General features: G+C 42.3%; 1 non-coding gene across 1 annotated transcript; it reads left to right on the plus strand.

Moving 5' to 3' along the window:
- The first annotated feature begins 18,958 nt into the window (after positions 1–18,958).
- LOC135184675 (U1 spliceosomal RNA) lies at positions 18,959–19,122 on the plus strand. Its single transcript, XR_010306121.1, has one exon. It is a non-coding gene; the product is annotated as a U1 spliceosomal RNA (small nuclear RNA).
- The last annotated feature ends 52,967 nt before the right edge of the window (positions 19,123–72,089 follow it).

The raw sequence follows: 72,089 nt of genomic DNA on the forward strand, positions 1-72,089 counted from the left end.
CAGGTTCCTAGGTGAGGTTGTGGAGTCTCCTTCTCTGGAGGCTTTCAAAGCTTGTCTGGATGCATTCCTGCATGACCTGAGCTAGATTGCATGGTCCTGTTCTGGCAGGGGATTTGGACTTGATGATCTCTTTGTGTCCCTTCCAACCCCTAACATCCTGTGACCCTGTGAAGTTCTGTCAGGGCAGATTTAGGTTAGATATTAGAAGGATTTTTTTCACTTAAAAGTTTTATCAAACACTATAACAGCTCCCCAGGGAGGTGACTGAATCGTAACCCCTGGAGGTATTTAATAGAAGCACAGACACGGTGCTAAGGGACATGGTTTAGCACCAGACTTGGTAGAGTTAGGGAGCAGTTGGAGTCAGTCTTAATGGTCTTTTCCAAACAAAATGATCCCATGATTGCATTAGAGATCAGATTAGTGATCAGATTCTTGAATTGAAATGACAGGACTATTGCAGAGCTGGAGTTAAGTAGGTCATTGTGGCCCCCATCTCAATTACCTGTCTTAATCTTTATAGTGCAGTTGTTTTCTTGCATCCTGCATGGTCCTCCAGGGATTTCATTGTTCTGTTTTCAGAAACCAAACAAGTTACAAGAGCTAGGAATACTCTAACAGAAGCTATTAATGTTGTAGAAAGCTGAGATAAAGATAAGATGATCACAGCTCTAATCTTACCTTCTGTAACTGTCCTCATATTGAAGTCCTTATTGGTCATGTCTAACACTTGATAGGCAGGATACCTACTGGGTGTTCTGTAGGATGAACAATGTATTTATTCCAGTATTGAACATTTGCTAGCATTTGAAGTACATTAAATCTGAGCATTTGAGCACTTTGATGGCAGTGCTCCTTTTATTGCAAGGTATCCCACTTTCATCTTCATAAAATTAAATGCTTCCTTGTACCATAGAATTAAATATAAGCACAGCAGAGAATTCGATCTGTGAATTCATTAACTTCTGACTGCATTTCTGGTTTAATTGCTCTGTAAGATTTATCAGGCTCAAACAGATCCAAGATAACACCTAGCCCTGAAAGAAATGTGAGAGTGTTGGCATCTCAATTGTAAATTTAAACCCCAAACAGCCTATATGCTTCTCTGTAACCTGCACACTGACCATGGGGGCAACCCAACCACGCTGCTCAAATAGTTTTTCTTTATGTCTGAATGGAGACATGAACTCTGTGTGCAGTTGCCCACCATGGGAGTGGAAACCACCATCTATTGTGCATGCAAGTGGTTGAACTGAAGTGTTTCTGGATTCTGTGACAGAAAATCTTTGTATTGCAGTGTGACTTACATGGTTATGCATGATTGACACGTAGTGCTTTTGTCAAACACTTCCTAAGCACATTGAGATTCCTGTTACTCATTGATTAAGTTAAGAGTGTAAAACTTACTCAGTGTGTCCTTTAAAATGTTTAATAAACATCAAGTTGAGAAAACCTTCTAAACCAGCATACTTTCACTGTTCTTGACTTAGGTGTAATACCAGCTGCTTCTTACAATTAATGTGAAGGTGAAACCCAACAGACTTAGTTATAGTTGGTAAACTGAATAAGCAGAAGAAGAAAGAATGAAGAAAGCATACAGAAGCAACAAGAAAGAATTCTAAGGGTTAAAACAAATTGGTCAAAAAAGGACAAGATTAGGAGTTTTACTTGCTTTAAAGTAGCAGGAAACTGGTAAATGCAAGAAATCTACGTGTAAATATTCCAGATAGGCAAAATCTTCTCTTCCTCCCTTCCTTCCCCAGCCTTCCCTTTATTTTCAAATTCTGTGATATCTGAAAATGTGGCCACTGGGATCTCTTTGTTTTTCTTTCTTATATATGCCAGCAATTGTTTATTGATTCAGGGTATTCTTGGAAAGATCACAATTCTAACTTTTAAAGCTTCATTCTTTTGATCTGCCTTTAAACTTCCCCATTATTACTTGGAGTAAGTATTCTTTTTAGTACAACTTTTACTTTCAGTTGTTCACATTGCTAGGCATTGCCTTTAATTTTCCTTTTAATGTTAGAAGTGGGGTTTTGTACACTCTTCAATTGCATCTGTGAGATAGCTGCCATCAAATCTTAGTCAGTATTTCCTGAAGTGTTAGAAGTAGATGAACTGTCATTTTATTTTGCTGCCCATGACTTTGACAAGTTAAGGGTGAGGGAAGTTCCATTCCAAAAGTGGAAACTCAGTGATTTTTTTCACATAATAGCTTTCATTCAGCAATAATAAGTGTGAAGAAACAAAAGTCTGCATTTATGCAAACATGAGATGAATTTTGTAAGTTTATTACTTTCTGTTTACCATAGACTGCCCTGGAAGTCTTAATTAATCTTTTATTATTCATAGAATCATAGAATCAACCAGGTTGGAAGAGACCTCCAAGATCATCCAGTCCAACCTATCCCCCAGCCCTAGCCAGTCAACCAGACCATGGCACTAAGTGCCTCAGCCAGGCTTTTCTTGAACACCTCCAGGGATGGTGACTCCACCACCTCCCTGGGCAGCCCATTCCAATGCCAATCACTCTCTCCATGAAGAACTTCCTCCTAACATCCAGCCTAGACCTCCCCTAGTGCAACTTGACACTGTGAATTCACAGTTAGCTGTGTCAAACCTCCTTGCATTTATATCTTGTGATCTCAGAGCTGTAAGGTATAACTATGAATCTGCTTTGGAGAGGAAGATGCTCATATACTTATTTTACCCACATAACAGAGGCAACTACTCATTGCCTGGGAGAAGAGACCAACCCCCGCTTGGCTACAACCTCCCTTCAGGTAGTTGTATTGCTTTGGTGGTATTTTATATCTATATTCTGTCTATATTCAGCTGATGTCTACTCTGAACAGCTCATCCCAGAGTAGCTCAAGATTTCCAGGCAACAGAAAAGTGAGAGAAACACTAAAACAGGAGAGAGTGGGGAACTGAATGAGGTGGTCTGCTTCAATTAGTTTGGAATGCAATGCCATAAAAGCACTTACCAGGAAACTTCTTAAAGGATCTGTGAGTTTAGAAAATATCTTATCTATAGGATTCATATATCTGTTAGCTTAAGGAAAGAAAGTTTGCTTTAAGGTGTCCAGAGGTGAACAAAGCACTCCACAAATTCTGTGTAGTCTGAAAGACACTGTTTTACTTGGATAGTTCCATTCTAGTTGTGCTATCTAATTTAGAATTCCTTGTTTCAGTACCATTCATGTCTTCACATTTTCAAAGCTTGTTACACACCAACAATGTATTAGCTGTGCAATTTATCAATATTTATTCATTATCCAAATGGCAGACTACTTGTCATAATTAATTATTGAAGTAATAAATAGTCTTATTAATAAAAACTGATGACAAGAAGAGAGTGATTTCCTTGATAAAGACTGATGGCAGATTTCAGTATCTGACACGACACTCAGAGGAGTGTGCAGATTGAATCTAAGGCCTCCTGCATGGATAATAAATTGTTATTTTGGAGAATAAAATGATTGATACATTTGCTTTGTGTGGGAAAAGCACCTGGGAAAAGATTCTACTCCCTAAGTTATTTAAACAGACTATGGTGAAATTTTCTTTCCTTGTGACAAATTTAACTTTCCGAGGAAGTGACAGCTCTTGGCAGAGGGAAAGGAATTGATGCCTGCCTGGGGTCCTTGACTTACAGATTCTCCTAGGTTTCATTCCTTGGGAAATCTCCTTAACACGCTGCTTTGGCAACACACAAAGGGGTGGCTGCAGCACACCAAAAGGCCGATGGGGGAAGCATGACCATGTGGCGTGGCAGGGTCTGTTCTCAGGCAAATGAAGCCTGTCAGACACTTTGGGAAGACTGCTGCTGGTTTTATTGCTGCATGGCTGAGTTGGCCTCTGGTTCAAACTCATTGTGTGTTTTTCATTGGTTTGATCTTACCTTCTGTGACAGAGCAACCCCTGAGGCTAAGCATCTTTTGACAACTTGGAAATGGCTTGGCTGGGGAGGGGAGAAAAAGATTTTCACATGGAACAATGATTTTTTTTTCTTAATTTTTTGTTAAAAAAAAACCCAAACACATCACCAACCAAAACCAAATGAAACAACCAACCAAAACCAAAGCAAGGAACCACCAAAAATAAAACAAAACATCTCTCTGACAAACCCCAAACCCTACAAGCAAAGAAAAGAAAACAAGAGGCAAACAAACAAAAATAAACCTAAAAACTGCTGTATATGTCAGGAAATGTTGTATTCCCAACTAGCATTATTGCAAATGAATATCTAACTATTGTAGTTGTAAAGCCTCCCGAAGGATGTTTGGCCTGAGATGTGAATGACCTTTCAAATCTACTTTCTAGTGTGGACATCCAGTGGTTTAATTGGATAAGCAACTCTTCTAATAGGTAACTCTGATCTTTGCAGTTACATGTTGCATGCATCCTGACAACTCTGTAGGAAACTGATCACCTTGCAAGTGATCAAAGTTCAAATTTTGGTGATCAAAATCAAATTAAGTCTGTCAAAATGGTCTGGGTGTGCAGAACAGTAGATGTAAGATAAAAGACAGCTCATGAAAAAGTATTTTCTTGTTCTCATAGAATTCATAGAATCAACCAGGTTGGAAGAGACCTCCAAGATCAGCCAGTCCAACCTAGCACCCAGCCCTAGCCAATCAACTAGACCATGGCTCCAAGTACCTCACCCAGGCTTCTCTTTAACACCTTCAGGGATGGTGACTCCACCACCTCCCTGGGCAGCCCATTCCAATGCCAATCACTCTCTCTGGGAAGAACTTATTGCTTAATTTTGAGCCACACATTTGTCATTAGAGCGTTCAGAGCTAGGCACAGCTTTGGTATTAGAATGGATAATCTGCAGGAGCCTCATGTGTTTAGCCTCTTCCTTGTGCTTTCTGTCTTTGCTATCTAGCTCCATGCCTTTGTGATATGAAGAAAAGCAAAGGTGAAAAATATTTTGACCTTTGAACTGTGCAAAAGTCTGAGAAGCATTTAGCTGTCATACTGCCTCTTCAAAGGTAACTTTCTGTTTTGGTGCAAGAGTGGGGGGAATAATCAGAGTAAAATCACTACTTGTTTGAGGAAGTAATAAACCTTAGAAGGTCCTTATAAGTGACAAGGTTTAACATGTCGTCCTAAAGTAAAATGGCTAAGTTACCAGTAAGCCCTTGTTCAGGAGGGGGTTGTAGTACTTTGAGCAGGCCAACAGCGAGGTTGAGCTAGATTGAAACTGCTGAATGTAGACTTGATGGATCTTACAGGGTTAGCTTGGTTTCATTTGGGTGTTTGGTTGGTTGACTTTTCACATAGCAGTAATTCCAATTGAAATTTAGATATCTTCTTTAATTTTTGTGTTTGGAAAACTTCTGTAATAATTAAAGCTGTCTAGAACCCTGTTGGGTTCAGCTCCACTAACTTCTGCATTTTCCCAAGGAGATGCTAAAATACCTAAACCCTTCCAAATAAAGAGTAAAAGCAAAGGAAGCAGAATATGCAACAGTGAAGCTGTAGAAAACAAGCTGAAGAAGCTGATGAGAACTTATTAACATCTGCTCCCTGAGCTAAAATCATCTCTGAAGCCTGAGCATCTGCAAAACTTCTGTTTAATAGCAAACCTTGCACAACCTGATTATTACTTAGCAGGTGAGAGGAAAATCAGGAAATTGCCAGAACTCAATTTTGTGTAGAGAATTAATAATAGCAGAAGTTTAAAAAGCAGCTTAGGTGCAATAAGAGATTGTGAATGAAGTGATGATTAGGCAGCTAACAGGTGGCCATTACGCAAGGGTGTCCAGGTTAGCTTAAATGATGTAAGATCAGTTTGTTGTGAGTTGGTTAACTGCATCATGAATATAGAAGAGCTAAAGGGCCTGGTTTCAGGCCCTTTTAGGTAGCTCTTCATGTAAATGTTGTTTATGTAGTTTCAGCATGCACTCAGATGTGAAACATCCTATTTTCATGTTTTTAAAGTAAATTACCCTGAATAAAGAGGAGATGATTTGCAACATAATTAGGCTAAAGTGAAATCCAACTTTCATCCAAAGGTCAAGTTATCTTCTATTTTACCATTTAGCAAGTTTTTACCTCTTCTGTCAGTTCTTACCCTTTGAAGTGCTGCTTCATTCAAAAACTGATATAATTATACACAGCTCCAATTGTTATTAGTGTCAGTGGCACCTAGTGATTAGTTTTTTGTCCTGAGCTGATGAACCACAGATATGGAATGTTTAAAATGGTCCAGTTCTGTGTGTACTGACTAATGTTTATTTCTAGTAGCAAACCTATATCACACAGTGGCATGCCTAGGAAACCACTTGGAACAAAAACTGTTCAGTCTGGAGAGAAGAAGGCTCTGAGGTGACCTTACTGTGGCCTTTCAGTATCTTAAGGGGGCTACAAGAAAGCTGAGGAGGGACTTTTTAGGATGTCAGGTAATGATAAGACTGGGAGGAATAGCGCAAAGCTAGAAATGGGGAGATTCAGACTGGATGTTAGGAAGAAGTTCTTAAGCATGAGGGTGGTGAGAGCCTGGAATGGGTTGCCTAGTGAGGTGGTGGAAGCCTCATCCCTGGAGGTGTTTAAGGTCAGGCTGGATGAGGCTTCAGAAAGCCTAATCTGGTGTGAGGTGTCCCTGCCCACGTTAGGGGGGTTGGAACTGTATGATTCTTGTGGTCCATTCCAACCTTGACTTCCCTGGGGGTCATCAAGAAAAGACTGGATGGGGCACTTAGTGCCATGGTCTAGTTGATTGGATAGGGCTGGGTGATAGGTTGGACTGGATGATCTTGGAGGTCTCTTCCAACCTGGTTGATTCTATGACTGATTCTACGACGTAAATAAGGGTTGCTAAAGTCCTTCCTCTTGCTTTAGCCTTCTGTTTTCAAACTTTTCATTTGTTTCTTCCCACCATTATCAATTACACTCCAGGATGCTTCCCTTGCTCACAAGATAATGGTCAGAATGTTATGTGTGTATATGTTAAGTGATGCATGAAGAAAACTAGTTCGTAACTAATAGGTTCGCCTTACAGGATGTCATTTATTATTTATATACTAAAGCAGTTTGGGTTGCTAGGAGAATTTATAGGGATAGCTTTGTGGTTACCTTGGGCTTTCTGGCAAGTTTCATAGATTGGTAGAATACCAGCTTGTAAGGGATCTCAAGGATCATCTAAGCCTAACCTTTCAAGGTAAAAATGTAGTTCAAATCAGCTGGTTCAGAATGTAGTTTGAATCAGGTTATCCAGCACCCTCTCAAGCTGGGCCTTGAAGCTGTCAAATGTAGAAGAATCCATCACCTCCCTTGGGAGATGAGGGTGAGTCATAGAGTGATTTGCATTGGTGGATGTCTACTATAGTATAAATTTTGGCTGACAAAGTCAATGTCTAGGAGTAGAAATCTGTTTTGACCATCAAACGATGCTGCACTGATGGACCACAGTGTGAATTTAGGAGCAGAGCTTACATAAGCTTGACACTTCCAATTAGGCTTTCTCCTGTAGTTGTGGGTTGTTTATTTTATTTAGTGGGTTTTTTGAGGGGAAAGCCTCTGTTATGTGGATACAAGTACGTGAGCATCTTTCTCTCCAAGGCAGTTTCATAGTTATACCTTACAACTCTGAGATCATAAGATATAAAGCCAAGGAGGTTTTCCACAGCTAATTGTGGATTCAAAGTGTCAAGTTGTGCTGGGGGAGGTCTAGGCTGGGTGTTAGGAGGAAGTTTTTCATGGAGAGAGTGATTGGCATTGGAATGGGCTGCCCAGGGAGGTGGTGGAGTTGTTGTCCCTGGAGGTGTACTTAGTGACATGGTCTAGTGGATTGGATAGGACTGGATAATAAGTTGGACTGGATGAGCTTGGAGATCTCTTCCAATCTGGTTGATTCTGTGATTCTATGATTGAAATCTTCCAAAACAGAAATGTTATCTTCACTTGTATGCACCTACACCCCTCATACTTTAAAATAATAAATTAGTTGAGTGTGGAGCTCTTTAATGTTGAGATATAACTGGGTAGGTACAATCTGATTGCCTCAATTATTCTACAGATTCAGAGTAGCATATCAACAGTGCCATAATTCTTTTTGTCCTCAGGGAGATTCATTTCTTTCAAAGCATTTTGAACAGGAGAGCCTCATTACTCTGGCAGAGTGTAATTATGTCCAGAATCATAAGTACAAAGAATTGCACTTTTGCTTGTCTAAGCTAATGCAGTTCTCCTACTGAAGATGGAGCAGGATCAATTTTCAGAGAAATCCATGCTGTACTTTACAGTTGGAAATAACCCTTTGGAATTACAGTGTAGTTTGGGGTAAACCAGCCAGCCAAATTGCATTCTAGTGATGGCTCTAGGATTAATACCTGCATTCTTATAAAACCTTTCAGTGTCTTGAACAACCTGGTCCAGTGGAGTTTGTACCTGCCCAGGGCAAGGTAACAAGAACTTCGTGTTCCTTTCCAACCCAAACCATTATGGTTATGAAGCTGTTTCCCAAATCAGAGCTGTTGAAGTGGGCACCAAACCCTCTGTAATGTCTATTTATGATTGAAAGTCAAAGTTATAGCACTACATCTTTATCTCTTGCATTGATATAATTTTCTCCAGATGTTGACTTGTTTGGTTTTTGTTTTAGTGTGTTGTTGCTAATGCAGGGAAGAGATGAGGTAGTTGGGAAATTGTGCTTAATACAAACAATTGCTGTTTGAGTTAATACATTGTAAATGGAAGAGGACATAAATACTTATATCTGTATATGAATGTGGTTTTTCATGTGTATTCAACAATAATACCCTGCACATCTGTTTTACTCATCACTAAGTGAAGTGACTGATTCAATTGACAGTTATATTAGACTTTAAAGCTGACATAGATTTGCTTATCTGTGCATGGCCAGTGGGATTTCAAATGTCAATTTATAATCATGCATTAGACTTTATTTATAATTCACAAATGGTTTACAGATTGGGATTTTTGGTTATCTTATTCCTAAATCCTCTGTCCTTTGTTAATAGCAACATCCATTAGATGTGATTGCTAATAGAATGGACTATTTCAGTTGGAAAGGACTTAGAGTTCTCGTCTAGTCTGCTTGCCCAAGGTCAAGAGTGTCAGTAAGAGTGTTGCCCATGTGTCTCTTAAGAATTGCCAGGGTTGAGGCAGAGACTACCTTTCTAGGAAGCCACTTCAGTATTTGACTGCCCTCTTGGTGCAGAAATATTTCCTGATTTCCATTCTAAACTTACCCTGTCTCATGTTTGAACCAGGGAGCAACACTTAGGGTAGGAAGGCTCGTAGTTGAAAGGTCACAAAGAGATTCACTTTCACATTTGTGCAGGCTGGAGCAGTCAGCTGTGTTCTGAGTAGGTTCTTGTCAGATACCCTGTAGGCAGAGTGTCTGGCAATGAGCAGTCTTAGCTTGATGTCGTGCTGGCTGTGGAGGCTGATCTCATGAAGACACTTAGAGCCTGTTCCTGATAAACTCATGGCAGGCAGTTTCCAGGCAGTTCAGGATATGGCAAGCAATGGCAGCAGGCCAGCAAGCACCAATACAACAGCAGAGCACATTATGTTTACCTGCTTATCTCTTTTTGTCCATGCAGCTCAATACTAACGGGTCTTTGGACACAATAGCCAATCAGAATGGCAGTTATCCAAGCTTGACCATATTAGATGGAGACAGACTTGGGTTACCCAAATTTGGGAAGAACATTTGTCTTGCACAAGGCAGGCACAAGCTAAGCACGTTTGTCTTGTTTTACACAGGAGAAAAACAAGTCTGGGCAAGCCAGAGTTCTTGGACTGAGCAACTCCAGGTTCTTTGTCCTCTTTCCCGCAGTTGCTTCTCCCAAAAACAGAAGGAGGGAGAGAAGAAAAACATGTCTGGGCAAGCCAGGACATGTATAAGCCTCTTTTGGCCTGCTTAGGCCTACCATGACAGTCATATTGTCAGAGGGTAATGTTCCTCTAAGTGTCCCCATTTCACCCAGACGTTACTCGTTGGCACCTTAATATAGCTGTCAGATTTTCCTTCTTCTGTTGCCTGTTGTATCCTCAAAATGAAGTTCTAACCCAGCTGTATTGTCTTTGAAAACTTGTGCTGTGAGTACATGACTTAGCAACAACAATGGAACAGAACTGGTTGGCTCTAAAGCATTTCACAAAGGGCACTTTCTAGTCTGAAATCATAAAGGTCGTTTTTATTTTGTCTCCATAAAACATTTGGATTTAGCAGAGTCTGTGTCTAAAGGGGTGAGATTAGCTCTTCAACAAAGAATCGTGCTATAGCCCTGCTAAACTAGATTGTTGGGGTGAAACTCTCAGACCCTTGGCTATTCATCTTTCTCTCACCCCAGTGTTGTTCTACTAGGCTCTTGTATTTGGCTGTAAGGCATAAGATGCTTTTGTGCTTGTCCTTCTCTAATTAGATCTGCTTCATAATAACTCTTCTCAAGTGCATCACTTCAGTTTGATCTACTAGCAATTATTGAGGTATTATTGCCTTCTGTCAGTGGTACAGAAGTTCTTGTGAGAAGAGTGCCAGGGAGGGAGGAATAAAAATTCTCAGTCCTTGTGAGGAAAGGAATAAGTTTGTCATAGAGCCATAGCAGAGTTGCCTGGATTGGAGCTCCACAGATCTTCAAGACCAACTTTTCACTTGAATATCAGCCTAGTGCTAGGTAAGGTCAATAACTTGGTTCAACAAACATTTGAAAACTTCTGAGTGGAGATTCCATTACCTGAAAATGTAACTTCATTCAAAGCTGAAATATCCTCTTATTTTGGGGCTTGAGGCTTGTTTTTGTGGGGTTTCTTTGCTTGGGGTTGGTTGGCTGCTTTAGTTTGAGTTTTAGTGTGTGTGTTTATTTCTTTGGCTTTTGGTTGGGTTTGCTTTGCTTCCTTGTTGCTTTCCAAATACTGAACCTGAACCTTCGAAGCCTGAGTTTCTGTTTTTCTGTGTCTCTGACATGACCAGGGTGAGTTTCATAGAATCATAGAAACAACCAGGGTGGAAGTGACCTCAAAGATCATCCAGTCCAACCTAGCACCCAATTCTATCCAGTCATCCAGACCATGGCACTAAGTGCCTCATCCAGTCTTCTCCTGAACACCTCCAGGGACAGTGCCTCCACCACCTCCCTGGGCAGCCCATTCCAATGCCAATCACTCTCTCTGCCAACAACTTCCTCCTAACATCCAGCCTAGACCTCCCCTGGCACAACTTGAGACTGTGTCCCCTTGTTCTATTGGTGGGTGCCTGGGAGAAGAGACCAACCCCCACCTGGCTACAACATCCCTTCAGGTAGTTGCAGACAGCAATGAGGTCAGCCCTGAGCCTCCTCTTTTGCAGGCTGCACACCCCCAGCTCCCTCAGCCTCTCCTCATAGGGTTTGTGTTCCAGGACCCTCCCCAGCCTTGCTGCCCTTCTCTGGACACCTTCCAGCACCTCAACATCTCTCTTGAATTGAGGAGCCCAGAACTGGACACAGTTTGGGTCCATAAGCCTATTACAGAATTATATAACTAAAACTATGCTTAGAGAATATCAGATTCATAAAACCAAATCTTTAGAAGATCAGAGACTAATAAAATTAAACTTCCATGTATAAATTCTTTTGTCTTTCCACTTGAGATACCTGGAGCCTGTTCTCTTCCATAGTACTTGGCATTTTGATAGCCTTTGCATTTAAAGCCCATTTTCCTTTATCTAATTCAACACCTTGTTCAGTCTAATGTCATTTTTACATTAGAGAAACAGACTGAGTGCTACTTGGGAAAGTTTGAGTTCTGGCTTGGAGAGCCTCATGTAGGAAATTGCTTTTTTGAGGCAAGAACACGATCCAATTTCTGGAACAAAATTTAGACATTGTAGACCTAACACAATCCCTTTTTTTTGTTGCCACTTTTGCTACAGACCTTCCATATTTAGAAGTGAAAGAAGAGAGTTGTAAATGTTCTTCTTAACTTCCTAATTCTAATGCACTTGTGAAATAATAACTCTCAGAAACAGTACAAAACCCTTTCCTGCTTTTGCTCTTTCTGCAGAATTTTATACTCCTGCCCTTTGGACTCTGAACCTTAATCTCTAACTTTGAAAACTTTTGGTCTCTGCATTCCTGACCCTGCTATCAGATCAGCTTTTTTTCTGAGTGCAAGAGTATGCATTACCTTTCAAACAACAGCAAAACAGGAAATCTAAAAATCCCATTTAAGTTCTGCATAGCAAACCACCAGTCTGTGACCCCAGATCTCAGTGTATGACATGGCTTCTTGGACCCCCATCCCCTCCAGCCAACCATGTGCATCTGCTGAAACCCTGCAGAGTAAGCTGAATTCTAGGCAGCTCCAGGATGTTGTATCTAAGGTTGGGTAGCACACTCATAGAATCATATGCACTAAGTACTCCATGCAGTGTCTAGGCTGAAGATGCAGAAACATGAGAAATCATTCACGGTATAGGAGCTAGCAGTCCAATAGTTATTATTAACCTGGATGCAATTATAGTAACTCTTTTATTCAGAAGAATCCAGATTATTGATTCTCAATAATATTGCAGTTAACACTAATAAGCCATTCTATGAACCCCTTTTCCAGGTGTTGTGGTAATCCTGTGTCTTCTGGCCAGCAAGGTGGACAGTACCAATATTAAGAGAAAGGTGGGAGAGGGTGTTATGGTGAGTCATCAGCAACACTTCTGCCTCTTCTCCAAGAGGAGTCTGAGGTTGATAAAAGGAAGTTTCTTCCCTTTCTGAGAGGCAGCTGAGTATTGATAATGCAAAAATGATTGCATTCTCTTAGTGGGTTATTAATTGTTTAGTACACTATACATACTTATCAGGCTATTCTTAGAGAAGTGCTGTAATTACCTAGCATTTGGCATGTAAATTTTACTGATTGAGGTTCCTAAATGAGAGTTTATTAAAACAGCAATGATTTTCTTTTGAAGACTGTTTTCTTCTTCATTATTGGCCTGATGTAAAACTATGCTTAAATGCTCTAAAAAGAGAGGAGAAAAGTTGAAGTGGCATACAATGGAAGAAAAGGAATAAATCAAGTGATGGCATGAGTAGTGCACACATCACAAGGACTCTGCTGGAATTTGCTCAATTCCATAGTTTATTTCCACCATGGCTACCACATTCTTTATGTAACAAAAAGATCAAGTCAGTACTCCTTCCTGATTTTGTCTTTTTCTTCACAGAGAAATTCCACTCCATGAATTTCATCAATATGTAGAGCATTTCTTTGTGGTAGTGTCTTTTAGTCTACTGAGAGGGGCATGCTAAGTAAGAGCAAATGAGACTGCATTAGTGTCATGACTAATTGAGTTCTGTTAGCGTTCGTTAGCACAGAAGGAATGGCAGCACCACAGCCAAGGCTTTCCTACTAACAATTCTCATTTTAAGTGGCATACATGATACTAAAATTGAATTAAAAAGATGCTGTATGGCTTTTGTGTTGCATTTAAATCCTTTTAAAGAATACATTATCTCTGAGTTTCCCCAGCTTACTAAAGAACAACTTAATATTACAGAAACATCAGCTAAATGCCACCCTCCTAAAGCCATGGTCTTAAATAACCATTTGCCATAACCTTTGGCTGCAGTATTTGCATATTTTAATTGAATTACACCACCTCTGCTGGAAAATACCTGTTTGGTAGGGGTAAGGCTTAGAAAAAACAGATCCAGTTGTTCTTCTCCCTGCTTTTTCTGACTTGACTTGCCAATATCGCCCTGGTAACAGAAAACAATGAATGCCTAGGATATAGAAAATCTGATATAGCAAACAGAAGTAGCTAATAATTACACACAGAAGTGTGTCAGCTCTCTCAAGGTACATATATCACAGTGGTAACAGCTGGGAAAGACACAGTCTCTCAAACTATTTCCATAAGCAGTATGAAACTAGAGGAGCTGATAGTTTTGATCTTATAAGTCCATCTCAGCTTCACAAAGCCTCAAAACTTTTGCTGTTGGGTGTTTTAATGGATAAAGCACATTCACCATTGTAATTCTCTGAATGAGACACTCTGGGACTATTCTTATTGATTAGATATGCTATCCTGCATCCAGTGGCCAAATAGATCTTGCAAATTGCCCAGAACTGGAAAAGTCTCCCAAAAGAAAATCACACACAAGGTTTGTTTGGACTTTATTTAATGACACCGCTGCTCAGGTCAGAGCACACTTAGTAGACATCATCAACTGGACCTGAAGGAGAATGGAGTTGTCCAATATATGATTTTTTGGAAAAGAAAAAGAAGAATGGTGAATAAATCAAGTAGAACTGAAGTTTCAGTAAGCTCAGAAAATCACTGAGCAAAATCCGATGTCTAAGGGGAAAAGGGATTCTGGAGGGGCTGACAGTTAGTTAAGGAAGAAATATTAAGACTAAAAGCAAAAGGTATACTAAAACTAAGGAGGCATAGGAAAGATTAGTGAAGCACCAAGCTGGCTAAATAATGAGTTCCTCAATGACCTGATGATGAAAAAGAAGTCTACAGAGAAGGAGTCAAAGTACTAAGAGTGTAAATTTGAAAAAGTAGGACTGAAATATAAACCAACATCAAAAGGACAGGCAGAGCCAGCAAGGCATGAAAAGAATGAAAGGAAAGATTCTCTAAGTACATTAGTGCTAGGAGAAAAATGAAGGGAAGAGCTAGGCTGCTTCTCAGAAGAGAAGGGAAAGGAATGATAGCTGATATTTTTGGAAGGTCAGGACGTTGTTAATGTTTTTTTTCTGCTTCAGTCTTTAAATTATCACAGCAGAGCTTTTTAGTCAAAGCAACTAACATTAGCAGCAAAGGGAAAAAGAACTTGTGATAATATAAGGCAAGATCAGAACAAAAACTTCTTTCTAATTCAAATGCTTACACATTAGCTGATCTGGAAGAAATTCACCCAGATTATTTGGGAGGGTTGATTGAAGCTCTTTGAGTCATCAGTGGTTATCTTTGAAGCCAGAGATGGATAAAGGTCCAAATAAGGACAACGTGGCAAGCATATTGCCTGGTTTAAGAAAGAGGAGGAAAGAAGAGGCTGGAGTTAGGAATTAGACTGGAACAAGTAACAAAGGGATTAAGCTGTTTATGAACACATAAAAAGCAGGGAGAAGATTTGTAGTACAAAAGCATGAAAAAAGGCAACACAATTTCCTTTTTGTATACAAGATATTGATGGGTGAGGTATTAGATGTTGTCTATGTCTTCATTTTTTGTACAGCATGTAATGCCACCTTGTAGCAAGATATTCTCACTGGTAAGCTAAAAATATGTGTTACAAGAAACTATCATAAGTGTCTCAGAGAATCATATCCAGGCAGCGTTTCTCTGTGGCTCACAATCTAAATGGAGACATTTGTTGAGATGGGTGGTGTAGAGTTAAGTTAGTGCTGCCTACAGCTACCTGAAGGGAGGTTGTAGCCAGGTGGGGATTGGTCTCTTCTCCCAGGCAACCAGCAACAAAACAAGGGGACACAGTCTCAAGTTGTCCCAGGGGAAGTACAGGCTGGATGTTAGGAGGAAGTTCTTCACAGAGTGATTGACATTGGAATGGGATGCCCAGGGAGGTGGTGGAGTCACCATCCCTGGAGGTGTTCAAGAGGAGACTGGCTGAGGCACTTAGTGCCATGGTCTGGTTGACTGGCTAGGGCTGGGTGCTAGGTTGGACTGAATGATCTTGGAGGTTCTTCCAACCTGGTTGATTCTATGGTTCTTTGATCAGGAGAAAATTACAGAAAGTGAGCTTCACTGGAGAAGTTGTCTTGAACTGTAAGGGAGTTTCATCACCTGTAGGAATCAATTCACTGTGTTTACCTCAGAAATAGTTAGAATAAAGCTGGCCTTTCCATGAGCCAGAGAATAAGTCAGATTTTCTTTCAGAGCTTTTAATTATTTATTTATATTCTAAAAAGAAAATGCTCATAATTTCCCCAAACAAACCTCACTAGTTTTGTGTTTACTGATAAAATCATTAAACCTCTTTATGCTTTAGTTTTGTTCTGAACTCCTACAAATTTCTATTACTTCAACATTCTTTGGTCCAAATTCCACTTTTGAAATTTCATTCCCCTTAATTGATTATTCAGAAGGTTTGAGAAACAAACATTCTATGTACTCTGATCCGTTTCCAGGCTCTCACTGCCTAAAGAGTCATTGCTTTGTCCTTGAAACCTCCTGCTTTGAACCTACAGTAATAATTAAAGAACAGCTTTTAAAAATGCATGACTTTATATCATACCTTCCTAACAGTATTATACTTAATATGCTGATATCCACTGCATTTGTGCTTCAGATCTCCTTGGACTGTTCTTTGTGCAGTAGGGTAGAAGGCCACTGTCCTTTCTCCTTTGCCCTTTAAACATAGACCAAGCTCTGATTATTCGAAACAAAGAGAGCTGATCATGAGGCTTCAGATCTAGATGTGATTATCTGAACTCATTTGTGTTGAGTATGTGTGCAGAATTTAATTACACTGCTGGAAAAAAAGCATGCCTCTCTCTAGGCTTTGCTTCAGTAGTGTTATGTCTTAGATGTATGTACCTCAAAGTATTGATCATTCATAAAAAGGATGATGAGCCAGACAAAAAGCAGTGAGAGCTGTTTGTTTAATGTAATTTTCCCATTCTCCCCCCTCCCCTTGCCTGCAAGATAATAGGCAAGCTGAAATGCATCAAAATGTGTCAGTGCATCTCCAGCAGAAGAGAGACACTCAAAAAACAAATGTTATTTGCCATCTTGGTTTGCTTACAAATTGACATGCTGTAGCAGAAATAAGCATTTCCACTTCCCTTCCAGGTATGCAGCTTAAGTAGCAGCTTACAACTGAGTATTACCCATCAGTGATACTCATGCAGTTGGCACAGAAATGGTGGTTGAGGCTTAAAAAGCAGTATCTGCCCAAGATGCATGGCATCCTGTTTTGTTTCTTGCGCTGGGAGTTGCTTGGGCTTTATTATCATTGGGGTTGTTTGGTTTTCTTTTTCCCTTGTTCTTTATTGGTTTATTTGATCCCCAGATATGGAAAATGTGTAAAACATACATCCTAAAATGATCAGCTGCATTTCCTGTGAAGGTCTGCTTTTAATATGAGAAGTGATGGCAGAAACACAAGCAGTGAGTGGGTTGATCCATCCTGTGAGTTCTCTTCTCAGTGCTTCCTTACTCCAAACCATGATTATCATTGGCATTAGCACCACTTCTCAATAGACAGTCTGGAAATGGACACTGAAATATGCTTCTGATTGTGAGAAATGCTAAGACCCACAATATAAAAAGATTTGGTTATTGCTCTTGGAGATATTCAGCAATCTCCCTGACTGCCAATTAACAAACCCAGAAAAAAATCTTGTGTAATACAAACCCTCTAACACCTTCAGTCCACAGCAGAGAGCCACAGGGAAATGAATTTATATATGGGGTCAGAAAATGCATTTATTAGTGATTCAGTGATTAAATCTGTGCTAATTGTCGAACTACTAAGAACTGTTGAAATAGAATAGTTATGTTGCTTAGCTTGATACAGATGCCTACCTTGTTACCAAGTCTTTAGCCTTGAAGGAAAGGTATTTTTTGAGACACTGGAAGGGGCTTTTTATCTCAGCAGTGGTCTAAGCATGATACGCAGTCACTAGTAAGTAAGGAGGTGTTAGGTAAAAGGCATAGTATGGACAAATACCTGGAAAGCAGTCAGATGAGGAGATACTCAGATGATTTAATTAGCACCATGCTTACTGGGGAAGGAGGCAATACCAGCAAAACAGAAAACTTGCTCTGGTCTTCTCAAGTAGCTTTACTCACCTGATTTAGCAGGCTGCTGTGTGCTATGTTATCACATGTAGCTGTCGTGTAGGCAGTTCCATTGCCCTTTTCCTCTGTTTCCACTCAAATTTAAAACAAGTAGATTCACCAGATCCAGCTTCCATCCTCTTTTCACTGACACTTAAATTGTTTTCTACTCTGGCTGGCACTAACTAATTTAACTGAGATCATGCTGAATTTTGTTCTTGCCAATCAACTGAATTTCCAGGAACCACACTGACCTGTGTTGATGCTAAAATATTCTTTGACATGGTAATTACAGTGACAGAAACCATGGCTGCATATTCAGGTCCAGAGAAGGGCAAGGCAAGGAAGCTGGGGATGGGCCTAGAGAATAAATCTCATGAGGGGCAACTGAAGGAGCTGAGAATGGTAGCTCGAAAAGAGGAGGCTGAGGGGAGACCTCATTGCTGACTACAGCTACCTGAAGGGATGTTGTGGAGAGGCTGCTGCTGGACTCTTCTCATAGATAGTTGGAGAAAGAATGAAGGGGAATGGTCTCAAGCTGAGACTGGGGAGGTTTAGACTGGACATGAGGAAAAAGGTTTTTCAGGGAGAGAGTGGTCAGGGACTGGAATGAGCTGCCCAGGGAGGTCATGGAGTCTCCCACCCTAGATGTGTTTAAAGGTAGTTTGGATGTGGTGCTTAGGGATCTGGTTTAAGGTGAATCTTGTAGAGTAAGGCTATAGGTAGGACTTGGTGATCCTGAGGGGCTTTGCCAACCTGGATGTTTCTGTGACTCTTTACATGCATTTGAGGCTATTAATGGTGATGTTAGGGACAGAAGTATATTAGCCTGCTTTGCCGTGGACAAAATAAGAGTGAGGTCCCCTCTTGCCCATTGGAGGTTACAGATTTGTACTCCAAGTCAGCACAAAGACAGCAGATTTGATTTGAGAACTTCTACTACAGAAATCTTAATTGTCATGTCAGAAGTACTCTGACATAGCAATGCCACTATACTGCTGAAAAGCAATGAGATCACAGTGATCTGTTCCCTGCAGCTTCCATGAAGCAGCTGCAGTTTAATGTTCTTCAAAAACCTGGGATTGTCTCTGCTGTCCTTGAACCTGGTGAGCCCATCCTGAACATCTTCACTGTCATTATAGGCATACCACAGAGGATTATTTGGGGTTGGTTTTGTTCTCAAACAGGCTTTCTTGGCAGAGAAGACACCATGATCAGGCAGGTGATTTCCCCGGGGCAAGGCTCATCCTTTGCACCCTGGGTGTGCAGACCCCTGCAATTTCCCCAAATGCAGGAAACTTGACTGCATAATTTGTGCTAGTGGGAGACTGTGCTGTTGGGGTTTTTTTTGAGAGAGAATAATTGCCATTGGAATGGGCTGCGCAGGGAGGTGGTGGAGTCACCATCCCTGGAGGTGTTCAAGAAAAAATTGGATGAGGCATTTAGTGCCATGACCTAGTCGATTGGCTAGGGCTGGACTGGATGATCTTGGTTGGATTTGGACTGGGTGGATAGGTTGTGCTGGATGATCTTGGAGCTCTCCTCCAACCTGGTTGATTCTATTATTTTACATCTCCAGTGAAATATGTTTTATGTGCAGTAGGACAGATGAAATAACTGAGGTTAGGCAGTTGAAAATAAGGAGCATAGAGGCATTTTCAGTGAGATGAAGGTACTAGGTTCTTCTTGAGCAATGAGTGTTGTTCACAACTTTTTTTGGCTGGCTGCGCTGTGATAAAGGACTGTGAGTCCTCATCTGGGTATCAAAACTCCTCACTAACCTGAGACAGCTTTTCATTGTTGCTGCCAGTTCACAAAGCTGGAATTTTGTAAGCTCTGTGCTCAAACTAGGAGTCATTGGAAGTGATTTGATTCATAGCCGTGTCAGAGTGATGGCCACTTAGGGTTAGGCTTAAGAATGAAACAGTAACAACAGCCTCAGGGAGACAGGGGATATCAAATAGGTGAGAACAGATAAGGATGCTGGACTGAGAATCGTCAACCCTGGAAACATATTTTAATCAAGACCTTTTTTCCTTTTAAACTCTCCTCTATTGCAAGTGCATTTCTAACAGGGAAAGTGCGATGGTTTGGGTGTTCCCTGCCTCCCCCCCCCCCCCCCCCCCCACACACACACACACTTTAGAAATCACCCAGACTGGACTCAGCTGGCTCTCGAAATTGAATGAAGTTTATTATTTTCAACTTAGCACCACATACAAGCAGATATTTACAGTATATACAGAAATATACAAGGTGAAAAGGTAATACAGAAACACAACTCCCCTCCCAGAAACCTGAGTCCCCAGGAGGGGCTCCCAACCACCCCTTCACCTCCCCCCTACCCCTCTCAACCTTACCCCAGTCCCAAGGAAGAATGGAGGTTCAGCCAGGGGGTTAGGAAGCAAAGTGGATTAGCCAAAGAAACGGAGGGTGAGGTTAGAAGGCAGATGCAGCTCCAAGCTTGCCAGCAGCAGAAATGATTATCTATGTTTTTATTTCTTGTTCTTATACCTCTCAGCAAGCCTGTGAGTGAAGTAGACATCACCATTGTTTTCCTTTCACAGCCTGTCATCTAGTCCTTCTCAACACTCTAGCTAGCTTCAAACTAGCACAAAAAGATAGCAAATTGTTCCTTGAGATGCTTCTCAAACTTAAGGAAACATTAGTAAGACAGAAGTGGTCTTCTCAAGGATGCCAGATAGTTTATTCCAGAGGATACTCTAAGTTGCAGTAATGTAGTATACAAGAGGTATTGTGGAGAGAAGTCACTTGTGTGTCCTGGGGATGGAGGGTGGTGGTGTTCATCTTCTGTTGGCTCAAAACTGCACTATGTGTTTTTTAAACTGGTCCTGTGGAAGGATCTTTGGAAGGCAGGGCTTGTTAACTAACACCAAACAACCTTTTGCTAAAACTGTCAGTTATCTTTCCTCTATATTTAGAGTAGATAATAGCTGTGATACATGATTCATCATGCACAGTCTCCTTCATTACGCAGAGGCGAATAAACTCAGATATGGTAAAAACTGAGATCAGTCTTCATGCCCTTATCCTGCATACAAATATCTTTACATCGCTGACATTGAGCAATCCCAAAGAAGTAATACAAATAAAGACAATCAGATATGAGAAGCACATAATGAATCATGCATAATTAAGAGGTTCCATTTTTTCATCAAGAGCAGAGTGAGATGAATGACCTCTCACACGTCAAAGTAGCTTAAAAAGCTTACACACACACATGAAAAAATATATATATTTATTCTGGTTAAATGACCTTCAAGCTCATCCAGTCCAACCTAGCACCCAGCCCTAGCCAGTTAACCAGACCATGGCACTAAGTGCCTCATCCAGGCTTTGCTTCAATGCCTTCAGGTACGGTGACTCCACCACCTCCCTGGGCAGCCCATTCCAATGCCAATCACTCTCTCTGGCAACAACTTCCTCCTAATATCAGGCCTAGACCTGCCTTGGCACAACTTGAGACTGTGTCCCCTTGTTCTGTTACTGCTTGCCTGGCAGAAGAGACCAACCCCACCTGGCTGCAACCTCCCTTCAGGTAGTTGTAGACAGCAATGAGCTCTGCCCTGAGCCTCCTCTGCTGCAGGCTGCACACCCCCAGCTCCCTCAGCCTCTCCTCACAGGACTGTTCTCCAGGCCCCTCACCAGCTTCATCACCTTTCTCTGGACACCTTCCAGTACCTCAACATCTTTCTTACCTTGAGGGGCTCAGAACTGGACACAGCACTCAAGGTGTGACCTGAGCAGTGCTGAGCACAGGGACAGAAGAACCTCCCTTGTCCTGCTGCCCACACTGCTCCTGAGCCATGCCAGGATGCCATTGGATCTGCTGCCCACCTGGGCACACTGCTGCCTCATCTTCAACTACTCTCTACAGCATCCTCAGGTCCCTTTCTGCCTGGCTGCTCTCAGCCACTCTGTCCCCAGCCTGTAGTTCTGCTTGGGGTTGTTGCGGCCAAAGTGTAAAACCCTGCACTTGGCCTTCTTAAATCTCATCCCATTGGCCTCTGCCCACCCATCTAGCCTGATAAGTTCCCTCTGCAGGGCTCTCCTACCCTCCAACAGCTCCACAGCTGCTCCTAGCTTGGTGTCATCAGCAAGATTACTGATGCTGGATGGAATCTGGTCCAGGCCATCAATAAAGATAATGAACAGGACTGGATCCATCACTGATCCTAGCTCTTTTAGACTCAACTTCTCTGCTTATGAAGATATGATAGCTGGTGTTGACAGCTTGAAATAAGTTATCCTAAATGGAGCCAAGTAGACCTTAAATCTTATGATATAAAACTTATTCTGCAAATAGCTTAGGTTTATTCAGAAACCATTCAGGTGTCATAAACTCAACAAATGATGCTTGCTGCAGGTACCATGAGGCAGGGCAAGTCTGCATTCAGTTGTAATTAATGGTTCCTTGCACAGCTGAGCTTTTTCCTTTTCCCTCTTTAAACTGTTGTGACTGCAACCCATTTTTTTTCCTAGAGTATATGAATTGAAATATTTGCTTGAAATAGTGAGTAATTGAAATATTTCCCAACTACATAGTTGCAAAACCTTTCTAAGTTCAGGACATGGAAATAATAACAGTGAGGATTGCTCTCCTCAGGGGAAAAAAAAACCCAAGCAAACAAAACCAACATTCAAATGCTGATATGCTGCACTCAAGTGGTAATACCTGGAGATTTTCAATTGTCCCTTGGGAATGACTTAAAATTAAGTGTCTGCTTGTAGTTACCAGATAGTAGAATTTGACCCCTAAATAAAGAGCAATTAAAAACAAAACCCCAATGGGAAAAAACAAACAAACCTTGACTTGAGTTGGTTTTGTGTGATGCTTTAGGGTATCCATCTGGATATATATTGCTCTTTCTTTAGCCTAATGCTAGTTCTCCCTCAAAACCAACAGACTTTTTGTCTTTGCCCTTTATCTACTAACCATTAAAATGTTTGTGTGTGTTTAATTGTATGCACTGACACTGTTCTGAGGATGAAGAAATGCATACAAAAGATTTTTTTCTTTCCAGTGATAGGGAAAAGAATTAAGTTGTTAGTGAAGCACTGGGATTTTATCTTGGCTATTAAAATGGGGCAGACACATAAAAATGTCTCAACTTCTCAGTTTATCAGTGTTTTTCAAAGCATTCAACCGTGGCAATCTGAGACAGTTACAGCCACTGGTTGCTAGGTCTACACAGGTATCATATTTGTAACCATTAATATGCAGACAGGAGATGATTAAATGCACTTGTGATAAAATGTGACACCATGTTATAAATGAGAATGGAAAATGAATTTATAACCATAAATCATGTATTAAAATACATGTGACAAGCTCAGGCTGATGAAGACAATGCAGAAATAACAAATACTGTGTATGTCAGCTTCAGCTTGAAAAAGGAAATGTTTACTCCTTCCATTTCACGTCTGTGTTTTGTTTAGATTCACCTTTCTCAGTGGGAAATAACAACAGAGGAGTAGCTGTGGTGGATCTGTAATCATTGGGTGGGTAGCAGTCAGCAGTCTGATGTTAAATAAGGCTGTGAAGTGCATGAAACTCTTCTATGGAAAATGAATGAAAATTGAAGTTCTTTCCTTTGCCATAATAAGCACTTTTGCAAAGTTGTGCAAAGTTAAGGAGTTAAAGATTCCATCCAATTCATAAGAAAACATTCATCTAGCATACTGAAAGAGATCTGAGCAACCAGAGCTAGTGGAGGATGTCCCTAGTAGCTTCAGGGGGGTTGAACTAGAAGACCTTTGGAGGTCACTTCCAACTCAAACCATTCTGTGGTTTTATAATTCCAGTATAGCCTTGTTGTAGGTTCATAAAGATACTGCCACAGAGCTTGAAGGGAAACTTTGAGCTCATCTGGACACAAAGACCACCCTCTCAGTCTTGAACATGAAAGAGGACTTTTGTGCAAAATGTGGTCATTTATCCTAGTCAATTAATAAGTTGAAAGGTCATAGAATTGTTTAAGTTGGAAAAGACTTCTCAGGTCATCAAGTCCAAGCACCAGTGTAAGACCACAATGGCCATTAAAGCATGTCCCAAAGTGTCCCAAGTGTATTTCTTGCACAGCTCCAGAGCTGGTGACTTCTCTACCTCCCAGGGCAACTAATTCCAGTGCTGAGATGAACTCTGGTATCTTCATTATATCACAGGCCAGGCAGTTCTGAATCAAACTCAGTGCATAAACAATCCTGTGTGTAAATATTTAGGCACTTCAGATTTCCTTGTTTCAGATCATAGGTTGGAAGAGGTCTCCAAGATCAGCCAGTCCAACCTAGCACCCAGCCCTAGCCAGTCAACCAGACCATGGCACTAAGTGCCTCATCCAGGCTTTTCTTGAACATCTCCAGGGATGGTGACTCCAGCACCTCCCTGGGCAGCCCATTCCAATGCCAATCACTCTCTCTGCCACCAACTTCCTCCTAACATCCAGCCTAGACTTCCCCCGGCACAACTTGAGACTGTGTCCCCTTGTTCTGTTGCTGGGTACCTGGAAGAAGAGCCCAACCCCCACCTGGTTACAGCCTTCCTTCAGGTAGTTGTAGACAGCAACGAGGTCCCCCCGATCCTCCTCATCCCCAGGCTGCACAACCCCAGCTCCCTCAGCCTCTCCTCATAGCGTTTGTGTTCCATGCCTTTCATCAGCTTTGTTTTACCTAAGTTGTTCTGGGCTTTAAATCCTTAAGCTATTTCCACAATTCTTTGGTTAAAAGACTCTATTATCTGACTGTTACTACATGCACAGTTAGCCCAGTGAGTGAAGGGAATGTCAGATGTATCATACGTAAGCATGTGTGATAAATGCTTAACTGGTATTAACAGACAGGAGAACCCTCAGAAGCCCCATGAGTCTATTTAAAGCTGGTGTAGAAATCTCAGACAAGTGTGTTGCTCTCAAATTTGGTGTAGAGAGGGGAAGTGCTTGGGGAAAAATGACTCTTCATGCAAAGCCAGAACAGAGATAATTTACACCTTTTCATAGAATCACAGAATTGTTTCAGTTGGAAAAGACCTCTAAGGTTGTTGAGTCCCACTATTAACCTGAGAGCACTGTGATAGTTTCTTAGTGAACATCCTGGTCCTTAATTGCTTGAAATCACAGAATGGAAACCTTAGGTAGGGCTGGGTTGGACTGGATGATCTTGGAGGTCTCTTCCAAGCTGGTTGATTCTATGATTCTATAAATACATGCCCTCTAGCTTACAGTGCAGTGCGATACTGTGAAGAACAGTTCTCAACAGAATGTACAAGTGACTAGAATTAATGCCTTGAATCTTGCTTAACTACTTTTATTGTCTACAAGCACTTAACCCTTAAAAACTAGGCAGGAGTGTACTTGGTGGTTTTAGAAACATGGAGGGGAAAATAACATTGTGGCTGAAGAATTTCAAAGCTAGCTAGGCAGGACAGGAGGAAAAACAGCATTGTGGCAGCAGGCACAGGCAGATAAAGCTGTTTGTCTAAGGTCATGCAGAAGGTCACTGGTAGAGCTGTGAGTACAACTCATGATTTCTGACTTCCAGTATTAGAGTCCTGATAAATAATTCATTTAATTTCTCTGGTTTTATCTGCTTGCAAAACTGTAGTGAGTGTGCTCTGGCAGTCTCCAAGCTGGTTTGTATTCTTTCAAGAGTCCTTTCCTGTAAGGAAAAACTCCAATCCTGTTTGATTATGGCTAGTCTAGGTCCTAACTCATGTTTCAGTGATCAGTTGCAGGGAAATGCAAGGCTTTTCTCTCACAACACAAAGCAGCAGACCCTCTGAATTCAGTGGGGTTAAGGCCAGGCTGTGCAGAGGAAGGAGCAGTCAGAAGGAGAAAAACTCCAAGTATGAAGTAGAAGAAAACATAAAGTTTGGTTATGTTTTAATGCTTACAAGACAAAAGATGTTGTGGGTTGTTTTTTTTTTTTTGTTCTTAAAGAAACTAGCATAGCATTGACTTGAAATTAATTTCTTGTGATTTCTGGAAGAACAATTTTCAATGCCAAATCTTTCCTGTGCAAACTTGATTTCTTGAGTAACAACCTTACTTTCTCACTTGGTTTTTTGCAACTGTTCCTCCTGGAAGTTCAGCCACTCAGTAACAGGGAGGGAAAGGAAATACAACTTCTGATTGAAGTAAAAATTCTATTAAAATTCAAATGACTATTCATGGAAAATACTTTATTCATTCTACTCTAATATTTATGTATCAAACAGAAATGCATATGTGCCCAGACAGCCTGGATTAAATTTTCTAAGTGCATGACTGTAAATCTGCAGGAAAAAGGTGGGGAAATGGAGTGATTTACTTGCTTGATCTCTAGCTGTGGCCTCTCTTGCATTATATCCTGCCCCATTCTTCTTTTTTCCTTTCAGAAGTAGAAGTATTCTGGCAGTGGCATAATTAAGCTTAGGCAAAGGTTTTCCTGATTATTTTGGAAGATACACCCAGAGAAAATGCTGCTCTCTTCTGTAGGGCAGTTACATTGTCTAATGATCAGTCCTCATGGCTGCATCTGAGCAGTGCACAACTAAACCCTGTTGTGCTGTATGCCACAGGATCTCGTGGTAGAACTATGCAATTCTTGCAGGTGGGGTCAATGTGATCTCAGAAGGTCATAGAATAACAGAACTCCTTTGGTTGGAAGGGACCTTTAAGATCATCAAGTCCAACCTACAACCCAACATCACCATAGCCTTAAGCTGTGTCCCCAGATGCCATAGCCATGCATTCATAGGACAGAATCAACCAGGTTGGAAGAGACCTCCAAACTCATCCAGTCCTACCTAGCACCCAGCCCTAGTCAATCAATGAGACCATGGCACTAAGTGACCTATCCAAGCTTTCTGAATAATTCCAGGGCCACAACCTCCCTGGGCAGCCCATTCCAGTGGCAAATCACTCTCTCTGAGGGATGGTGACTCCACCTCTCTAGGTGACCTATTACAATGCCTGACCACTCTTTCATTCAGTGAAGAGCTAGGGAAAAATGAGCTAAAGGTAGGAAAAAATGAGCTCAAGGTAGTGAGACGTGTTCTGCTGACTCAGGTGAAGGTTCCACTGAATCTATGACCCATTATATTGTTTTTTCCAGAAATTATGGTTCATAGAAGCATAGAATGGTTTAGATTGGAAGGGACCTCAAAGCTCATCCAGTTCCAACCCCCTGACATAGGCAGGGACACCTCCCACTAGAACAGGTCACTCAAGGTCTCATCCAACCTGACCTTGAACACCTCCAGGGAGGTTGTGGAGCACAGAATCACAGAATGTGATCAAAGATCTCCCTGGGCAACCTGTGCAGTGTCTCACCACTCTCAGTGGAAAACACTTCTTCCTAACACCCAGTTTAAATCTCCCCTCTTCCAGTTTAAACACTTTACCCCTTGTCCTGATTGCAAGACCTTGTAAATAGTCCCTCTCCAGCCTTCCTGCCGTTAATTGTTAATCAATCAAGTAAGCAAAATGATGAAAAATTCCTTGGTAGGGAGAATGCTGGATTTTTCAGGAAAAGGGAATTTGCTTGAGAAATATTTAGTTCATATAAAAAAATATTTCTATCTAAGCAGGAAAGTAAGGCCCTGAACTGTTAATGAAACAGAGAAAAAGTGTTGTGCTCACCTTGCTATGTAGTGAAAATGAATCTTCTGTGATTGAGTTGGTAAGTGGCTTGGAGCACAGCCCTGCGAGGAGAGGCTGAGGCAGCTGGGGGTGTGCAGCCTAGAGAAGAGGAGGCTCAGGGGTGACCTCTTTGCTGTCTACAACTACCTGAAGGGAGGTTGCAGCCAGGTGGGGTTGGTCTCTTCTGCCAGGCAAACAGCAACAGAACAAGGGGACACACTCTCAAGTTGTGCCAGGGGAGGTCTAGGCTGGATGTTGTTAGGAAGCTGTTGCCAGAGAGAGTGATTGGCATTGGAATGGGCTGCCCAGGGAGGTGGTGGAGTCGCTGTCCTTGGAGGTGTTGAAGCAAAGCCTGGCTGAGGCACTTAGTGCCATGGTCTGGTTGACTGGCTAGGGCTGGGTGCTAGGTTGGACTGGCTGATCTTGGCGATCTCTTCCAACCTGGTTGATTCTATGATCCAGTTGGCAGCCAGTCACTCTGAAATGCTTCTTTGTGTGCATCGCATAAACATGAACGTGCAAAGCTCAACTTGCATGAGTGAACTGGTTTGGTCTGTGTAGTTACAAGCAAGGAAAGCTCCTCTTTTCCACAAGTGTGTGCAATGTTTTTTCAAGCTTAGCCTAGTTCCTGTCAAATATTTGAATGTAGGAGAGTTTCCTAGTACAAATATGTAATTGGGTTGCCAGTGTGGTATTTAAGGACTTCATACAGTAGATAAAACACAGGGAGCAGAAGCACTCTTTCTGTGAAGCTTCAAGGTAGTGAAGTGCTGTTGGCTCACATTTATGATACAAGGATTATTTAAAAGCAAACCAAATCTCATTCCATGACACCACAAGGCTAAAATCTCCAACTCTAACAGAATTTAGAAGCTCTGTTTCTATTTTAACAAAATACATTTTAAATTTAGGCTAAATCAATACAGCTAAGGATAATTAAATGAAAACACACAAATTGTATGATTCTTTTTTTTCCCCTCCATCTCCAGAACAAATTAATTCTTGAAGTACTTGATCTTGTTTAAAACTCAACTCAAGAGATACCAAAGAACTTATTTTTTTGTTGTTGCTTGCTTGTTTTAATCTGGAAAAATAAACTCAGAGAGGATTTTAACGACATTGATAACAAAATATCTAAACATCAATACTTGTTAGCAGTCCTTTAACTGCACTCTTCTGCAGCCTGATGAAATCCTCACACTATTTCTCAGCAGTGTGGCACTATTGATTATAATTCTGTATAGTTTCCTGCTTGCAAGCTCCATTTACAGATACAGGTAAACACACAATCTGCCATGAAAACTATGGAAGCAGTAAGAATTGTAAATGAGATAAGAAAATCCCAGCCCAGCCAGTAATTTCATGGTGCTTAAAGAACAATAACCTAGGACAAAGCTTGGGAAATTCTTCAAGTTGGCTACCAGCTGTGCTCTGTTAATGTCTTGATAGAGAACATGCACTTGGACAGGTAGAGTTGTTGCTCCACCTCTCTTGAACACTTCTCTCTAAAGAAATTTTTGGATGTGTAATTCATAGTTCATTGTTGTTAGGACTCAGTTGACTTTTTAAAAGAAGTCTTACAAATACAATGTGTCCTTGTAGCCAAGAATGCCACTGGCATCCTAGGATTTGTTAGAAGGGCTTCAGTTAGTTGGTTGAGAGAGGTTCTCCTCCCACTCTACTCTGCTGAGGCCACATCTGGTATATTATGCCCATTTGTGGGCCACTCAGTTCAAGAAGGACCTCAGGGAACTGCTTGAAAGAGTCCAGCACAGAGCTACTGAAAGCAGGGGAACATCACCTGTGAGGCCAGGCTGAGGGAGCTGGGGCTTGGAGCAGAGGAGCCTGAGGGCTGCCCTCATTACTGTGCTAAAGATGCGCAGGGCAGTGTCGGGAGGACACAGCTAGGCTCTGCCCAGGGATGGCCAATGACAGGACAAGGGGCAAAGGATTCCAACTGGAACAGAGGAGGTGCCATGGGAACAGAAGGGAGAACTTTTACTCTGTGAGGGTAACAGAGCCCTAGAACAGGCTGCCCAGATAGGTTGTGGAGTCTCCGTTTCTGGAGACATCCAAAACCTGCCTGGATGCATTCCTGTGTGACCTGCTCTAGGTGACCCTTCTCTGGCAGAGGGATTGGACTGGGAGATTGTTTAAAGTCCCTTCCAACCCTTAGCATTGTGTGACTCTTTGAAATACAGAAGCTTCTCCTATAGCAAGGCCAAGGACAATCTGTTTGCTGTTGTCCAAATCATGACTAGCAGGAGGATATTCCAGTGAAGTTATGTTTGAGGTATGTAAAGCACAATCTGAGAGTCTATGCAAGGAATTCTCAGGCTTCTGCAAGAGACTGCCTGAACTTCTGTTCACAGCTGCAGAACTGTCACAGCCATGTGCCAACTTCTGTAAGACAGAAAACATTCTACAGGTGTCTTGCTTAACTTTATACTTCAGGAATGGATGCTGAGAGGCCACAGGACACACACAAATACTCAAATAGGCAAGTGGCTGCTGGTCTGCAGCCTTCACCTAATGTCCCAAATGAGAGAATTATGTTAGTTGTCATGTTTTGAGCTTTCTTGTTGCTCTGATCCTGGTTTTGATCATGTCCTGTTTGATCCAAGACATTAATTTTACATTTTTTAGTTGAGGGGTGGGGTTTTCATCATCTTAACAGAAATTAGCTTTGAAAACATCATTCAAGTGTTTAAAATGATCCAGGCAAGGTGAAGGCTGAAAGGATTATGACATATATTTGCAAGAAGCTTAACCAAAAGGGTTTCTAGCTGTCTACTTTTCATATGACCTGCAGAAAGATTAACCAAAAGGGTCTCCAGCTGTCTGCTTTTCATATGACCTCCTGAGGCTATTGAAGTTTAGCTGTGTCTAAGCAAACCTTCTCCCTGGCAGAACCAAAGGAAAAGATGAGATGTTGAAATGAAAAGCATCTTTACTATTGCTATGCAAAAGTAAAGCTCCAGAAAAAGGAATCAGAGGAGGAAAAAAATATTAATTACACATTTGTGTTGTGTTAGGAAAAATAACTTTCTGCAGTGACACCAAAAAAGAATGTGGGAATAAGATATATTGTCTGGAAAAGAGTTAGGTGGGAAGAGGTCAGTGAGGGGGAGGATACTGAACTGCTGACGGTGCTGTTGGGTCCCCTCTCCATAGTTTTCTGTGGTACAAAATGGGTGGGGAAACTGGCAGTTGTCAGTGTGAAGTACCAGGGCACTGCCTCTATGCGTTCAAGGGCCAGTCCCTTCGTACACATAGAATCATAGAATCAACCAGGTTGGAAGAGATCTCCAAGATCAGCCAGTCCAACCTAGCACCCAGCCCTAGCCAGTCAACCAGACCATGGCACTAAGTGCCTCATCAAGGCTTTTCTTGAACATCTCCAGGGATGGTGACTCCACCACCTCCCTGGGCAGCCCATTCCAATGCCAATCACTCTCTCTGCCAACAACTTCCTCCTAACATCCAGCCTAGACTACATATAGTAGAAGCCCTGCAAATAGAAACATCTTTTGCACCTGATTCTCTTAGATCTATTAAGAAATATTCTGGAGTACCTTGAACTTTGGGCTGAAATTCAAATGTCTTGTTGCTGTTTTAAAGGCATTGTACGAATCATACAAGAATATTCCAGATGTGGAGCTGCTTAACAGTGCCTTATGCTAAAAAAAATCCCAGACAGCTTTTGAGAGAACAGTGTGTTTGTGTCTCTCACTTAATGCCAGACTTAAGGAATTCTTCTAACATCTGTCACCCAGCCCAAACTCAAACGCAGATGATTAGAGTGACAAAGCTGGTGAGATGCTTGGAGCACAGCCCTGTGAGGGGAGGATGAGGGAGCTGGGGGTGTGCAGCCTGCAGAAGAGAAGGCTCAGGGCAGACCTCATTGCTGCCTGCAGCTTCCTGAAGGGAGGCTGTAGCCAGGTGGGATTGGTCTCTTCTGCCAGGCACCCAGCAACACAACAAGAGAACACAGTCTCAAGTTGTGTCAGGGGAGGTCTAGGCTGGATGTTAGGAGGAAGTTGTTGCCAGAGAGAGTGATTGGCATTGGAATGGGCTGCCCAGGGAGATGGTGGAGTTGCCATCTCTGGAGGCACTGAATAAAAGACTGTATGGGGCACTTTGTGCTATGGTGGAGTTGATTGGCTATGGCTGGGTGCTAGGTTGGACTGGATGATCTTGGAGGTCTCTTCCAACTTGGTTGATTCTATGATTTTGTATGCCTCAGGTCACAAAAAAATATGTCAATGCATCCTGTATTACTTCTGAGGACTGCAATAGAGAAGCATGATGAAATGTATAAAATGTTGACTTAATTCCCAGGAAATTTGTCCTTTCCATCATTCTGCAGATCTTAGAAAGAAGAGGGGTGGGAGGTAAACAACTCTTTGCTGGAAGAGAATATTTGCATTTTCTTCTGGGCTTGTTTTAAATCACTTTGGAACCTATCCCAATGAATCCTATGTAAACATTATTAGAAAGCAGTGCTTTATGAAGGCTCTGTGGTCTCTCTGTTTAGTAGCTGCTACATCTTCTAGTAATGAGTAGCAACACCATTTTTAATGCATTTTCCTCTGTGTTTTTGACATGGCAAAAGGAGGCTTCCCAAATGAAGCCATTCTTTTAAAATTTGCATGGGAATGTTTGTTTTCTAGTGGCTTTCATAAAAATTTAATGAAACTGAAGCTATTAGCTTCAGCTCCTTTTCTTTTCCTCTCCTCCTGCCGTGGAGCACTCTGCCTTTCAGAACATGCAGTATGTTTGCATTTGAAGTTGCCACAGTCATATCAATTAGTAAACAGGCTTATGAGATTGTCCACTTAAAACAACAGTTTTACACCACAAGCAGCCTTGTAAATCACAGGATGCTGACGGTGTGAAATGCCAGCTGTGAAATGAGCGACTGAAGAAATCACAGTGGCTCTGAATTTTAATCTAATACAAACCAAGTCAGCAATATTTGTGAATAGCAGCTGTCAAGATTTTATTTGAGCTGCATGTGTTATGGTATTTTTATAGGCTGTGCTTTCCTGCTAATTTAGACCTTTCTCTGCCCCCTCCTAGCCTTTCTGTAGGATAAGCTTTGTAAGGGTGGGAGATGGCTATACAGGCTTTGACTGAGCGGCACGAAATGGACTGTCACAGCACTCAAACAGAAAGACTAATGATAATGAACATGGAAATTGCATTCAAAAATACCACACACCATCCTCCTGCTGTTCTGTATTTGAAACACTCACTATTTCATTAAACTTTGGGGGAAATAGGTCTTATTGAAGAATGTGACTGGTACGGGAGATGTGATGGAGATTTCTACCAGACGAGATTGTGATCGGCACAGTCTGAGCAGGTGAAGAAATTCAATAGGCAGAAATGACTCCGTGGTGAAGTGGTTTAGGTGTACAAGTAGTTGCAGAATTGAATCAACAATGTGTGGAACCTACTACCTATGCAGTGTCTTGCACCACTCTCTGCTTACTAAGAAAATGAAAAGGACAGAGGGCCACAAAAATAATCAGAGGGCTGCAGCAGCTCTGCTGTGAGGACAGGCTGCAAGAGTTGGGGCTCTTCAGCTTGGAGAAGAGCAGGCTTCGAGGAGACCTTGGAGTGGCCTTCCAGTATCTGAAGGGGGCTACAGGAAGGCTGGGGAGGGACTACTGACAAGGTCTTATAATGACAGGATGAGGAGTAATGGATTTGAACTGGCAGAGGAGAGATTCAAACTACATGTTAGGAAAGGGCTCTTTACAGTGAGGGTGGTGAGATACTGGAACAGGTTGTCCAGGGAGAGTGTGGATCACAGAACTGCATTCAAATGTGATCTTCAGTCACATTCTGTGATTCTGTACTCCACAGCCTCCCTGGAGGTGTTCAAGGCCAGGCTGGATGAGGCCTTGAGCGACCTTTTCTAGTGGGAGATGTCCCTGCCTTTTTGCAGGGAGTTGGAACTAGATGAGCTTTGAGGTCCCTTCCAACCTAAACCATTCTATCTTTTGTATGGCTTAAAAGACAACATGTACAAGAAGTTACAAGGTGGACTGACTGAAAGAAAAAAAGCCCTCTCTGAGGCTTTTGTTACTGCATATCCATCCCAGTCCCAGGAATTTCCACATAACTGTAAAATGTTTTCTTGTGTATTTTCTGAACTCTGGGCTTTTTTTGGCTGGAGAGCAGCCAGAAAGAAAGGGAGTTGGGGGTACTGGTGGATAGTAGGATGAAGATGAGCCAGCAGTGTGCCCAGGTGGCCAAGAGAGCCAATGGCAACCTGGCCTGGATCAGGAACAGTGTGGGCAGTAGCAGAAAGGAGGTTATTCTTCCCATGTACTCAGCACTGCTCAGGCCACACCTTGAGTGCTGTGTCCAGTTCTGGGCTCCTCAATTCAAGAGAGATGTTGAGGTGCTGGAAGGTGTCCAGAGAAGGGCAGCAAGGCTCGTGAAGGTCCTGGAACACAAACCCTATGAGGAGAGGCTGAGGGAGCTGGGGGTGTGCAGCCTGCAGAAGAGAAGGCTCAGGGCAGACCTCATTGCTGTCTACAGCTACCTGAAGGGAGGTTGTAGTCAGGTGGGGTTGGTCTCTTCTCCCAGACAACCAGCAACAGAACAAGGGGACACAGTCTCAAGTTGTGTCAGGGGAGGTTTAGGCTGGATGTTAGGAGGAAGTTGTTGGCAGAGAGAGTGATTGGCATTGGAATGGGCTGCCCAGGGAGGTGGTGGAGTCACCATCCCTGGAGATGTTGGAAGCAAAGCCTGGCTGAGGCACTTAGTGCCATGGTCTGGTTGATTGGCTAGGGCTGGGTGCTAGGTTGGACTGGATGAGCTTGGAGGTCTCTTCCAACCTGATTGATTCTGTGATCTCCTATGGGATTGCCAAAAATCAGGCAATGCTGCTGTGCTTCAGTGTCATCTGAAACACTGGTGCTCAGTGAGTGACACAATCATCACTAAACGAGTTGTCTCTGCTATAACAAACACATTCCAATGCCTATCAGCGGAAGTGACCCAATTTGTATTGAGTTTTAGCAAGAATGGAAGTGAATTGTTGGCGCAGTTTAATGCCATTTGCTTCAACAATCAATGTGTGAAATCATTTAATTCTATTATTTGAATAGCAGTGAACAAAGAGTATTAAACAGTTGCATCACAAAGTTGTGAGGTGCAGAGTTTGCTCTTTGCAGGTGAGGCTGTGTGAAATGCAACCAGCTCCTAAAGCTGGAAAAGTGCACTGAGGAGGAAGCTGAGTGCCTTTTACAGGAGGTTGCTGCTAACATTTCAGCTCTTGCTTTGATTTCCCAATCAGTGTCACTTGGCCTTTCCAACATTTAGGTTGGGTAATTAATTTTCATCCAAGGCTTGATTTGGTGTAAACATTGTTTAGGCACAGGTGTTGCTCAGTGGTATGGAGATATTAACTGCCAATCAGAAGGTAGCTTCCCTGACTGGCATTCTGTTCCTCATTTTCTATCTAATGTATAAATAAATATGTAAAAGAAATGTAATCAAGAATTCTTTTATGAGGAAGCCCCCATGTTTCACTCAGCAGCATGATTTCATGCTCAGCTGCCAGTGATTGTAGTGAAAACCAGAGGGCAATCAAAAGAGCTGGAGAACTATAATTTGAAGAAAAATCTTTACCATTTCCCCACGTGTAGCAGAAGGAAAGGGAACTTAAGCAAAAGCAAATGTCAATTAAAGATAATGAGGCATAAATACACTTTTTAGTGGAAAAAAAAAACCCTTCAATATAGAAATTAATAAATAGCTTTGCAAAACACAAACAGTCTCTAAGAACTGCTTCTGGAGTCATGGCCAATGCTTGCTAACATGGAGAATGTTGGCCTAAAAGAAGTCAGTAACAAAACCCCACTGGCTTGCCCTGCAGCATGTTCACCAGTTCACCTCAAAGAGTTCTATCCAGAATGGAGCAAACAGCCTGGCTGTGTGCTTGAAAAAGCTTTGGTGACAAAACACCTCCATGATATAGAGTCCAGCCATCAACTTAAGACTGTGGCCATTAAACCTATGGCCATCAACCTGTGGCTGTTAAACCATGTCCCAGGTGCAATGTCCTCATGTCTCTTGAATGCTTACAGGAACAGCAACAACTCCACCCCCCTGGGCAGCCTGTTGCAGTGCATGACCACTCTTGCAGTAAAGCATCTTTTCTTAATACCCAACCTAAGCCTCTCCTAAGTCTCCTTCAAGCCATTGCCCAGGGAGGTGGTGGAGGCACCGTCCCTGGAGGTGTTCAAGAAAAGACTGGATGAGGCACTTAGTGCCATGGTCTAGTTGACTGGCTAGGGCTGGGTGCTAGATTGGAGGTCTCTTCCAACCTGGTTGATTCTATGATTTCCTCCTCTTCTTACCTGATATTAGGGAGGAGACCAACTCTCACCTCACTTCAATCTCCTTTCAGGTAAATGGGAACTAAGTCTGTGCTCAGTGTCGTTTTCTTCAGACTAAAAGATGAGCACATGTTCTCTAGTTTCATTAACTGATTGACAGATATGCTTTGATATTGAGGAAACTCAACAATTTCTCTTCAGTAACAACTTGATACCCATCCTGATAGAGCTCTGATAAATGTTTCTCTGATTTGCAGTTCTCTTTTGTGGAGCACACAACTGACTACAATTACTACTTCTGGTTCAACAGTATCAAATCACCTGAAAAACAAAACCAAGCAAAACTATTTTCATCCACTTATGATTAGATATTTTTCTTCTTCAATATGAGGTTGGTGAGATTCTGGAATAGGTTGCCTAGGGAGGTTGTGGCTGCCTCCTTCCTGGGGATGTTGAAGGTCAAGTTGCATGAGCAGTTCAGTCTAGCTGAGAGACATTCCTGACTCGGGGGGGAGGTTGGAGTAGATGATAGAATGGTTTAGGTTGGAAAGAACCGCAAAGATCATCTAGTTCCAACCTCCTGCCATAGGCAGGGATACCTCCCATTAGAATCTTGATGATCTTTGTGTTCTATGAAAGGTGTTCAATGTTGATAGAACATGTTCAAAAGTGTTCATAGAACTCCTATGAGGTGTGCTATGAAATCTTGCAACCTAGTCAAAAAGGGAGAACATTTCCTTACCAGGGCAAGCAACAATTCAGTAAGATTTCTAATGCATTGTTTATTGGTCTTGTAGGGGAATTACAGAACTGTTAATTCAAGTAACATTTAGTTGTATATATGAGTGAGCTTAAAAGGCACTGTTAATATTTGTTGGCTTTGGGAAGTACAGAAATAAGACCATGCCATACCAAAGGTCTGTTTTATTTCGTGTCCTGCTTGCAGCTCTGGGCATAGGGCAGCTGAAATCTCATCTTCCCTTTAAAATAGATCTGCATTCTGTAAAAATCTTCCATTTAAATACCTCTGGAGCTGGTTGCAACTTCCAAACTGTTGTATTTTATAACAGATGATGAATAATCCTGAGCAAGTGAAAAAAAAAAACTTTAAATTTATTTTTGTAATCTTTCCTTTTTGTTTAATTTTTGATGTGCTTTTTTATTCCTCCTCAGGATTTCAGTGAGTTCTCCTCAAATCATTCCTGTTGCAATAGATTTTATGAATATCCATATTGTGATTAATATCACAGGCTCTTCAGGGGACTTTTTTTTTCCCATCTGAAGACATTTAGTCTCCTTTCTCTATTTAATTTCTTGTATAGATGCTGTCTCATAGCTCTTATCAGTAGTGTCAGCCTCTCTATACATTTCTTTTATTCCCTTTTATATTTTAAGCCAAAGGGATAAAAATTGTTTGAGTGTAACCAATTTATGTAGTGACATGGTAATATATTTTTTTTTCAGTGATTTTTAATGCTCTGCTTACCTTTTGAACAGTTCTGTTCTGCTTTGGATATATTCAAACAACAAGCCAAAGTGAAATCAATTTGTCTCCTCAATGAACAGAGCTAGCATTTAGATAGGTCATAGAATGGGTGAGGTTAGAAGGGAACTCAAAGCTCAACCAGTTCCAACCCCTCACCCGTAGGCAGGGACACCTCCCACTAAAACAGGTCAATGAAAGCCTCATCCAACCTGGCCTGGAACATCTCCAGGGAAGGAGCAGCCACAACTTCCCTGGGCAACGTGTGCCTGTGAAGAATCTTTTCCTAACGTCTAGTTTGAATCTCCCCTTGACAGTTTAAACCCATTACTCCTCAGCCTCTCATTACAAGACCTTGTCAGTGGTCCCTCCCAAGCCTTTCTGTAGGTCCCCTTCACATACTAGAAGGCCACTATAAGATCACCTCAAAACCTTCTCTTCTCTGGGCTGCAGATCCCCAACCCTTGTGTCCTGTTCTCAGAGCTGATCTGCTGCAGTCCTCTGAGCATCTTCGTGTCCTCCTCTGGACTGGCTCAAACAGATCCATAGCCTTCTTGTGCTGGGGGCTAAAGAACTGCACACAGTACTCCAGGTGGGGTCTGAGGAGAGAAGAGCAAAGGGGCAGAATCCCCTCCCTTGCCCTGCTGCTCACACTACTCTTGCATCACCCCAGCACAGGGCTGCTGTCTGGGCTGCACATGTGCAGTGCCAGCTCAAGTTGAGTTTTGATCAGCCCAGACCCCAAGGCCCTGTCCTCAGGGCTGCTTATTCTTTTTCCAGTGGCATTTCTCTGCATTTCTCTTCATTTGTTATTTTATTACCCATAGTAAAGCAAAACTCTTCAACAGTTTTTTATTACCTGAGTAATTCTATATCAACAAACTCTTTTAGCCTCATCATTCTGTTCTTTTGCTGGGCCACATAAATTGAATAGCATATGTCTCAGTATAAATCCTTCTTTAATCCCATTGGTACTTCTTCTTTTATGATAACAAGTCTGTCTTCTTCTTCATTATATCCCATCTTTTAAACTGTAAGTCAGCCTTAAGAGAAACTTCTCCTTTGTTCTGTGCCACACCTGTTCCCTGCTGAGCCTTTCTTGTTAAAAGAAACCTTCAAAAGTAATCCTCTGGATCACCCTTTTGTACCTGCTCCTCTAGTACATTAAGAGAGACAAATAGATCCAGAAAGCTGGGTTTAGTCCATGCTAATATGTTGCATTTATCCACTTGCTTAGACATTTTGTTCTTTATTCAGGTTCCTATAAATTAGCCTGCTATAGAGGCTGGATTTGCTCATCTCTGCTCATGAAATTGTCCCTGGGTCCTATTTTAAAAATGGATGTTGCACTTAGCACCTTCTGGTCTATTGTTGAAGATGATTTAGCTGATAGATAACACATCAGTCTAGCAGTTCAGCAGTTTCATGTTTAATTCTTTCAGAACTTTTGGGTGAGTAGTTTCTTCTACTGCCAACTTTTGATGACTACAGAATTTTCATCTCTTTTTTTTTTTCCTTTCCTAAGACCTCTTTTATTGACAGTTCAAATTGAGGCAAATCCAGAATGAGTAATTTCTATAACTGGACCTGATGTCAAGCATTTCCCAAGCCTCTCTGATGGAAAGAATTCATTTAGCTTTTCTGTTGTGGTCTTAACCTTCCTTGAATTCTCTTTTCACTCCTTGATCATCTGTCAGCCCTACCAGCTTTGGCAGCCATTCTGCTTCTGATGTGCTTGAAAAAAAGCTTTTATTTTTAGCTTTTATGCCTTAAGCAAGTTGTTCCTCAAACCTTTTTTGGCCTTCCTTATTACAATTTCATATGCAACTTCCAAGAGCCCAAATGGAAAAACTATGAAACGCTGAACAAGTTGAAAAAGAGGTTTAATTTTCCTATGCATTCTACAGCCTTCCTCGTGTTCCTCCCTGTTTTGTTTGGAGTTGTTACACACCTATGAATAAGAAGCAAAACCAGATGTTGTTAAAGAAGATCTGTTGCCTTTCTTTTCATGATCCCATCAGGTCATAAAAAGGAAAGCTTCAGTTCTGCCTGAGAGATGGACTAACCTAGCCATGGGAAAGTAGTTTTTTAAAGCTATTATAGTTTTGCTTCCTTTCCACTCCCTAAAGAGATGGCTTAATGGTTGGTCATAGGAGCTTTTCCAGCTTATAACTGCTGAGGCATAGTTACTGCTTTTTATGCTGCTTGCAGATGTTCTGTTGGGACTTGAAAGCATTCATATGGTAATTAGGTATGTTGAGGTTGTAGGAATATGAATAAACAAGTTTGTAAATACCAATTACAATGCATTTATTGAGTCTGACTCGAACAAACGCTTATAAGTGTTGCATTTGAGAAAGGAAGTTCAGTTACAAACCAAGTCTTGATGGCCTCTGCCTTGGGACTTCATAAGTAAAAGGAAGAAATCACTCATACATTGAACCCTCACAGGCTTTTTCTCATAGCTTATTATAGCTCAAAAATTACATTTAGGGTCCCACTGTTTCACAGATAGGGCTTTTTTAACTCAAATAAACTTTCTTGCATCAAAGCAGTAGCAAGACTAAAAATTGGTCTTTTCCAGATAAATTTTTTATCATCTGTCAAACACTGCTGAAGACTTTAGGGATGCTTCATGTGACAAAGTGAACTGTGACATCAAAATATCCTGAGCTTTCAACTTGCACTTCACAGTTCTTCGTACACTGTGTCCACATCTGTGTACATTGTCACTCAGACCAGCACAAGCTAGATGTGCTAGACCTTGTGGAAATCGAAGTTCTCAGGCTGCCAAAAATCGACCATCCTCAACAGGGATGGTTCTCCCATCAGCCAGAGCTTTGGCTATCCTAGTGTCCTGATTAGTGTTGGGATAGAGCTAATCGTTCTGCTTATTGGCTACAACAATGCTGTGCTTGGGATTCAGTATGGGAATAGATATGGCAATACTGTTCATAACATACAGATGTTTTGAGTTGTTAGTAGGAAATTGAGGACTTTTCAATTGTATTTGTTAAACTGTTTTGCTCTTGACCTACAAGTTGGGTTTTTTTCTCTTCCTTGTGCTCCCACCCCACAGGGAATGGAGGAGTGATGGAGTGGCTGCGTAATGCTTAGCTGCTGGCTGGGGTTCAATCATGGTAGCCAGTTTGTCATCTGGTTCCAAAGCAATTTGTATTTATCCAAGGGGAGAAGTCAGTGAATGTACAGTACTGTCAGATTTGATTGTTCTCCTGCTTGGTTATTTGAATCTCTTGGTTTGTTACATGGCAATTCTTCATAGTGAAACAAGCATCTCTTGTTAAATCTGCACTACTGCTTCTACTGGAGGTCTTTTCAGTTAGAGAACCATAAAGTGCTGCTATCTGCTGCAGACAGCTATTGCAGATCAGTTCTTTGGTCTGACAGGCATGGGGATTTCTTCATTAAATGCTATGAAAGAAAACTGCCAAACAAAATGTACTTTTATCATTTTTTCCCCCTCTGTTTAGAAGAGACCTCAAGTTGCTTTCTGATCAAAAATCTATGAAAGATGAGCTTCTGATAGCTAGAAATAATCAGGAGTTTGGTATTTTTTAATGGATGCTTACTACAAAATATTTTTGCTCTTTATTATAACACATTAATTACTTAATTCATTGTGGTGCAATATCCTGTGTCTCTTTTAAGTTACTTATTGCTTCTACCTGGGAGGTGCAACTATCTTAATGTTTCCTACAGAGTTCATAATCACCTTCAGAAAGGTGATGCTGAGTCTTAGTGAAAGTCAAGATATTTTGTCTTGCTTTTACATAAGTCTTGTAACACAGAGACTTCAGGTAACATCTAACACAAACCCTGGCTTGCCTTCTGTCCCAAATGTTATGAAGTGTTCATGCAAATGCTACCATGCTCATAACAAGAGTGTTAGAGTGTGGCTATTTCAAGCATGCAGAGATGAGAATATAAATCTTTTACAGTTGAAGAAAATTAATAAACAGCATCTTATAAATACATCAGAAGTTTAATTTCTGAGTCACTATATAAAAAAACCTGAATTGTTTGAATTTTGTTGCTCCCTCTCTTTTCCTCCCAAAACTTACTCTTTCCAAAGAAGCTGGCCATGTGTATTTAGAGCACGGCAGAAGTCCTGTTGAAATTCAGACTTACTTCAGGCTCTCGTTCCAGCACGTTCAGCTTCTTAGAATCATCGAATCAACCAGGCTGGAAGAGACCTCCGAGATCATCCAGTCCAACCTAGCACCCAGCCCTAGCCACTCAACCAGACCATGGCACTAAGTGCCTCAGCCAGGCTTTGCTTCAACACCTCCAGGCACGGTGACTCCACCACCTCCCTGGGCAGCCCATTCCAATGCCAATCACTCTCTGTGGCAACAACTTCCTCCTAACATCCAGCCTAGACCTCCCTTGGCACAACTTGAGCCTGAGTCCCCTTATTCTATTGCTGTTTGCCTGGCAGAAGAGCCCAATCCCACATGGCTATAATCCCCTTCCAGGTAGCTGCAGAGAGCAGTGAGGTCTGCCCTGAGCCTCCTCTTCTGCAGGCTGCACACTCCCAGCTCCCTCAGCCTCTCCTCATAGGGTTTTGTTCCAGGCCCCTCATCAGCTTTGTCATCCTTCTCTGGACAGCTTCCAGCACCTCAACATCTCTCTTGAATTGAGGAGCCCAGAATGGGACGCAACACTTGAGTTCTTCAAATCCACTATAAAAACAAGGTGACATGAATCTGCCAATCCTCCTTCCCAAGTTTCTGACTTGTCTGAAGGCCCGAGGCAAACACATGTGACCAGTCACTAAAGGATTCGGTAGCATTCCGATAGTGCAGTAAAGTCTCTACCCCAGCAGCTGTTGTTTAGTGATAGATCAGTGAAGCAAAAAATTATGCCAGTATAAAAAATAGATCTTGAGCCACAGCTCTCATTCTTATGCCTTTGTTCTGCATTAGTGGCAAACCTCTGGGATTCATTTAGCTGTAATCATTTGTTACTGAGGGGCAGGGCATCTTTCAGCTAGTGCTGATGGAGTCACCTTTGAAACAAGTGCAAATGAGCAGAAATCATTTACCAATCTACCCTCCCAGGGCTGCATTTTGTATCTGACACATACTCCAGGAGCCTGTTCAGAATGTGTTACACAAACAGAAACATCAAAAATAAAGCATTTTACTTTTTGATTCCTCTTTTTTTTCCCTGAGACAGTTTAATTAGCTCACCCTCTGGATTTGTAATCCTTTACTGAGGAATGGCAGACACTGAAGCCAGTTCTAGGAGGCAAATTCTGTTCCTGTTTACACTGAGGAAGAGAAGGAAAAAAAAGCCATTAGATGTCTGATTCAAAACTCAGTGGAGTCAACAATGATGGTCAATGGCTCTTTTATTAACTGTAAAATTTTTGCTAGAGGATATTCATGCTTCTTTGGGTGGGTTTGTTTTCTTTCATGCTCATTCATTTTTCAGAATCAAGTAACCAATGTCAGTTTTTGCTCCTTCCACACAGAATTTAGTTTGCAGATCTGGACTAGAAAGCTCTTTAGCTGGCTGTGAGAACACTTGAGGTGCTATCTGCTGCAAATATCTGATCGTAGCAAGGGGATTTAGTGCTTTAGTGTTTGTGGTTTTCATACTGAATAATAACATAACCAGCAGAACCCTTGCAGCTATGGACCCAAAAATTACATCTATCCCTCTGGACTTGCCTTGTTTTGGTTTTTGAGTAAAACTGATCCACTCTAATTCAGGAATTGTCTAGAGTCTGGGAGTGAAAATTGCTGTAAAGGTCCTTGCAATTATCAACCTCTCAATACAGCAACGAAGTTTTTCTCCAGACAAACCAAGATCAAAGCCAGGTTAAAATGAGATTCGATAACTTTACTATCTGTGTCAAAATGTTCAATTGTTAATCTTTCCATACTCCAAGTTTTTGTTCTTTTCTGGTCAGATGGAGCCTGATTCTGGCTGTCCATTAGGTGTCATAGATCCTTAGCTTACTGAGTGGTGCTATTCTGCACATGCCTAGGAAGGTCTGTGGAAAAGAGCTCATGTCAGCATTAAGCTAAGGTCTGAGCTGTACCACAGCTTTTCTCCTTTGATTTTATCTGAATTCCTCCACCTTGGCTGGAAAGGCTGGTTCCATTTTTACTACTTAGATTATTTTGGCCAAAAATAATTTCAGGTGAAATACTAAGCACATAGGAGAAAACATTTCCTGTGTTCTCACTTAGCTTAACCATACTAAGCTGAGTTTAGCAAGTGCAACTCTCTCTCTCTCTCACTCTCAAGTGCATATATATAATTGTTATATATATAGTATGTTCCTCAAGCTTAAATATATCACCACTTTACATAATTATCATAATAGACAACTTACATTTAGCCTATCACTTAAGCAAAATACCTAGAAAACTCTGTGAACACTAAGTTATATTTATTGGCAGTAATTGCTATAGAACTGCTGCATTTCAAAACCTGGAGTTGCTTGGTTATGCCTAAATACACTGTCCAAACCTGCTTTTTTGTGGTTTAAGGGGCAGTGAAAAGCAAGTGTTATGTCCTATATGAAAGGACATATCCAGTGATATTCCACAAATCCTATGAGGAGAGGTTGAGGCAGCTGGGCCTGTTTAGCCTGGAGAAGAGGAGGCTCAGGGGTGATCTTATTACTGTCTACAACTACCTGAAAGGCATTGTAGCCAGTTGGGGGGTGGCCTCTTCTCCCAGGCAACCAGCAATAGAACAAGGGGACACAGTCTCAAGTTGTGCCAGGGTAGGTATAGGCTGGATATTAGGAAGAAGTTCTTCACAGAGAGAGTGATTGGCATTGGAATGGGCTGCCCAGGGAGGTGGTGGAGGCACCGTCCCTGGGGGTCTTCAAGAAAAGCCTGGATGAGGCACTTAGTGCCATGGTCTAGTTGACTGGATAGGGCTGGGTGCTAGGTTGGACTGGATGATCTTGGAGGTCTCTTCCAACCTGGTTGATTCTATGATTCTATGATTCCAAGCACTGAGGTAAATACTCTCTTTAAGTGTGCTGCTTTAGGCTGGGATAGAATTAGTTTTCTCCGCAGCAGTTAATGTGGGTTTGTATTTTAGGCTCACGTTGAAAACAGGATTGATAAGGCAGGGGTGGTTTTATTACAGCTGAGCAGTGCTTACACAGAGCCAAAGGCTTTTCTGCTCCTCACACCATCCCACCAACAAGTAGGCTGGCAGAGCAGAAGTTGGAAGGGGACACAGGTGGGGCAGGTCATCCCCAAGTGACCAAAGGAGCATTTCAGACCGTATGCTGAGCGTGACATCGTATGAAGCTGGCTTGTTCAACAAGGGGTTTCACTCTGTACTGAGTTAAGACTAACTGAAATGTTGATAATGAGTGTCCTATGTATGTGGGAACATACCTCCAGTTATTTAGTCCCATGAAGAGTCACATGTTTTTACATTTATTGCAAGTATGACAGTGATCTTATTTCTACATTTGTGTCTTTCAAACCTTGTTTTATTCCCAGGGATTGTGTCAGTCTAATGATCATTATTAATCATAGAATGGTTTAAGTTGGAAGGGAACTCAAAGCAAAGTTCCAAACCCCCACCACAGGCAGGGACATCTCCCACTAGAGCAGGTCAATGAAAGCTCCATCCAACCTAGCCTTGAACATCTCCAGGGAGGGAGCAGCCACAATCTCCCTGGGCAACGTGTGCCAGTGTCTCACCACTCTCACTGTGAAGAACCCTTTCCTAACATCTAGTTTGAATCTCCCCTCTGACAGTTTAAATCCATTACTCTTGTCCTGTCATTGCAAGACCTTATCAGTAGTCCCTCTCCAGCCTTCCTGTAGGTCCCCTTCACATACCAGAAGGCCACTATAAGATCCCCTCAAAGCCTCCTCTTCTCCAGGCTGCAGATCCCCAACTCTTGTGTCCTGTCCTCATAGCAGAGCTGCTGCAGTCCTCTGACCATCTTTGTAAACCCCTCTGGACTGGCTCCAACAATTCAATCTAATGATCATTATTATTTCATCCACTGATGATGATTTTATCACAGGCTGTGTTTTGACCCCACCATTCATACAGAAAGACTAAGGTGCAGAAAATGAAGTTTTAACCTAAACCAGTAGAAAAAAAACAACAAACCCAAATATAATAAAAGCCCACAGTGAAACCTAACAGTTTTGTCATAGGCTAATAGTTGCTTCTGGAGTCCGAGGAAAAGGTTCACCATTAACCTAGCCCTTAAATCTCACTGGAGATGAAGCTACAGCTGGGAGAAGGAGCTGCAAGGGAGTGCTTGTCTCTGCAGCACGTAGGAGATGCTCTCTAGTCGTGCAACATGAGCAGCACTGAGCTAGTCAGACAAACCATGTCCATAGATGGGAGGACAGGCACTGGACCCAGTGTAAAACCAGCCACTCTTCCCATAAACAGCAGCAGTGGTGGCTCAGCTACTTGCCAGCTGTTGATAGCACATCAGAACCCACCCTGACCATATTAAGCTTGACAAACTGCAGTTGTGGTTTGACAAGAAATAAAACTTGAGCAAATGAGGACTTCAGTACAGTGATTCTATTTTTAGTGCAGAATAAGAGATGGACTATGGATAAAAATAATACTGGAAGAAAAGATGAAAATTAAGGGGAATATATCTTGTTAAATGGAGAGCATTAACTAGTTGACAAGATTCTCTGTTAGGTTGAACAAAAGCAGAACTAAGAAGCTGTGAAGTGTTATGTACAGTTTTTGACGATTGTATAAAGGTTCCAAAACCACAGTAATCAGTTCAAATTTATCTCTGGACACAGTGTCAGTTCAGAAAGTGAGATGCTTGTGCAAAATGAACGCTGTAATACGCTGCCACTTCCCATACGTGTGCTTGTGATAAGGTCTCCATCTAGGGGTTAGACTACACATAGCAAGGAGCAAAGCTTTCCACTGAGCATGCAGAAAACTGAAACTTGGGCGTCAGATCTTCACTGAAACCCTCCTGGATTAAGACACTGCACTGAAAAAGGGTTCTTAAAGTAAAACCACTCAGCTAAATTAAATAAGCAAGCAACCCACCATCCAAATAAATAGAATCGCCATTGATATCTTTAGATTACAGAAGTTAAAGAGAGAGTTGCTCCAGTTTCTTTTGTCTTCTTGCTGCATCAGTAAACCACACATATTAAATGCATTTTTTTGTGTCTCTTTTAGGCAATTATACACCTGGAAATCTCTTCCTTCCAGGGTATATTCAAGTTCTCATTTTTGTTTCTTAGACACCAATTGTTAAGTGTTGCACCTATTGTTTGTCTCAATTTATCACTAGCCTAGGAATTAATTCAACTATGCTAGCTGCATCACTGAACCAATTTTACTGAGGCAAAATGTGCTTCAGGAAGTCTTTCCTGGACTCCTTAATGTGCTCATCGTTTTGGTTGAAAATAATTGTGTGTAGAGAATCATAGAATCAAGCAGGTTGGAAGAGACCTCCAAGATCATCCGGTCCAACCTAGAACCCAGCCCTGTCCAGTCAACTAGACCATAGGAGGATTTAGGTTAGAAGGGACTCCAAGGATCATCCAGTTCCAACCCCCACCACAGGCAGGGACATCTCCCACCAGAACACCTTGAACACCTCCAGGGAGGGAGCATCCACAACCTCCCCGGGCAACCCTCTCCAATGTCTCATCACCCTCACTGCAAAGAACTTCCTCCCAACATCCAAAACAAATCTCCCCTCCGCCAGTTCAAACCCATTACTCCTCATCCTGTCACTACAAGACCCTGTCAGCAGTCCTTTCCCCCCCACCTCTGCAGAGACAGTGCAAGAGGAACTGAAATAAGGAAAGTTGGTGAAACTGTTAATACAGTGCTGTATGGTACTGGTGCTCTCAGGCAAAGGCAGGAGTCCTTCAGAGTCAACTGTCCTGGTATGAGTGGTAATTTCAATCATTAGGCAGCCAGCAGTGAGGTTTTAGCAAGATATGGCCATTATGAACACATACAACATGTCTAAATATTCTCTGCATTGGAAAAATGCCGTTCTCCACACTCTGGGGCTGGTAGAAGATGTGTCAGCACTCTCCCTTCCATACCCACCCACCAGTGTAGTACCTGTACATCAGCAGCCACGCAGTGACTCAGCTACTGAATGCAGAATGGGGAAGAGAAGGCATCTGATTAGGGAGAAACTTTGGTACCTTCACCTTTTTCTGCCTCTAGCTGCTCCCATCACACCTTGAAATATTGAGTGTACATAGCATGGAGGAGTCACCCTGTGCTCAGTACAGAGCCTTCTGTGTAGAATAGAACCATAGAAGCAACCAGGTTGGAAGAGATCTCCAAGATCATCCACTCCAACCTAGCACCCAGCCCTATCCAGTCAACTAGACCATGGCACCAAGTGCCTCATCCAGGCTTTTCTTGAACATCTCCAGGGATGGTGACTCCACCACCTCCCTGGGCAGCCCATTCCAATGCCAATCACTCTCTCTGTGAAGAACTTCCTCCTAACATCCAGCCTAGACCTCCCTTGGCACAACTTGAGACTGTGTCCCCTTGTTCTGTTGCTGCTTGCCTGGGAGAAGAGACCAACCCCACCAGGTTACAACCTCCCTTCATGTAGTTGTAGATAGCAAAGAGGTCACCCCTGAGCCTCCTCTTCTCTAGGCTAAACAACCCCAGCTCCCTCAGCCTCTCCTCATATGGTTCTGTTTCAGTCCTAAACAGTTTGTATTTGTTGGTTATTGTGAAGTTTGTAAACTTAGTAAGGCAAGAGGTTAGAATTTGTTTTATATGTGATAGCTTTTTCATGAATTGCTAGTGGTTTTAAGAGTTTAGGCTCAGCTTGTGTTTATGAAGCTGCATCCTCTCTAAACGTGCCTGAAAATGAAACAGTCAAGCTAGGAAGCAGCAAATTATTTGAGCACTGTGTGAAATCAAGCTCCTTTTGACTGTATGCATCCTTCCAGAAAGAAACAGGCCTTTCAGCTCTTCAAAATACAATTATAAAAATAGAAGTTCAGTTCTACCAAGAACATGAGGAAAAGTCTGAGAATAACATTCATGCTTTGTCTGGAGGTTACTGTTATTCATCACATGGCACTAAAACTCTTGCTGGTGATCAGCCAAAGACACTGGCAGCAGTGACTGCTACTTGTTGTATGGCTGCAGCTAATCTTCCATCTTCTGTCTCCTGTCTTTCTACTTAGTCCCTGGGCCAAGCTAAAACTCCACTAAAACTAGCAGAAGTCTAACTTCTCTTTTTTCTGTGGTGCAGCAGCATTGTCTTTTCGCTGACTCTCAGTTTAGCAGTCAGCTGAGACACATTGTTTTGCTAGGAAGTGCTGAGCCTTGGAAACAAAGGAGTGTGAACCTGTCCCCTTCCTCCAGCTTCTCTCTTCTGTCATGTGGGACAGCAGCACCTTTGAAAAATCTTCTCCTGCACCTACAGAAGTAGGGGGAAATATCAAATGTATTCCAGGTATGTTCCGTTCTCCAGGCTTTCACTGAACTCACATCTTTTGCTTAGGAACCTGAGATCATCTGTCTTCTGCTGACTCCTATCACAGTGGGTGGAGGGCAGTCCTAACCATACAAACATAGAATCAACCAGGTTGGAAGAGACCTCCAAGATCCTCCAGTCCAACCTAGCACCCAGCCCTAGCCAGTCAACTAGACCATGGCACTAAGTGCCCCATCCGCTTTTTCCTTCAACATCTCCAGGGATGGTGACTCCACCACTTCCCTGGGCAGCCCATTCTAGTGCCAATCACTCTTCTCTGTCAAGAATTTCCTCCTAATACCAAGCCTAGACCTCCCTTGATACAGCTTGAGACTGCGTCTCCTTGTTCTGTTGCTGCTTGCCTGGCAGAAAAGACCAACCCCACCTGCCTACAACCTCCTTCAGGTAGTTGTAGACAGCAATGAGGTCTGCCTTGAGCCTCCTCTCCTGCAGGCTGCACACCCCCAACTCCCTCAGCCTCTCCTCACAGGGCTGTGTTTCAGGACCCTCAACATCTTTGTTGCCCTTCTCTGGACATATTCCAGTACCTCAACATCTCTCTTGAATTGAGGGGCTCAGAACTGGACACAGTATGCAAGGAGTGGCCTGAAGAGTACAGGGGCAGAATAACCTTCCTTGTCCTGCTGGCCACACTGTTCCTGATCCAGGCCAGGATGCCACTGGCTCTCCTGGCCACCTGGGCACACTGCTGGCTCATGTTCAGCTACTATCTGCCAGCACCCCCAGAAGGTACAGACGTTTTGCCTAACAGGTATTGCTGTGTAACATGCAGCTGCTAAACTATGGACTGCATAATACTTGGACTTTTTTTTCTATTAGCTACCCATACAAGCCAATTAATGCCCTGAATTACTAATTCTGTAATTGTCCATGAGGCTGGTGGTGAGGAAGCCAGCACCCCCACACTGAGTACGAAGCTATTGTTTGTTTCTCATGATAATGAGGAAGTAAAATGGAGTGTCAGGAGCAGGAAACAGGAATGGAAATTATCGTGGCCAGCTTACATGGAGAAGAAAAAGACATTGGAGCCACATAAGTTTTCAATTTATTTTGTGCTTGTTATCTGCTGGAGGCCTTTATTGCAGAATGGGCATGAGCATTTTTTAATCCATAGAAGTGTCCTAGTTGAAAGCACTGAAAGTTCAATGTCTTTGCTGAGGATGTGATTCTTAATCAAAGCTGCAGACAATGAGATGGAAGAAGGACACGAGATGCCCTTCCAGACAACCTGATGCCCATCACAGGGCACGGTCTGGACAGTGTAAGAGTAGGACAAGACAAGCCATTTGTGTCCTTCAGTGTTTGACTTTGTTAGTCTGAAATATCAAGCACGATACACTGATCTATGGGCTAAGCACATTTGTGCTGTGCTTAAGCACAGTAGTAGCTCCTTGGTCAGTGCATCTCTCATTTACTTATTGAAGCTTACCACTTCAGAAGGAATTGAGTCATAGAATCATTAATACACATGCTCTGCTGTTTGTAGGAGCAGAGTTGTGGTGAGGGGATATGACCTATGAGTTGCTTGTTAATTTGGGGTCCTCTGTAGTTGTTAGCCAGGCCTACTTTATTCTGAATAGTTAAAACTGTTAAGAGGTTGTAGTTCAGTGGACCAGGCCTAGTCAAGCAATGCAGGAAGTTGTACAGATCACTGAGTCATGGAATCATAGAATCAATCAGGTTGGAAAAGACCTTCAAGATCATCTAGTCCAACCTATATTCTCACTTTTAGATGCATGAAACAGCGTCAGTAGAGCGAAAGCAACTTTCATACCAGGCAGAATCAGAGGCTTATAGAATGGTTTGGATTGGTAAGGACTTCAAAGGTCATCTAGTTCAAACTCCTCTGCCACAGGCAGGGGAGCACCTTCCACTAGAAGAGGTTGCTCAAGGCCTCGTCCAACCTGCTTCCAGGGAGTGGGCATCCACAGCTTCACTGGGCAGCCTGCTCTGATGTCTCACCGCCCTCGCAGTACTTCCTAATATCCATCCTAAATGTCCTCTCTTCCAGCTTAGAGCCATTCCCCTGTGTCCTATCACTACAAGGTCTTTTATAAAGTCCCTCCTCAGCTTTCCTGTGGACACCTCCAGGTAGTGAAAGGCCACTGTAAGTTTTGGGGTTTTTTCTTCATTTTCATGGTCATTGGACCCCAGACAGCCTTCAGTCACCACATCTCCCACTGGCTCTTCTCTATTTGTGAACAGCAGGTCAAGCAGAGCTGCACCCATGGTAGGCTCACAGAACAGCTGAGCTAAGAAGATAAGTTCTCCCTGGAGCCTTTTCTGCTCCAGGCTGAAACCTTGCAGGTATGTGAAACAGTGTCTCCAAATATTAGAACATTAAACCAGCACACCTTAATGAACATTCATGAAGGTCAACACACTTTATCTGAGCTATACTCTTCAAACTACACAGTGAAACTCTCCATTGCGTGTTATTTCTAGAGCAGAGATTTTTCTAAGGGTATCAACTGCCAGATGTATTTTATTTTTTGGTTGGTTTGTTTGAAATGTGAAGATGCATAAAACATTTGTGAATGTAATTCCTTGTTTTACATGGTTATTTCTCGTGTTAGTCCAAGTGAGATAATGCATTAATGCTCAATTAGAATAACATTTTCTGTTGCATCTGAATCTTTGCTATGTAGTACAGAATCCCAAAAGCACTAATAATAGTGGGTTCAATCAATTTCTAAGTGCATACATTTCCTCTAGGTACTGATCTAATTGCAATCATAGAAGACATTAAAGAAACACACTCTAAAAGTGGGGAAAATTGTCTAAGTTAGAGTGCTAGTTTCAATGAATAAACATGTATCTGCTTCTTCTAAGTGCTTGTTGGAATGAAAGTTTATCAGTCCACATAAATTCACCTAAGTATCTCTAATCAAATGCATATTTCAAGCTTCCTTCCAAAATGTGATTTACACACTTGCCTTCAAATGCAGCAAACACTTTCAGCAACCACACCTATGTCAGAGGACATGGTTCAAATTTCTTACAGCTCTAGCTCCTTGAAAGTGGGTTTCATGCCAGGAGCCCAAGTGCATAAACAGTGGCCCCAGTTAGCCTCATCTGGGACTCCTACCCAGACCCTGCCTGTCTTCTGAGCCTCCATTTAAGCCTTTAGACTTCACTTGAGTTACATCACAGAAGCCCTTGTTTTCAGTGCTGTCTCTGGTCCTGCCTTCTTTGCTGATCCCATATAAGTATTGTCAGTTAGGTCTGCTTCTGGTCTGACTGCCCAGATTTAATTTGCAGTTTATATCTGGAACTGCTTTTGGCCATCTCTCACAGACTTTGGACCTCTGTCACAGCTCTACTGTCAGCTGTCTCAGACCTAAATTCCTTTTGCTTCTGACTAGACTTTCTGTTTGGACCCTGGACCTAGTTAGGATACTAAGTGAACCTTGTCAACAGCATCAGGCTCTGTCCTTTGTGCTTAGACCTTGAAGATCTATGCCTCATTACTGAGGGCACTGCCTGTACCAGAGTCATCCTCAGCTCGTGGATCCCTTGCCATTCCTTAGGGAATATCTGTCTCTGTTTGCTTCCTGTGCTAATGAAAATGCTATCACATAGAATGTAGTGTTCTTACTAGGAAACTGCTTCATCTCTTGAAAAGTAGCCTCAGCTGGGCAACAGTAGAGAAAAAAGACAAATAGGAAGCATCCAAATTACAGTTCCTCTAAGGTGCAGTGACAGCTGCATACTATGTAACATTGAGCTAAACCAAAAAGACTTAATCACTCCTAAGCTGCATGCTCTTGCATGTTTCCATACAACAGAAGAGGTCTGCATTTCAGTTTCAGCTCTAGAGCAGGAGGAAAGTAAATGTTGCAGTGCAACATTTACTATTAAAAAGTAATGTAATAGGAAATTGTTTGGGGGTGTTACCTACCAGCCTTGATCTCTGAATTTTTACCAATATTCTAATCAAACAACTCAGTACTGAAGAGGTCTAATTCCTTCCAAGTTTAAATCAATATTTGATCTGCATGCCCAGTGCTAATTAAAATTAGTAGTGTGATACTGTTTTCTCATCATCTCTCTACTCACTATGTGCTTCTGAACTGTGAGAAATTATTTCTCTCTTCAAGACTTTTCTCTGGAAAGCCTTTTTATCTAAGTTTGAGACCAAGCAAATTTTGAGTTTATAGCATTCTAAAATTGCAATTTCACAATCAATTGTGCAGAATCCACGTTGCAGAATGAGGACCATCTTAATAGAAGAGTAGAACATATTGTCTTGAAAGTATGTTGTGCTTAGAACAGTTCTCCCCTGTATTCTCTCTTACCTCTACATCCCTATCACAGGGTCAGTTTGACAGATAGCAAAAGATTCTAACTGCATTTCTAGGTTAACACACAAAAAAAAAAAATCACAATGCTTACTTTTAAAGTGGCAGAAAATAGCTTTGGTGTTTGATGGGGTCTGATGAATGCAGCTACAGTGGAAATAGCAAATTTTCATGGGAGATTTTTCTTCCTGTGAGCTGTTACTGTGGTTTTAACCTGCAATCAAAGCATTCCAATGTTCACTTTTCAAGGGCTATGTAGTAGCTGTTGAATATATTATGCTCCCAAATGATACCTGATTTTCAGAGTGAAGTTATCAAATGTATTATTAGACATCTAGCAATGTACCTTTAGTTTTGCTCTTTTAAGCTTACTTAGGGCAAAATATTTTTCTCTCCAGGACAGGAGTGAATTGCAGCTTCCAATTTGTCATAAGATTCCTTTGTAGGCAGATGGAGATGTACACAGGTTGTTCTGTAAAACAAACACCGAGGTTTCAAAGCTAGCTACGGCTACAATCCACCCAAAAGCCAGTTCAGAAGTAAAATAGGGTCCATAGTGCAGTGCTCATTTCTGTCAGTAAGCTTTCATCCTTCTATTTTAGCTACATAAATGAGCTGCCACTGATTGTGTTCTTTGTAGCTAGGAGTGGTGATTTCATTGCTTTCAGCTATGCTGCTCAGGAGAAACTGACAACAAAGAGGTGGATAATTCAGTCCTCACCTAACACACTTTAATCCCATAAGTAGTCACATGAAAGCTAAGGGCTCTAGTTCCTAGTTGAGTGAATTTATCCGAGCAGGGAGGCCTTGGGCAGAGTTAGACTAAGCAACTCTTTTCAGGATTTGATTTTGAATTTCTTATCCACCTGGAACAACTGCTTGTGGTGGGAGCAGTACCTGTGACACGGGCCTGGAAACAGCAGATTTCGTTTAGGATGCTGCTTCCTAATTGACTCACCTTCTTTTTGCTGAGTGATGAAGTTCTGGAAAGCTCTGTTTGCCTTGGGTACCTCCCCACTATAGCTTGTATGGAGATTATGAGGGTCAAACAGAGCAGCTCCTCATTGTGTTTCTCAGTCCTTCAAGCTGACTCCGAGCAGGATTAATCAACAACATGATAAAACAAGCCTCGGCTCTTAGTGCCCTATTAGTGATCATTGTGCTTCTACTGCTGACAGAAACAGTGCTGGAAATTGTAGAGCAGAGCAAGAATAGCCATTTGATGCTCCAGAACTCAACTAGGCTGATTTTAACTATTACTATATATAATAATATATCATTTCCTGTGTATAAATAGAAGTTGTGAGTGAAAAGTAGCTCTGCATTTGCTGGTTATTATTAAAATACAGATACACTAGCAGAAAACAGAAAGTTGCTGATGGCACTTTTGTATGTATAAGTAACTGTACACCAGCAACAACTTCACAGAAACCCACACAAAATATTCTGAGGTGACCTTTCTGAATAATTGAAGATGGCTTTACCTTTTTACCAGCATTTCCATAAACTCAGTATGGCATCAATGACAGTTTACCACAATATCAGCCATAGAATATCATTTACAGATACATTTAGGGAGATTTACTGTAAGTAATGAAATTATTAGAGAGTAACCAGGACAAATATATCTGAATGCTAAAATATGCTTTATGATCTCAATAATTCCCACAGTAAATATAATTGTTTTCTGAAGACCAGATGGCTAATAGCTGGATGTTGTGCAGTTCTGAAGTGGATGGGTAATGAACTTGCTGTTTTCCCATTTTCCTCCCCCATAGGAGAACAATTAATACTAGATTTTAGAGGCATATTTTAGTTGTGGCTATTTATTATTTTAAAAAGGACCACAGACACATTATCTTAATTCAAGGAATGCTCCAAGCATCATCTATTGTCACACTGGTGAAAGAAACTAGGAGCATTTATGCTTCCTGAAGTGTGAGGGAAGAGAGAGCAATTGAAAATGTTGGGATTCTTACAGAAAATAGCCATAAGTATTTTCCAGGTGTAGATGGATAATTTGATGATGGAATTTCACCCTACATTCCTTCTACTCAATTCAAGAGAGATGTTGAGGTGCTGGAAGGTGTCCAGAGAAGGGAAATGAAGCTGGGGAGGGGCCTGGAACAGAAACCCTGTGAGGAGAGGCTGGGGGTGTGCAGCCTGGAGAGGAGGAGGCTCAGGGCAGAGCTCATTGCTGTCTACAACTACCTGAAGGGAGGTTGTAGCCAGGTGGGGGTTGATCTCTTCTGCCAGGCAAACAGCAATAGAACAAGGGGACACAGTCTCAAGTTGTGCCAGGGCAGGTCTAGGCTGAATGTTAGGAGGAAGTTGTTGGCAGAGAGAGTGATTGGCATTGGAATGGGCTGCCCAGAGAGGTGATGGAGTCACTGTCCCTGGAGGTGTTCAAGAATAGCCTGGATGAGGCACTTAGTCTGGCTGACTGGCTAGGGCTGGGTGCTAGGTTGGACTGGATGAGATGGGAGGTCTCTTCCAGCCTGGTTGATTCTATGATTCTATGTCTTTAATCCCTAATACTATCCCCAGACACAACATGGCTGTATGTAGCCACATATCAGCTTCTCATCTCTGTTGCATTTTTCTTAGAAGAGGGAACTCAGTGTAGAAAATAAGCAATTTATCACAAGGAGGTGGACATGGCATTGCCAGGCTGCTGTCCCTATCAATATTAAACAGCACTGCCTTTGTCTGAACCTGATCTAGTGGAGGAGGAGCAAACTGTCAGAACTGGAAATATGTGTCTCAGTGGAGAAGATCCATTTTTACCTGGAGACATAACTGCAGGTTGAGTGCATCTGTGCCTAGGATGTGCCAGGCAGGCAGTGAAGTTAATAAATACAGTATTGAAACGAATTGCTATTTTTAATATATGTTATATTTGTGAGATGTTTCACCAGTTAAAAACCTGTCTTGTGTGAGAAAGGATCTTTTTTCCTTTCTCTGTCAAAATATTGTTGTAGGAATTACATGATCATTGACTAGTCTAATCATAAGAACTTTCTTCTGTGTGTTGCCTGCTTCAGAAATCAGTAGTAGAACACTGCTATGACAATTGCCAAAGACAGGTTTCCTTTCAGAATTATGATGAGTCCTATTGTAATCATCACAGCTTCCTTATCTTCACTGCCCTCTGATCATCCTTTCTAACATTTTTACTTTGGGCTCTGATGATGTGACACAGAAATAAGGCAATGAATGTGAAAGATTACCAGAGGACATAGAGTAATATTGTATTTACTTGTACACTTCTTACAATCCAGGGAGATTTTTCAGCAGGGCAGAGCTCATTGCTGTCTACAACTACCTGAAGGGAGGTTGTAGCCAGGTGGGGTTGGTCTCTTCTGCCAGGCAACCAGCAATAGAACAAGGGGACACAGTCTCAAGTTGTGCCAGGGGAGGTCTAGGCTGGATGTTAGGAGGAAGTTGTTGGCAGAGAGAGTGATTGGCACTGGAATGGGCTGTCCAGGGAGGTGGTGGAGTCGCTGTCCCTGAAGGTGTTCAAGACAAGCCTGGCTGGGGCACTTAGTGCCATTGTCTGGTTGATTGGATAGTTCTGGGTGATAGATTGGACTGGCTGATCTTGGAAGTCTCTTCCAACCTGCTTGATTCTATGATTCTATGATCATTTCACAGGACAAGGGGCAACTGGTGGAAGTTGAGGCATAGGAGTTTTCATGTAAACAGGAGGAGGAATTTTTACCCTGTGAGGGTGACAGAGCCCTGGAACAGACCACCCGGGAGGGTTGTGGAGTCTCCTTCTCTGGAGATATCCAAAACTCACCTGGACATGTTCCGGTATGATCTGGTTTGAGTGGTCTTGCTCTAGCAGGTTGGACTGGATGAGCTTTCAAGGTCCTTTCTAGCCTCTCACATTCTGTGCTCCTGTGATACTGCCAGAACAGGGAAAATGCATACAGGTATGTGATTTTCTATGTCACATCCCATTAATTTGATTTCATGTTCTACTTCAGGCTTAAAAAGTGATTTTCAAAAGATAGTTTGTATTTAAACTAAAGGAATGCTGTGCATCTTAAGTGGCTCAAGTAGAAAAAAATGAGGTATGCAAACTCGTGGGTTTAGATCTGTGCACACATAAAGGTGAAATTGTGCCCAGTTTTACTAAGAGCTCTTGAAAAGAGTTTTTTTTTTTTACAAGGCTTTTTCCTTCTTAGTGGAATTCAAAGACCAAAATGTAGCAAGGACAAGAAATGCATTTGTTTAATTATAAAAAAGTTTTTAAAGACTTTACATTCTCAGAGATATTTAGAACTGTAACTTGAGTATTTCCAATGTCTGTGTTCTTCGTGTTCCACACTGCCAATGTGACATAAACATCTAAAGAGCATCTCCTTCCTATCTGGCCTTTACACATAGCTGGGAAAAAATTGACTCCTCCTTGAGCCACAATCAGCAACAGCAAAAGATTTTAAGGAAATGGACTTAACCACAAGGATGGCTTCTTGGCTTTGTTGTTGTTACTCTTCAACTAATACCACTTAACAGATGATTTTGTCCCTTTTAATTTGCTGCTTCTGTTCAGTGTTCATTAATCTTCATATTTTAAAAGTAAGGTTAGATGAACTTAATGCAGGCAATATTTTTTCTGCTGACAGATACAGTTTATCTTCCAGAATTATTTTCTTAATATTTACTGTAGACGATTTAAAGAGATGTACTGATAAAATTATCCCTTCCAAGACCTCTATGATTCAGCCTTGAGAAGAAAAGGCTTAGGGAAGACCTCATTACTGTGAACTAGTACATAAAGGGTGGCTCCCAAGTGGGTGAAGAGTCTCTTTTTCTACACAAGTCCCATGGGAAAGACAAGTGGTGTTGGTGCAAGTTACCCCTGGGGAGATTCCCTTCAGACTCCAGGAAAAAAATGTTTCCCTATGAGAACAGTCAGAAGTTGGAATCATTTGCTCTAGTGGAAGGTGTCCTTGCCTATGGCAGAGGGTTGGAAGTGGATGACCCCTGAGGTCTCTTCCAACCTAAACCACTCTATGATCTCCCAGTGGATCCCCTGTGCTGGTCAGTTTTAAGACTCAGTTTGCCAGGTCGTTCCTGGGTATGGTATCATCCAGGTTAGAGGAAGATGAGTCGAATGTGGTGGCCAAATAAAATGTTGAAATAAAACATTCATAGCTTCAGCAGTCCTTCAGACATCTCTCTTCTTCCCCCCACACACCTACTTTTTTAGAGCTTAAATCACTGAAATTCTAGGCTTCAAGCCTAGACTTTACTGAACACTTGGTATTTCTTTTATCCTAAAAGGCTACACAGCATCATGAGACGAATTGCTGCCATATAGACAATTGCACAGGTTAGATCAACTCTTAACACCACAGGCTTGGTACTGAGGATATAAAGAAACACTTGGAAGCCCTGGTTACCAAAGTAGGACAGTGTATTTTATACACAACAGCTCTGCAGGCTGAGCTTGCATCTTAAAGCAAAACTTGAGACCTGTTCTTTTGGGGTTTTGAATGACTTGCAGTGACTTTAAAGACACACTGAATAGGAAGACTGCAGGTGAGGAGTGATTCACGCAACAAACCAAGCTGAGTGCAGAGGACAAAGTAAAGGGAAAGAAAAGACATATCAAAGCTTAGCAAATAAAGAACTGTTTAATTAAAATAAATAAAAATCAGACATCTCAACTGTTTGTCAGTCTGCCAAGAGGAAAGTAGCTATTATGACCACAAAATGGATTCTGTTAGTTTAACACTTTATCTCTGGAATATTAGAGGTGCATTGTTGCAATGGAAGATTGTTTGTGCTACTGGCAGCTGTTCAAACCAACAATGAATCTTCCTATGATGGAGGTAAAGGAAAGAAATAGAGGGTGAATATCAGGCAGGCAGAAGTGACCAGGATCAGATTACTTGCATTGATTTTTTTTACCTGCATTTTACTTGTGCTAAGGAAAGATTTGGAGATTTCTGCCACGTGAAAGACAATTTGGTTTCTATTGAAGTCAGTAAAATAATCCATTGATTTCTGTAAGAGGAACTTTAAAATCATCTCTACCAAGGTATTCAACATGAACATATTCTCAACAGTACTGCCTCAAGTGCTTCACTTCAGCAGATACAAGACTGGCTTCCTAGAGCAAAAGATACTATGCTCTTAGTTTCCATGATTATAATTATTAACAGTCTTGATCTACACTTACATTCAAGAAGTAACAGTGCCTCGTGTTTATGCAATGCTCTCCCTACCTGTTTTACAAGTGTTAACCAATAGATATTTTAAACCAGAGTCAAATGCTAAAAAGTTTCAGATACAGCTGCAGGGATCCCCTTAAATTAGAGATTCCAGAACACTAACTGCAATATGGCAGGTTTATGTTGTTGGCTGATAACCATTCAGACTGGAACCTTAGTGACTTAATCAGATTTCTCCCTTGCTTTTGTATATTTGCTTTAAGTTATCAGTTGAACTCTGGGTTAGATCATGTACATGTTATATAATTGTATACTAAACAATGAGGCATTGCAAATCAGTCATTTGGGGTAGGAAACAACAGAGCATAAATCCTGCAGTTGGCAAACATGGGTTTGTGAGGCACTGAATCTCTAATTGCATTCAGACCCTTCAAGGATTCTCCCACTTCCCCAACTTTGGTGCTTGGAGCTTTTAAAATACACAGCAGCCTGTAAAAAACCCTCCACATGGTGAACAGCGGTTAAGATTTTTTCAGACCAGCAAGATCTTCATAGCATTTTTCCCCTCTCCCTGCTGGCAACTTGCCTGGTCCTAATTGGAAGAGATTGCTGTCTCACACTGCATTGTGGCAAAATAGACTACATCAGCTGTAAGCCTGAGAGAAGAACATCAAATCTTGCCTTGAAAATGTTTCAACCATTACACTTACCACTATAAGAAAATCCTCTATCCCAAAAGTAGTATAATACTGTGGTTTGCAGAGATAACCACGTGAAATACATCATTTTCACAGAACAAACAAATAAGCAGCTGCTTCTAGCAAGTGGTTGTTGTATTTATTGTTGCCAGACTTCTCTGCTAGGAATTTTATTTACATGTGTGTACATATGTACATACATATATGTATATATATACACAGATGTATAAATATGTATGGATATATATTATCTACTGGTATAAAGTATGGATATATATTATCTACTGGTATAAAGTAGCTGAACAGAACACAAAATAACTGCTTCGTTTTTTTAACTGCATTTGGAGCTGAAGTTTCCATCTCAGTCTTACTTGCAGTAACTCCAGTTTTGCAAATCAATCTTGCCCTGGTGAAGAAAGCAAGATGAAGATTGAAGTTAAAAATATGCAATGCTTTTATTTGTGGTCTGGGTATCTCACTCTACTGCTTTGCTGAAGTTCAATGTAACATCCAGGCTGGTTTTGACCAGAATGAAGTACTCAGTAGCTAGATACCTGCCTGCTCCTAAAAACTCCCCTACCCACAAGCACCAAATATTTTATAAACCTCTGAACTTTTGATATGTTCATGACCCTGAATGAATTTTTTGTGCTTTAATATCTTTTCCTTCTACTTTGTTACCTGAATTCTGCTTACATACAATTTACTTGCACACAGTTTGTTTGTACTGCGTGATTGAACAGGTCACTCTGTTTTCCACCAAATGAAATTAGAAAAGGATTTTGGTTCTGAAAAGAACTGAAGTATAGCTCTCTTAGCCTGTATAAAACTTGAGCTTTGAGGGAAGGTGAAAACAAAACTAAGTGCTGCTCGATTTTTCCTTTGGAGGCATCTCTGGCTGTTTATGCATTTGCTTTTTTATTCCAGCCTCTGCAGAGTGCTAAGCCTGTGTCCTGGGCTGTATCAAAAGCAGCATGGCCAGCAGGGTAAGGGAGGGGATTCTGCCCCTTTATACTGCTCTTGTCAGACCCCACCTGGAGTACTGTCTGCAGTTTTGAAGCCCCCAGCACGAGAAGGGCATTGATGTTGGAGTGAGTCCAGAGGAGACCACAAAAATGATCAGACGGCTGCAGCAGCTCTGCTGTGAGGACAGGCTACAAGAGTTGGAGAAGAGAAAGCTTTGAGGAGACCTTATAGTAGCCTTTTAGTATCTGAAGGGGACCTACAGGAAGGCTGGGGAGGGTCCATTTACAAGGTCTTGTAATGACAGGACAAGGTATAATGGGTTTAAATTGTAAGAAGGGAGATTTAAACTAGATGTTAGGAAAGGGTTCTTTACAGTGAGGGTGGTGAGACCTTGGCATAGGTTGCCCAAGGTGGGCAGGAGAGAGCCAATGGCATCCTGGCCTGGAGCAGGAACAGTGTGGCCAGTAGGACAAGGGAGGTCATTCTTCCCCTGTGCTCAGCACTGGTTTAGGCCACAACTTGAGTGCTGTGTCCAGTTCTGGGCTCCTCAATTCAAGAGAGATGGTGATGTACTGGAAGGTGCCCAGAGAAGGGAACAAAGCTGCTGAGGGGTTTGAAGCACAGCCCTGTGAGGAGAGGCTGAGGGAGCTGGGAGTGTGGAGCCTGAAAAAGAGGAGGCTCAGGGCTGACCTCTTTGCTGTCTACAACTACCTGAAGGGAGGTTGTAGCCAGGTGGGGGTTGGTCTCTTCTCCCAGGCACCCAGCAACAGAATGAGGGGCTACAGTCTCAAGTTGTGCCAGGGGAGGTCTAGGCTGGATATTAGGAGGAAGTTTTTCAGAGACTGCCATTGGAATGGACTGTCCAGGGAGTGGTGGAGCCATTGGAGGGGATGAGACTGGATAAAGCACTTGATTCTTTGATTCTATATTCTGTCAGAGTAAATATTCTATAGAAGAGATAGGGAAAGAAAAAGACTAAAGCATTCCATCTTTTTCTTGTATGAGAACAAACCACAGCTAGCTAAGTCAAATACCACGTTCATTAGACCCAAAACAAATTCACCAATGGAAAAAGCAAGATTTATTTCATTTTGACCCAACTAATTTGCTTTTTGTTCTTTGTGTTCAGCTACCAGACTAAAGAGTGGCATACACTCAGCTCTGACAATTATTGTAGTTTGAAAAGGTCCAAAATTTTTCTTTCTTCTCTTCAGACTGACTACAGTTTCTTCTTTTGCAACAGCTGGAAGTAATTATGTGTTAAATGCATATTGCTCAAGAAGTCTCTAAAGGAAATAAAACTGTAATGGAGCAAATTCTGAACAAATAACAACATATGAATATAGAGAGAGACTTGAACTTGTTCTCAGTGTTTGCACAGTCATGCAAGGAAGTAGGAGAAGATGAGCATGTCTTATTTCCATGATAGCTTGGTGCTCCCTTGGAGTTTTTAGCAGGCATTTCTACACTCTCCTCACAATGCAAATATATACTCTGTGTTAGCCTACCAGGGCAGCACATATTCCTTGGCAGCTCACTAGATGCTCAAAATACTTGATATTGCATTGGGAACATAGGGCTTGTAAAGGAAGTCTGAAGTACCCAAGGTAGAACTACAGTAGATTTCCTGTTAGCTGCTCAAAAGGCTGTTAGCCTACTGGAGGAGTGATCTCTATTGCCAACACAGTTAATCATCCAAAGGTACGATGGAGTGGGCACTGTTAGTATACAAGGAATGTCTGTAGGAGAGGATTCTTTTTCATCAAGGAATTGCTTCACCGTGTTGAGCACTTAATTCCCAGCAAAATAATCCTGCTTCTGTTAAAGGGACTTTTCAGAGATTTCACAACCTCCAGGAGAAGGCCACGTTCTAAAGCAGCATGGAAAAGTGAGTCATTTGCCTTTTTTTCCTAATGAGATGAATCATGAGGAAAAACTCAGGTTAATGTTCCAAGGAGCTTAATTAGAATCAGGTGAGAGCTCAAAAAGGCAGCTAAGGTGATTTCAGGCAGTGTTTATAGGAGAAGCCTTAATTAAGAAGACTGATGGCCTTTTACTTAAATCTCTTCCAGAGTATACAGAATCCTGTTTAACTCCTCCAGATCCAGCAGCAAAGCTCATTTGAAATTCCAACGCGTTTCTTAGAGCATCTTTGTGCCTCTAGCGGGCAGTACAGCAACCTGCTTCCCAAGGGCACACTCAGAAAGGCAGAGAAGAAAATAGAATTAAATAGGGGTTCAATCCAAAAAGTTCAGGTACTTGAAGCATCCCTAAATTCACAAAGATTTCAGCCCAGCTGCAGTGCAAAGAGTAGAATGGTAAATTACAAAAGTGTTTTGTAAGGAAGACTGCTGTGACTGCAGCACTCTCCCCTGTACTCTGCACTGGTTAGACCACACCTTGAGTACTGTGTCCAGTTCTGGGCCCCCCAGTTTAGGAGGGACATTGAAATGCTTGAGCGTGTCCAGAGAAGGGCGACGAGGCTGGGGAGAGGCCTTGAGCACAGCCCTACGAGGAGAGGCTGAGGGAGCTGGGATTGGTTAGCCTGGAGAAGAGGAGGCTCAGGGGAGACCTCATTGCTGTCTACAACTACCTGAGGGGAGGTTTAGCCAGGAGGAGGTTGCTCTCTTCTCTCAGGTGGCCAGCACCAGAACGAGAGGACACAGCCTCAGGCTGTGCCAGGGGAGATTTAGGCTGGAGGTGAGGAGAAAGTTCTTCACTGAGAGAGTCATTGGACACTGGAATGGGCTGCCCGGGGAGGTGGTGGAGTCGCCGTCCCTGAAGCTGCTCAAGGCAGGATTGGACGTGGCACTTGGTGCCATGGTCTAGCCTTGAGCTCTGTGGTAAAGGGTTGGACTTAGTGATCTATGAAGTCTCTTCCAACCTTGGTGATACTGTGATACTGTGACTGGTTTAATTTTGCTTGCAATACACAATCTCACATGGAATTCATTGAGCCAACTTAAAAATGCACATAAGCTTTAAATTTATCACTGGAGTCAGTCAAGAGGTTTTTTTTCCTTCCTTTCTTTTTTTCATCCCCTGTAAGAACAATAAGGTATATGAGGTATTTTACCTGCAGGGTGCATATTTGGAGAAAGAACTTCCTGCAGATCTCTTCTGACTTTCCTGTAAATTAACTGCAAAAAAAACCCCAGTCATGTTGTAGTATGACATTCAGTTTCCCAAACTGTTTAGTGCCATGGTTTGCCCATGATGCATTTTGATGTGCTTTCAGATTTTTGATTTAACAAACAGAAAAACCCAACCAAAAAAAAAAAAAAAAACCACACAAAAAATCCCACACATTTTGGATGGCAGTAGGGATCCTTTTACAGACAATAGAACTTGTAACAGATTCACATATTTCAGAAGAAACATAGCAAAAGCCTGGAGAAGAGGAGGCTCAGGGGTGATCTCATTGCTGTCTAGAACTACCTGAAAGGAGGTTGCAGCCAGGTGGGGTTGATCTCTTCTGCCAGGCAAGCAGCAGCAGAACAAGAGGACACAGTCTCAAATTGTGCTGGGGCAGTTCTAGGCTGGATGTTAGGAGGAAGTTCTTCCCAGAGTGAGTGATTGACATTGGAATGAGCTGCCCAGGGAGGTGGAGGTGTCACCATCCCTGGAGGTGTTCAAGATAAGCCTGGCTGAGGCACTTAGTGCCATGGTCTGGTTGACTGGCTAGGGCTGGGTGCTAGGTTAGGCTGAGTCTTCTTGGAGGTGTCTTCCAAGCTGGTTGATTCTATGAAACAGTTCTGCTTTCAATCAGGTTCCTAGTAAAATTACAGCCCACATCTTGTCTTTCTGCTGGCTGAAGGAATGCATGAGCGCTGTTCTGGACTCATACATACTGCATCTCTACCATTTGAACAGTCTCAAGTAGTCACTTGAGGATGTTTTTAATCAATACTTAGGTATATATGTGCTGAAGCATAGACGTACTCTGTTTCTTCAGGGTAGAAGTACTGTCTTATATTTCAGCTATATACAAGTATAACAAAATCATCCAGAGGAAGGCAAGGAAGCTGAGGAAGGGCCTAGAGAATAAACCTTATGAAGCGTGACTGAGGGGGCTGGGGATGGGTGGTTGTGAAAAAGAGGAGGCTGAGGAGACATCTCATTGCTGTCTACAGCTACCTGAAGGGACATTGTAGAGAGGTTGCTGCTGGGCTTTTCTCACAGGGAACTGGAGACAGAACAAGGGGAAATGACCTCAAGCTGAGGCTGGGGAGGTTTAGATTGGACATGAGGAAAATATTTTTCATGGAGAGAGTGGTCAGGGACTGGAATGAGCTGCCCAGGGAGGTGGTGGAGTCACCCATCCTGCATGTGTTTAAGGGTGGTTTGGATGTGGTGCTTAGGGCTATGGTTTAAGGTGAATGTTGTAGAGTAGTGTTCCAGGTTGGACTTGGTGATCCTGAGGGGCTTTGCCAGCCTGCATGTTGCTGTGATTGTGTAATATTTTTTTCAGTTTTGCAGTCACTCCTAGAAAAGCCTTCAAAAAAGGAAGGTAAATGTCTTTTGTTCCATCTTCCTCACCACTTACCATTTCTAACTACTCTTTGACCAGATTTCTTTTGAAGCTGCACCAAGACTTTTCATCCAGCTTTATCTAACCAGTATGTCAGAACTAGTGCTAAAGACTTTTGCAAATATGATCCTTTTTGTTGTTGTTGTTGCTGTATGAACCCCCATCTTTCCTCTTACTTTACAGAAGTTCACATTATAAATATATGTCATGAGAGAGTATCTGGAATTCAAAGGGGAGAAACGCAGGGGAACTGGAAGGCTTGGAAGTATTCAAAACAATAGCTGAAGACCTTCCCCTTCCTCCCTTCTCCTACTTTAGGTTTTGATCTGTTTCTTTAATCACAGTTTGGAAATTCTCATCTCTACAACTGAAAAGCCTACTTTAGAGAGTCTTGCTGTAAGAAGGCAGCAAACACAATTCAGAAGAAGATGCAGAAGGATTCAATCCCAGGACAATGTATTGAAAATGAGTTGCGACAGTGCTGTCATCGTTAAATGAATTATTCACTGCTGAGTACTCAGAGCCTTCTAGCTGGCAGTTCTGCTTTTCTAGCCTCAGCCAGAACAAAAGATTTCAGATTTTGATCCCAGTTACTTCATGCACAAAATTTCCATGCACAGCAAGCCATCATCATCTTGATACATACTAACTGATCTGCACAAGAGTTGTATGTAACTGCAGGTTCACCCTTAGATAATGATATCTGAAAGGTTTAGGCATTTGGGATACATGACTCATAATGTAAACATTGGGCCATGCAAGAATTGGGGGTGTGGGGAAATACAGTCTTGGCAGTCTCATGGAGGTCTCTGGAAAGACCATCTGAAGAGGAACCCAGAGCCTTGCTGCTGCTGAGACAGAATAAGCCCAGGAACGGTGCAGCTACTGCCTGATGAGGTAACAATGCACAGAGGAGAGCAGGGAGGGTGGGGGAGGATGGATGACAAACTGAACGTGAGTCAGCAGCAGCCTGTTGCAGCAATGAAGGCTACCCACTTAGTGGCAAGTTCATCAACAGGAGTTCTAGACAAAATGTTCTTGCCCTTTTATCAGCAGTGTGGTAGTTTGAGGGGTCCTAGGATTGCCTTAACAAAGGCATAGGAACAGAGGTCCATTCCAGCAGGATGAACCTGCTCATCTCCAGATCACACAGTATCACCAAGGTTGGAAGAGACCTCACAGATCATCAAGTCCAACCCTTTACCACAGAGCTCAAGGCCAGACCATGGCACCAAGTGCCACGTCCAATCCTGCCTTGAACAGCCCCAGGGATGGCGACTCCACCACCTCCCCGGGCAGCCCATTCCAGTGTCCAATGACTCTCTCAGTGAAGAACTTTCTCCTCACCTCCAGCCTAAATTTCCCCTGGCACAGCCTGAGGCTGTGTCCTCTCGTTCTGGTGCTGGCCACCTGAGAGAAGAGAGCAACCTCCTCCTGGCCACAACCACCCCTCAGGTAGTTGTAGACAGCAATGAGGTCACCCCTGAGCCTCCTCTTCTCCAGGCTAACCAATCCCAGCTCCCTCAGCCTCTCCTTGTTGTAATACTGTTATTCTGTTCCATCTTCTGGTATCATAGCTGAAAAGGCAGCACCTGAATGATATCCTTCCCTTTCTCCTTCCTTCTCCCTGCCTTTTCTGCCTTCACTTCTTTCTGGGGAGAGCGTGCCTTCCTTACCTCATGCTTTGTGGGGGAGATGGCTCCTAGCTGTGCTAGTTGGAGGCTAACTGGAATATTTAAGTGAGAGAAATTCAATTATAGGCTGTGAGAAGGAAACTTTGCTGTTGCCTACTGCACTCATAGCTTCGCTGAGGTGGATAAAAACGCAGGCACAAGCATAGATAAGACACTTCTGTCTGCCAGAGTCAGTGTTTACTGCCTGGGCTCTGCTGCTCTGGTGTAACCTAACCCTGCTTCTAACCCCCCTTGCCAATCCCCACAGCACACCTTTGCACTGGCAGACTGGCATAAGGCAGAGGGGTGGAAGGGAGGTGGAAGGGTGGTTGGGAGCCCCTCCTGGGGACTCTGGTTTCGGGGAGGGCTGCTGTGTTTCTGTGTTACCTTTAACTTGGATATTCCAGCATACTGCTGTAAGTACTTGTGTATATTGTCACTCTCTGCTTGTGCCTTGTGCTGAGCTGTGAATAGAAAGCTTCGCTCCCTCATTTCCAGCTGGCTGAGCCTGGGCTGGGTGATGTCCCTGTGGGGGTGGGGGGCGAGTGGCTCCCAAACCATCGCTCTAGCTGGCAGAGCTGTGTGCGTCATGAGGCCTGCTGAGGCCATGCAGGCCCCGCTGGGGAGGGCAGCTTCAGCCTACCCTCAGGCTGCCTGAGGGCAGAAGGGGTGCAGGAGTCTAGAAGGGCAGTTTGGGCCTAGAGGGGTTTGTGCTTGTTCTACCTGATTGCCTTTTGTGTGTATGCTCTTGTGAGCAGAATCTCTCCCCAAGCTTCCCATCAGCGTGCAGTATCCTCGCTCTGGCTCCTGGAAAGGGGTAAGAGCCATTTCTGACCTCCAGGCTGGTAGTTTGTGGCCTCAACCTGGGACGAGCAGTTCTGGGGAAACCATCCTGAATTCTGTACCTAGATTTGGGTTTGTATGAGTAGGAGCAGGCCCAGTGGAGGGCTGCTAAGGCGTTCAGGGGGCTGCAGCATGCGTTAGGGGAGGGCAAAGGAGGAGGTGTGCTTGTTCAGCTGGGAGGAGGCCGAGAGGGAGGGCGGGCTGCTGCACTCTGTCAAACAGAGAGGAGGAGTGCTTCAGCAGGACTCTGGCCTCCCACTGCCTGAAGGGCCCCACAAAAATGCTGGGAGGGACTTCTTAGGCTGTCAGGGAGTGCCAGGACTGGGGGAAATGGAGCCAAGCTGCAGGTGAGGAGATTCAGCCTGGAGGTGAGGAGGAAGCTGTTCAGCATCAGAGTGGTGAGAGGCTGGAATGGGTTGCCCAGGGAGGGGGTTGAGGCCCCATGGCTGGAGGTGTTTGAGGCCAGGCTGGCTGAGGCTGTGTGCAGCCTGCTCTAGGGTAGGGTGTCCCTGGGCATGGCAGGGGGGTTGGAACTGGTTAATCCTTGTGGTCCCTTCCAACCCTGACTGATTCTGTGGTTATTGCTACATGAAATGGTTTGTGAGTTGTCTCTTTGCTGTTGGCTTTATAGTATCAGCTTAGTATCAAATTCTCCCAACCCTCTTCTTTTTTTTAATACTGCCTTTTTTTTTCCTAACAATTCATCTATTGAACATTATTTGATGCCTGTCAACTGCTTTTTTATGTGCTTGAAATATCCATCAACACACATCCTCTGGTGTTTCTGCAATGTATCTCCTCAATGAGTAACTTCCACAGCTGCTGTTTGAGGCAGTGTGGGACAATTCCCACACACCAGTTTCAGTCAGAAGCAGTGAACAAAATTTAACATCATTAGACTGCATCACTCTTAGTATGAGGAAAAGTAAAGTCATGAGTATGCACCTGAGGTTCTGAGATGTTCAAAGACACACACTCAGCCATTACTAAGCTGCAGACTTCTTTGCTATGGCCTCTGGCAGCCCAACCAGGTATCAAGAGCACTGTCACAGTAGCTCATGTAGGAGTCTTGCTGCATTAATCTGTCCTCTGATGTTTCAAAGAAATGCAAAAAGGGAGCACTTAAAGAATACTTGGCTGGGGAAAGTCAGAAAACATGTTTTTCATTCTGAGGATCCTTCTCTGATTTTGTGCTGAATTGTGAAGACAAAAATAGGTAGCACAAATAGATTAAACAAGATCTGAGCTGTTAGGGTACGGCAAAAGCTCTCCTAAATCTCCTGAGAAGAAAACAATTTAAATAGGACAGCTCCTAGTGGTAAGCACAGGTCCTTTATAATGAGGAGAACTGCAACACTGAGAGCTCTGACATTAATGCAAAAAACTAGGTGACAAATATCTTAATTATTACTTATTAGGGTAATTAATTGCTGGTTATTTATATGATATTTATGTTATTTGCCCGAGTGTAATGGCTCTTTTGGCCACAGAGATTCACCAAGCAGAATGGCATTTGCAAAACTGACCATATTAGGTGAACCCAGGGCTTGCTTACTCTTATTTGGGAGGTATACCTTTACCTGGGGAGGTATAGGCTGGATGTTAGGAGGAAGTTGTTCACAGAGAGAGTGTTTTGCCATTGGAATGGGCTGCCCAGGGAGGTGGTGGAGACACCATCCCAGGAGGTGTTCAAAAATAGACTGGCTGAGGCACTTGGTGCCATGGTCTGGTCGATTGGCTAAGGCTGGGCATTAGGTTAGACTGGATGATCTTGGAGGTCTCTTCCAACCTGCTTGATTCTATGATTTTAGGATTCAATTTCATGATTTGGGCAAGACACTAAAAAGTACCTAAACACCTGTGGGTACCTGTTTATCACTTTGGGAGGGGACATAATGGCCCAAGCCTTTGTTTTCCTCCTGCCCTTGCTTCCCCCATCAGCAGAAGGTTGGGGCAAGCCAGGACATCTAATAGGCCTATTGGCTTTCCAGGACAGTGAGATAGTGTAGATTAAAGCAAATAATAGGTAAAATGGCCATAATTTGGCATATTATTTCTCTTTCTGTCATTAAGGAATTTCCCAGAACTTTTCAATTCTCAAATCACAACTCAACAAATCCATTTCTCCTACAATCCATTCAAGATATATTTTCTCCAACTCTCACCAAGTTTATAAAAGCCTGTTCTGTTTGTGGCTTCTTTCAACTTTGTTATGGCTGCATCCTACCCCGGCACTGCCCTTTTTGAAAGGGTTAGCCAAAGTACTGTTTGTGCCAGAGGCACAGCCTTATCTAGACCAATTTTGGATAACTGAAAGGTCACAGCCACAAAGAAACAGCAGGTACAATTACTGCCACAGTAGAAGGGTGCAACAAATATATATGGATACCCGACAGAGTTCAGCATTGTCTTTTGAAGTGGTGTACATAAAGTCCTGATCTTAGGAACAGAATGAAAAGCAATAATTAGGACCTTTAATTTATCACTGGGATGTTGAAAGAAGTCTGACAGAGTAAACGTCAGTTCTGACATAAAGAGCAAGAGCCATGTGTTCATCAAAAAGATGAAGCCTTGCAGGGAATTATTCTCCCACTGCTGGACAGAAGTCCTATTGACAACTCCAGGAGATATTATTTTCTCATTTTTTCCCCCACTCAGACTCGTGGGAGAAATAAACACACACACTTTGTGTGTGATTCTGGTAATTAACAGAGGATCTGAGCCTGGTAATGAAGCATTAGTAGGATAGGATACTTTTTTCCAGCCATTTCATTATTTGTGTTCTTAAGAGGCACAAGTGACTGCACTGTATTCAAGCAGCTTTTCTTTTCCCTTCTTCATTTGCCACGTCACACAGGGTTGCAGAAACGCTTGTCAAAGAAACTGTAATGCCAGGATGCAGAACAAGATTTTTCTTCAGACAAAAAGCCTCAAAACCTTAGAAATGAACAAATTTATCTTAGTAGATATAAACAAATTTAGGTTAATATCATTAATCATAGAATCAACCAGGTTGGAAGAGACCTTCAAGGTCATTCAGTCCAACCTAGCACCCAGCCCTATCCAATCAACTAGATCATAGCACTAAGTACCCCATCCAGTTTTTCCTTGGACACCTCCAGGGACAGCGACTCCACCACCTCCCTGGGCAGCCCATTCCAATGGCTAAAATATATCATTGTGTTCCTTCTTCCAAAATGTCTCACAGTGCTTTTCTTTGATTCAAAGTAATCTCCTCTTCTTTACCAGCAGAGTATTTCAGAGAATATTCCAGTTTAGCAGTAGCTTTTAGTTTTATCTTTGCTTATTTTTCCATTGAATAGAGTTGTGTACTCATAGAATCATAGAACTGTTCAGGTTAGAAGAGACCTTTTGGGATCATCAGGTCTGACTGTTTGCCTAGAGCTTACAAACCCCAAAGTCTTTTGATTGGCTTTGCAAAACCAAAATTGCCTGTCAGTTTTCTCATTAAAACCTGTTAGGTTTGGGGGTTTAAAATTATTCTACAAGATTTTTTCACATCAGTGACAATAGGACACAATATCTCCTTCCTAAGGCTTGCATTGCTTATAATAGCCCAGCTGTTCAAAACTGACAAGTTGAATCCAGGTTTTTCTGTATCATTCCTGCTTCTTGCATAAAATTCCCTGAGATGCTCATCTTATGATTTTCTTGACTGATTTCACTAAAACTTAAATCAGTTTCCATGATTTATTTACAAATCTAGCACAACAATGTTGAAATAGTCAATTCCATTTGTTATTTTTTTTTCTTAACCAGGATTTAGTCATCTCCTTGATGAGGACAGGCTGCAGTTTTCTTCTCTGTCTGTTGGGGTGTTTTTTAATACCTTTTGGCTAGCCATCATCACAGTTTGGCATAGATCAGAGTGATTTCCCATTGGAATGGGTTGCCCAGGGAGGTGGTGGAGGCACGGTCCCTTGAGGTCTTCAGGAAAAGAGTGGATGAGGCACTCGGTGCCATGGTCTAGTTGACTGGATAGGGCTGGGTGATAGGTTGGACTTGGATAATCTTGGAGGTCTCTTCCAACGTGGTTGATTCTATGATTCTAATAGGCAGGCAGTGCTCAAGAGAGGTCCAGACCATTGTCTGTGGAGAGGTTAAGATATAACTT

This window comes from Pogoniulus pusillus, chromosome 20 (assembly GCF_015220805.1).
Source record: "Pogoniulus pusillus isolate bPogPus1 chromosome 20, bPogPus1.pri, whole genome shotgun sequence".
NCBI classification, from domain to species: Eukaryota; Metazoa; Chordata; class Aves; order Piciformes; family Lybiidae; genus Pogoniulus; species Pogoniulus pusillus.